This window comes from Prunus mume, linkage group LG3 (genome assembly GCF_029339155.1).
Source record: "Prunus mume cultivar Tortuosa linkage group LG3, ASM2933915v1, whole genome shotgun sequence".
NCBI lineage: Eukaryota > Viridiplantae > Streptophyta > Magnoliopsida > Rosales > Rosaceae > Prunus > Prunus mume.
In genome coordinates, this window is record NC_142700.1 from 12167107 (window position 1) to 12239195 (window position 72089).

The window sequence follows — 72089 nt, forward strand, 5'->3', positions numbered from 1 at the left end:
ATTTGACCAGGTGAGCTGACAATTGGCCAAACTCAAGTAGCGAAGATTTTGGAACCCATCAAAATCAACCATGTCATCATAACCTGGCATTACCTCACCTTCAAAGGAATTCGTAAGGAAGAGTACATGGAGACTTTTGCAACTCATTAGTGTCTTCATTGCTTCTGTGACATTGGTCAATCGGTTATAACCAAGAGAGAGGAAAGACAAGGATTTCAATGAAAGAATCTCAGCCTGTATTTGTCCCTCTATATAATTTCCAGACAATCGAATGGCTTTTAAGGACCGACATGAGTAAAGGCTTATTGGCAAGATACCAGTGAATTCGTTAATCATTAGATCAATTTTACTAAGTTCACTAAGTTTGGAGAAATTAAGTGTGGAGATATCTCCTTCCAAGTTGTTGGATGCTAGATGTATTTCAATAAGGTTTGTGCAATTCATCAAAGATGGGGGCAAGGCACCTTCTAAGTGGTTGAAATCAAGGTTCAGTAGTTTCAACTTGGACAGCTTCCCAAAACTGAGAGGGAGGACACCACTCAATTGATTATAATAGAGGTCAAGGATTGCAAGGTTTGTGAGGTTGACAATTCTATCACTAATGGCTCCAATGAGTGAATTGAGAGCTAATGCTAGTTCTTCTAGTTTGGTAGCATTATAGATATCTTCTGGAAGAAAACCGAGGTTATTATGACTGCACGAAAAACCCTTAGTTCAGAACACTCCCCTAGTCCTCGTGAAATGCTGCCATTAAATTTATTGGAGGAAAAATCCAAAACCCTAGTCAAGCGGGAAGAATGTTTGAGACAAATATAGGATGGGAAGGGCCCTGATAAAATATTGTTGCTGACATTAAAACTAATCAAATTCCTAGTTTGTTGGAAGAATGAAGATGGAATTGCACCATGAAACTGATTGCATGACAAATCCAGTTTCTTGATACTGCTGGATGGTAGATAAAGTGGTAGTTCTCTAGAAAGAAGGTTATAACTCAAATCAAGGATCTCAAGATGTTTCAGGGATGAGAAGAACTCAGTTTGAAGTGATCCGTAAAGTGAATTGTTTGAGAGATTCAAGTAGGTGAGATGTGTGAGATTTCCAAGTGATGAGGGAAACATACCTCCTTTGAGCCCCTTGGAGGGTAAGTGCAAATGGGTAACCCAACCATCCTGATCATAAGTGATGCCTTTCCAATGACAACAGTTAACCGAAGTCCAGTTTAAAGTAGGAGAAGATAATGCGAGGGTGAAGGACAAGAGGGAGCTGCGCTCAATTTGGTTGCATGCAAGAATATATGTTGAGATAATCGAAGAGAAAAAGAGGATGAGAAGGAAGATATGAGCCATTGGGTTATAAGGTTATATGGCTAGCTTTTGCTTCTTCTTGTATGTATATTGCTCACAGCACATAACTTACGTACGCGCACACGCACAGAGGAGCAACTAAGGGCAACTTATTTTCTTTTCATCATGTTAATCTTCCAAGTTCCTTGCACCACATGAAGGCGCCTACCTGTGAAATATCACATAGCAGAACGTCGAAATTGATACACGTCGATGCCCTACTTATGTTAAAGTGCATAATATTTTTTAAATTTTCTATTTATTCATTCCATCCGTCAGCTAAACGACCCCACATCAAGAAATAGATAAAATGTAGATTGATGTTAGACCAATAGATAAACGTTTCTTGCTCGTACAAAAATAGATTACCCCACATCAAGAAATATCACTCCAATCAATAATTTTACTTAGCCCAACAAGATTACACCTGCTTAACTCTGCTTAACGCAACTTAACAACTACTTATTATTTAAAATGACCGCCCACCCTTTTTTTTATTGAATAATATTAGTCTTATAACATTTTATTTTTTATTTCAATTTTTTAAAAATTGGGCACATGCCAAGCATGTGATGTGACAGAAAATTGGATGGAATTTGAAAATTTAATGACAATGAAGAAATTGGATATTTATAATGAGTTTGAGGACTAAATTGATGGACAAAATAATTCAGGAGGTTAACTTTGATTCGAGTGATTGTCTGGGGGTAAACAACTGAAAATTCATGATTTTTCTTAAATACATCGACAAAAGGGCCATGATGAGAAACACTAGTGTGAAACGGGAATATCACTGTTTTGCTATCCCTGGTTAATCACGACATACCATACGTGATAACTTTTTCACATAACAATCTTTGAGTGATTGGGGATAGCAAAACAATACTAATCCCTTTTTATACAAATTTTTTTGTAAGATGAGAGGATCAGACAGGGCTCCTTATTTCAAAGCATGTGCGACGACTCCAAGGACTTTGACCCAGTAGAAGGCAACCACTACATTGAAAAAGTTGGAAGATTGTCTTAGATTACCGTCCTTTTCTTCTTCCCGAAGTGTCATATAATTCTACCCAATATCGCAATCTTCATGCATTCCCGAATTCTATAAGCTTGCTTGGTCTACTTTGTTCTGATTAAGTGTTGCATATACGACATGTCAGACATGACCTCAGATTGACAAGAGCCACGCTTGATCTCAACATTATTAATTGATGTTATGTTCCTATTTGTTGACGCTAAAAAATAGTTCGGCACTTTTGAGCCCAACTTAATGATGAGGTGTGATGAATGATGGGTGAAGGTGAGGACCTTCACCAGTGTGTGAGGATTTGAGCAAGGGATAAATATACAGAAGACAAGATATACGTGGTTCACCCTTAATGAATGGGCTACGTCCACGGAGAAGTATATTCTTATTATTATAATATTGTGTATTTACATTCGTACATGGGGTTGGACTCAAATATAAAAGTAAGAAAGGAGAAGGCCATGACTAAAGATCAAGCCCAGCCCAAGGATCCTTTCCTAAGTGGAGAGTGGTCTCCTTTTATAGATGAGGGGGAGTCTACACATCTTGTAATATTCCAAAGTGGGACTCTTTGCCTTGCTTAGATTTGCTTCTAGTTGTTTGGTCGGATATGGTATAAACAGAAGTCCCCTAAGTTCTCAAGCAAGGAGGTACTTCTTGGTTGAGGACTTATAATTTTTCAATGCACTGACTGAGCAACACCTTAGTCTTCTTCCAAGTAGTGTGGTGTCGATGGTGCCGGAAGATGACAGGGTGTCGAAGGCATCGCTCCCATTGAATGATAACGGGGTGTCCAAGGCATCGCTCGTGCCAAATAATGATGGGTCTTTGAAGGCATCACTCTCGCGAATCATGACGAGGTGCCGAAGGCATCGCTCTCATCTAATGATGACGGGATGCCGAAGGTATCGCTCGTGCCTAATGATGACGGGAGTGCCGAAGGCATTGCTCATGCCAAATAATGTGAGTGCGAAGGCATCGCTCTCACCAAATCATGATGGGTGCGAAGCATTGCTCTGTCAAATGATAGCGGGATGCGAAGGCATCGCCTAAATCTAATGATGAGGTGCCTAAGGCATCGCTCGTGCCAAATAATGATTGGGTGCGAAGACGCCGCTCTCGCGTAATCATGATAGAGTGCGAAGGCATCGCTCAAGGCAAATAATGTGTGGTGCGAAGGCATTGCTCGTCTAATGAAAGTTTGTAGAACAAGCTTACCAATGGTTAGTGCCGATGGCTAATAGTCTTAGGTTTTTCTTTTGGCGTATATGCCGATGATCTTTTCTAATAATTATTGCTGATGGCTAATAATCTCGGGTTTTTTCTTTTGTTTTTGGTTGTGTTGGCATGAACGCCAAGTGCCATAAGTGGGCCTTTGAAATTTAGTGATTCGGTGGGGGAGCAACTCGTGGGCCTCCAGAGGTGTGTCTTGACTTCGATATGGCCTTTGCCGTTCGACAAAGGCAGCCTAGAGAAGGGAGTTTCATGAAGTCAAGGTGCTAGGCCCGTTTGTGTTTGGCGTGAGGCCTTGGGTGGCATACAGTTAAACCATGAGCTAGGCCCTTGTCGAGTCCCTTGGTGTTTCAACTTGAGTGGGTTTGAAGTTGGACCTGGCGTGCGGTTTTTGTAAGCTCCTTTCTTTGCCGAAGCCCTTGCCGTTCGGCAAAGGGTGGATTAAGCTTTTTGGGAGCTGTGTTGTTTTCGGCATATTGTGTTTGTTTGAAACCACTGGTTCGTGACACCATATATGCCGTTTGGCAAGGCACATCTGGGATCAATTTGTTAGTCGGAGATCACGGCGTTTGACAAGAGAGGCTGGAGCTAGGCCTTGGCTAAAGAAAATTTATGGGCTGTGAGCTTGGCAAGGTCGCCAACAACCTCAGATATGCTTTGGTAAGTCAGCCCCGTCAGATAGTAGTGTCGGTAAGATGACCAAAGCGGTTGTCTTGGCAAGGTGGGCGGTCGTGTTGTTGTGCCTCTCTGAGTGCATATAACCCTTGCTGTTTTGGCAGGGTGTTACGAAGAGATTTTCAAAGCCTCAGTGTTCCTATGGCACGTAAGTTGGGTTAAATCGAGGTGAGGTGGTTCGGTGGCAATCTCATAACCACCTAAAATCCTTTGTACAACTTTCTGCATTCGGTGAGGAGTCAAAAATGTAATTGAGTGAGTGAGTGCCACGGCCCGGTATTTGTTAATCTTCGCAGGGGAGCCGTGAAGGTTATTAGGTGAGTCTTCTTGACATGACCAGCCCTTGAATTTCCGGAACGAGAAGAATCTGTGGAAACCCGACATCACCCCAGATGTCGGGCACTCACTAGACTGTAACCTCATTTTCAAAAGGGTAGAGTGCGAGACTTTACGAAATTTGTGAGTCTCCTATAAATTGAACATTCCCAAAATTTACACCTACATGAAACACATTTAATATACCAACAGGCAGCACGCACAAAATATTTTCAAGCAATTCACATAAATTGCCTCCGGCCTTCTAATATTTCGACAGCAATGTTCTTAAATCCAATTAATGCATTAAACAATGCATATAACCATCGTAAACTTATTTATAAACGCCCACTCTAATCAACGTACGAGGATTTAACCTTCTAATATGTACACCTCTCGTTCTTACAGATCTCAGGGACCAATGACAAGTCGAACCAAACTCAACAAAATGCCGAACTAAATCTAATCATGTTGCACCTAGTAACCCGGTGCCTCGTACCTTTCGAGGATCAAGCCACACGTAGTTCTTCGCATCAATCCTGTCTCCAATAACAAACAAACCATTACAGCCATACAAATTCATACATTCTAGGTTTATCCATCACAACTCATATCTCCCTCATACGTTGGGACGCACTCGGCCCGTGTGGGGTTTATCAACTCTGCGGCTACTTCTCGACCGTGCGACCTCAACACAATACCACATATCTCCCCATATGTCGGGACGCACCCGACCACATATGAGGTCATCAACACGCCGGCTACTCCTACGACACGTCGACCTCCACACAATATCACATATCTCCCCCTCATACTTGGGGACGCACCCGGCCACGTATGAGGTCCACAACTATGCGGCTACTTCTACGACACGTGCGACCTCAACACAATACCACATATCTCTCCTATACGTCAATGCTCTCGGCCACGTATGGGGTTTGTCAACACTCCGGCTACTCATACGACACGTGCGGCCTCAACACAATATCACATATCTCCCCATCGTCGGGACGCGCCAGCCCGCGTATGGGTCTGTCAATCAACGCCGGCTACTCCTCGACACGTGCGACCTCAACACAAAATCACATATCTTTCCTCATACGTCGGGACACACCCGGCCATGTATAGGGTCTGTCATCTGCCGGCTACTCCTCGACCGTGCGACCTCAACACAATATCACATAACTCCCCATCGTGAGACACATTCGGCGACGTCTGGGAGTGCATCAACTGCGCCGGCTACTCCTCGACCGTCGACCTCAACACAATATCACATAACTCCCCATACGTCGTCGGGCGCGCCCACGTGTAGAGTGCATCATCTCACGCCGGCTACTCCTCGACACGTGACCTCAACACAATATCACATAACTCTCCCCATCGTCGGGGCGCGCCGGGCCACGTGTAGGGTCTGCATCAACACTCCGGCTACTCCTCGACGACCGTCGACCTCAACACAATATCACATAACTCTCCTGTCGTCGGGGCGCGCCGGGCCCGTATGGGGTGCATCAACACGCCGGCTACTCCTACGACACGTGCGACCTCCCACAAGCACAGGGTGGTACTTATACTGAGTAATCAATATCCGGGGAGGTACATAGGGTAGTGCGTATAGCACTCCAAACTACCATTCTATACTCTTTTATACATTTGTAAACACACATAATTAGATACATTAATTTCTAATATTGTAAACACCTTAACAACCATCTAGCATCCGATAAACCCCCCATTAAAAATCATCATTTAATATCCTAAACCCACAATATCCATTTAACTCAACAACGCTCAAGACCTGTCACTAAGGTCATTCTAACCCTCCTGGGAAGGTAGAACTACAACGAAAGTCTCGCGGTCAACCTAGGGTCAAACCATTAATTAGTAGCATTTTGTAATGGTTTAATTGTTATGTAAGGGTTTAGGGTTTTTAGGGTTTTAGAGGTAAGGCTTAAGGGCTTAATTGCTGACTTTTTGTAAGTTGATGAAGTGAATGGAATGGAAAAATTTGTAGAAAATTGTTTAGGGAAGTTGTAAGTGAATGGAATGACTTTTTGTAAGTTGTAAATTGATGAAGTGAATGGGAAGTTATAAAATGGCTTAGAAAATGGATGCACCTAGAACAGCTTGCTTGAATGACCAAAATAATGAAGCAAAGTGGCAACCCAAAAACTCAGAAAATTATGCATTCAAAATGGGCTCAAAATAGCCAAATAATAACATTGCATATCGTACATATTTCCTGTCCATTCAAAACATCATCTTCAGTGGATATATTTGCATTCACAGTGGTTGAGGCTTATGTGAATGCCATTACATCCATCAAAAAAAGTCAGCACTTAAAGTTATACAAGACCTATTTATCAAAAACAAAACCTCCTAATCACAAACTGCGCAGTCTAACAAATCAAACAAAAATCATCAAGTAGCTCTTTCAGTCAGCTTTAATGCACAACATTTGATCCTGCAGTTGAAACAGAAGTTGATGCATGAGGACATGAAGGGAAGGCTGGTTATGCTGCAGAAGTGGCATGTCCTTTCTTACTTGGCTTCCCTTTTTGCACACGCCTTGGAGGCTTGGATATTTGCTTTAGGGTGCTTGGACCACCAGCTAGAGTAGATGTGTCAGATGGAGTGGTCTACAACATAAAAACTACATCAGTTTGCAACAAAAGCTTAAGGTTATTAAGGGATAGAATTGAACAAGATTGAGTTGCTATACCTGGGTATTTTCAGTACCCCTCTTCCTCTTAGTTGCAGGTTTGGCTTTTGGGGGAAGATTCCTATGGCAAGTCCTCTTATTGTGCCTTTTTTTACCACATTGGCCACATTTGAGAGAGTCCTGTGTGTTGGGAATGCGAGACAATGTAGTTTCAGATTGGTTGCTTGATGCTCTCATCTTCATCTTGCCCTTGTACTCTTCATGTTCTTTGTTTCTACATTTTCTTGGCCTTCCAGGCTGTTGAGTAAGAAGGAGGAAGACATGGAGGAAAGTCACTCCTATCCCACATATCCATCCCATTCATAGGTAGTATGAGATTCTCATATGTCTTCAAGTAAGTTGTTTTCCAATAGCAGTTATCCACAAAATCCATGACATTAAGACCCCCTTTATAATTTATGGCTGCAATACCATGAACACAAGGCCATTCTTGCAAATCCCAAGCTCTACAAGAACAAGTTTTCAATTCCAAGTCCACAATATATTGTGCATGGCCACCAGCTGACACTTGGAATTTACCTCCACCTGACCACATTGCCATACAAGCACCTGCCTTGGCTTTATTTCCCTCCACCTTCTTAAATATCCTTGGGCAGATAGGCTTGTTCCATTTCAGCATTTTGTCCTTTCTTCCTTGTATTCTCTTCATCAACTTACATCAAATATACTCAAACATTGACAGAATTGGTCTATCCCTACATTCCAATATGGTAGCATTGAAAGATGCGCAAAGATTATTCAACAACATGTCACACTTCAAATGAGTATTGAAGTGTGACTTGGACCAATCTGTGGAGGTTTATCAGGACTGGTTAGCCATTCATATGCATCATTTGACAGTTTTTTCAGGTCTTCCATGGCCCTTGTAAAGTGGGGGACAGTGGTTGCATATGATACTTCGTAAAACTTGTCTCTGAGGCTTTTTTCTTTGAAAAGCAGACTATAGTTGAAAAACAAGTGTCTTGCACAGAACCGGTGGTCACAATTAGGGACCACTTGCTCAAAAGCAAGTAGTAAACCTTTTTGTTTGTCGGATATAAAGGTGAACCCAAATTGATTCACAATCTCACAGTCCTAAACCAATATCTGTAGAAACCAAATCCAAGATTCCTTGCACTCTAATTCCACAACTGCATAAGCAATTACCTAGGTTTCATTATTGGCATCTATGCCCATAGCAGTTAACAGTTGCCGTGCATAAACACTCTTCAAAAAGCACCCATCTAAACCTATAATAGGCCTGCACCCAGCTTTGAAGCCTTCCTTAGCAGCTCCTAAACAAACATACAACCTTTGAAACTTTGGTTGCCCCAGCTATTGTTGGAAATCACACTTAACCATTGCTGTGGTTCCTGGGTTACTCTTTCTTAATTCCTCAAAGTAATCCCAAATTCTTGAATATTGTTCATTGAAACTGCCCTCAATCAGCTTTAGTACATTCTGTTTTGCCCTATACACTTGTTGTCTTGACACCCCTGTATTATAATCCTTCTCAACAGCTTACTTGAATGACATGAGTGGCCACTGGGGATTGGACTTCAAACTATCAACATATTTCTTGCTTATCCATGTTGACTTCATAGTAGGGTTCTCCCATACCTGTGTACATGTGTGCTCACCTACATATGTCTTCACTTGCAATGTGTTGTCATGTTGCATTTTTGAAGCATATATCATCCACCCACAATCTGGGTCCCCACAAACTGCCTTCAGCTTCAAAGCCGCATTCCTAATAAACACTACATCCTTATTCTGCAATATGGAGTATTCTCTGACAGCTGCCCTAAACACCTTACAGTCACTAAACAACATCCCAATCTCAAACTTTGGATCTGCCATGTCAGTTGCAGCATTGAATTCTGGCCAATCATTATCAACTTCCTCGTTAGAATTATACTTGGCATAATCCCTGCACTCAGAATCTTCAGAATCCAATTCAACATCTGTAGGCCAATCAGAAGCAGCCTCATTCCCAGTTTCTTTAACCCCTGTCCATTTATTTTGGTCATCCACTCATTCATCAAAACAAACATCATCTTGATCTTTATCTTCACTAAAGTTTTTAGGAATCATATAATTTGAGTCCTCACTATCACTATCACAAGCATCATCATCTTTATGTTCAAAGTCTGCAGCATTTGCCATTCTTCTTCCACTTCTCAACATCATGGAATGCCTTTGAACCTCGGTCCTGACACCATCAACCTTTCCTTCCACAACTTTGTCTTTATGGTGAACAATCTTTGTTCTCCTCAAACTGGCGCATCTTTTTTACCAAATGCACGCTTCACCCTATGTGACATCTCTTTATCCTTGCCTTTGCCTTTATCAGAACAACCTTGACTTGGCTTTTCTTGGCCCTTGTCAGAATTCTCCTCATTATTCTTTCACAGTGGCAGTTTCTTTGCCTTGTTTAGAAGCTTCATCAATCAACCCATCTTCATTAAGTTCTTCTTCATTCAACCCTTCTTCATTCAACTCTTTGCCTTCTCCACCTGCTTCTTCATTCAACTCTTTGCCTTCTCCACCTGCTTCTTCATTCAACTCTTCTATTACAACACTTGGTTTTTTTCACCTTTTGCACCTTACCAACTCCCCCACCCACTGGAACAATGGCACCATAATTGTCATCAAGCTCTTGTAAAACTACCCCAATATGGGTCCCAAAATCATCATCTAGATTTATAAATATGTTTGAACCCACTTGATTGCATGCCAAGACATGTTCTAGGAATATATTTATCACCCTAGTGTCTGGCACAAATACTAGCATGTCTAAGATATCTGTATCCTCACTCAGCTTAACTAGGCCACCATCAAAACTATCACCTAGAATACTGTACCAGTAGTTAATCAAACCTTCGTGCCCTAACTCCTTCACCATGGCATCTATCTCAGTCATTGACATTCTATCCTTATCACAATAATCAAACCAATCCACAGACCCATTCACATAATAGTTACCTCTTATTTCACCATTGTGGTACATTTGAATAGAAAATCCTGCCTTATCCCCTGAAAGTCAAAGCCTCACATGAATTTTACCAATTTTACCCAAAAATAATACATGTACTCCTATTTACAAATACACACATACAAATACAAATACATATACATATACATATACATATATACAAATGCAGATATACTAACAGACAAATACAAACACACATATACAAATGTAGGTTTCTATGTTAGTCCACACATAAACAAAAGGTAAGATTCACAGTGGTTGTAGGACCACATACAAAAGACAAAGTTTACTTCCGCATACCACCTACCATTCACACCATTTCATCCACCAATTAAATAGACAAAGTGATACCGACATCTAACTCGAAACTCACAATCCATTATAAAATCCAAACTTTCAGTCGACACCAAACTCGAAACTGACTCTATTTGAATAGTAAGCCATACGTACCGTAGAAAGGTTCTCCATATCCTTCCGGACGAAGTCCCCAACTCATATTCTTCATATCTTTCGGAAACCTCCGATTTAGTATGTTTTTTGCAGTATATTTCAAATTTCTGCACTCCAAAACACGAACAAACCATCAAACCCTCAAACCCTCTCCTCTACGTCTGTCTGTCTCCGTACACAAACACATCTCGAAGTGAGTTTGTTCGATTTTTCCAATCTGGTAATGGAAGCACGCTTGGAACGCGTGTGCACGCGTGTTTGTTTGTTTGTTTGTTTTTTCAAATTGTACCATCGTCTAAATCTCTTGCTAATCGGCCGCTTTTTTGGTTATGAGGTGGGTCCCACATTGCCTCGTCGACATTTAGCGGTGACTTTGTGATCAATGTAACGGCTGGTGTCAATTGGTAATATTTCGAAATGTTGGGTACCAAATTGATGAAATTGAAACCTTGGGGCCCATTTCGATACTGACACTAAACCTCCAGGCACTAAAGTGTAGTTAATCCTAATTAAAAGTTTAAACTATGCATAAAACGAAATATCATTAAGGGCTCGTTTGGGAGTGCTTCTTCTCAAAGCACTTATGCTAGTAGTGCTTACCAGTAGCGCTTATAGAAGTAGTTCATTGTTTGGATGTCACATTTAAAAGTGCTTTTACACTACATAAAAGCGTTTTTGATATTTTGTTAAGTGTTTGGCAGACACAGTAAAAGCGTTTTTAAAAGTACTGAAATTTTTTTTAAAGAATTCCAAAATATTATAATAAACATAGGAAATAAAAACTAGATATCTCTATATGGTAGTGTCTACAGTATTGTTTCTAAGATCCAGCACTATGGGTGTATGGTTGATCTCCTAGGTCTAGCCGGACACTTAGACCAGGCAGTGAATTTTATTGAAAGCATGCCTATCAAACCAGATAGCTCTATATGGAGTTCCTTGTTGAGAGCATGTGGAAGCCATCAGAATCTAGAATTAGCAGAAAAAGTATTTCAACAGCTCATAAAGATAGACCTTTAAATGATGCTGCTTATGCTCTTATTTCAAATATATATGCAAAAGCTGGTAGATGGGATGATGTTTGCTGGGCTAGAACAAAATGGAGTTGTGCATTAATTTATTACAGCTTGGGATTTCTCAAACCCTCAATCTGCTGAAATTTATGCTATGTTGGATGAAATAAAGGGTAGATTGCAAAAACAGGACCTAGTAGAGACATCATCTCATCATAGTGAAAGATTGGCTGTTACTTTTGGTCTTTTAAACAACCCCCCAAGAACTCCTATCAGTGTAGTTAATAATCTGCAGATTTGTAGAGATTGCCATTCAGCCATGAAACTAATATCTCAGGCCTAGAATAGAGAAATTGTTATCAGGGATAATTATAGATTCCATCGGTTTGTAGATGGAAATCGCTCTTGCAAAGATTATTGGTGAATTCAGATCATAATTTGCAACCTATGCTCAATAGTTTTTCATCTTCATCCAAACTCTAAAAATTTACAAAATCAATCAAAATGTTAAAGATGAAGGAAAAGACAAGAAGTTATATATGTAATAGTACTTTATATTCGGTCAAAAATTGGTTCAAGATTACACAGCAACTTTGTCTAGAGACTTGAGTAGGAAGCCGAAAAAGGGCTTATCACCCTTCTACATGAATTACAAGGAAATAACACTTTGATGGCATACATCATCAACGTCTGATTTTATGGAAAGCAAAACGAGTTGAGCTGAAACCAACATCCAACAAGACCATGAAAGCTAAAACACAGTTAACAAACAAGTGAATTTACAAAACGATCATCCATGGCTGCCAAGCGATGCACACAAACAACTCTTTGTAAAAATAAAATAAAAAAGTAAAAAAAAAGGGTATTTTGGCATTTTAAAAGTTTCATTAAAGGGAGCCAAGTGCTTCCTGTGTTTTTGTCCTATAGTGCTTTTAGGAAGAAGCACCTCTCAAGTGCTTCTTCCAAAACCACTCCAAGTGCTTTTGAATCTCACCAAAAGCGCTTTTGCAATTTTTGCCAAACACCATTTTTAAAAGACAGAAGAGCTTTCACCCATTTTGAAGCGCTTTTCGCTGCTCCAAAGCATTCCCAAACGAGTCCTAAATTATAAGGAGCCACTAGGAGTTCTTTCTCTCTCCTCAAATTTAGGAGTTCCTAGAGGTCTCTCTATTTTAGGAGGTGAATAGGGAGCATGGTTGGAGTTGTATATTTTCAATTCCTCCCTAAAATTTGTCTAAGGAGGTGGTTTAAGGACTCCATTGTGAATACTCTAAGTGCGAGTAATTATAGCGTACGTAGTATGAGAGTATGTCACATGGTATAACTCGTTTGTTAGAATATATAAGTGGATATTTATTGACATTATATCATAAAAGTGGAAAATATGAACCATATCGCCCATCCATATTATAACACGTGGACGAGTTATAGCAGCCTTGCTATGCAGTAAAGCGTACGTACATGTGGGTTTTTGGCAAGTCATTAGACACAAACAAGTTTAAACACTTAAATCAATCTTAACCACATGATTTCATTGAAATAGATCCAACGACTAAGCACTTCATTCCTCAAATGATGACACTGAATCTCTCAACTGCATGCATGGCACTATATATATATATATATATATATATATTCTTCAGCACGTATATTCTAATTGCTCCAGTAATATCTATATTCCTATGTGCAGACATTGCTTGTCACGTGCGTACGTCCCCATCATTGACTTGACGCTAGCTCTTCAATTACTCATGTAGATTTGTTTTTCAAGTGCCCATAGAGATAAGACTTCCATATATAGGGCTCACCTCAATTAAAAATGTAGTTAGTAAAGTGGTACACGATTGATTTTATATATGCTCAGATATTTAATTCTGCAAAAATAATGCATCCAACTAACTCAACCAAAAAAGTTGCATCCAATTAATGATGCTCTTGGAATATTGATACAAAATAAATTAAGTGTTAAAAAGATATTTAATTTTGCAAAAATAATGCATCGAACTAACTCAACCAAAAAAGTTGCAACCAATTAATGATGTTCTTGGAATATTGATACAAAATGAATTAGGTGTTAAAAAGATATTTAATTTTGCAAAAATAATGCATCCAACTAACTCAACCAAAAAAGTTGAATCCAATTAATGATGTTCTTGGAATATTGATACAAAATAAATTCGGTGTTAAAAAATATTTAATATATGAATATGATCTATTACGACAAAGACTCATTGTCACAATCATGGTGATTATTCAAAAGGTGTAATATCCCTGATACAATTTAATTGATTTAATGAAATTTAATTCTTTTGTGAAATTTCAATTTTGCCATTGGGAGTAGGGGTACTTTGGTCATTTTAAGAAAAAAAAACATTTATTGTATGGCATTACATAACGGTGCAAGTTTGTGTTAGCTTATATGAGGCCCCAGTTTAAGGTTAGCATAGGGCCCTCAAAATCTCAAGACCGACCTTGTATATATACCCTGTATATATATATATATATATTGTCATATTGTGATAACGATGTGTACTTGCAAACTATCAAGAAGCGATTCCATTTTCGGGAAATAAAGATCTTAAAAAGTACGATTGGCTGAAATTTCATCTTTTGTTTTGGAGGGTTCATCACGATTTAACAAGTGGCTGATATGTGAATCAAGGTACAACTTCCAAGTTGTTTTCTTGTTGATGATTTTTCTAAGAAAATTGGAGGATAGTTGTGGGAGCATATATTTTCGTCTCTAATAACAAAACGCAACATGGATAAGAAGAATATGCCTTAGGTTAATTAATTGAGTCCATTTATTTGATCAATTAATTAATACTAAAAATAAGGATGATATCTTGAATATGAGATATTATCTTTATTTAATAAGATAATATGACCAATTTAGATATTATCATAATTAAGAGACATTGTCATCATCAAATGAGGAGATTTGATCCCAATTAAATCCCTAATGGACTCAATCTTTACAATTTAAAGTAGGAGAAGATAGTGTGAGGGTGAAGGACAAGAGGGAGCAATTTGGTTGCGTGCATGAATATTTGTAGAGATAATGGAAGAGAAAAAGAGGATGAGAAGGAAGATATGAGCCATTGGGTTATAAGGTTGTATGGCTAGCTTTTGCTTCTTCTTATATTTATATTGCTCACTCACAGCACATGCATAACTTATGTACACACACACACACATAGGAGCAACTAAAGGCAACTTATTTTCTTTTCATCATGTTAATCTTCCAAGTTCCTTGTCCCACATGAAGGGCACCTACCTTTGAAATATCACATATAGCAGACACGTAGCAGTCATTAAAATAGAAGCCTTCTCTATATGGCGCTTGAAAAGAAAATAGAAAGCATTGAATTGTGGCGAGCAGAGCGTTGAAATTGATACACGTCGATGCCCTACTTATCACTTATGTTAAAGTGCATAATATTTTTAAAATTTTCTATTTATTCATTCCATTTGTCAGCTAAATGACCCCACATGAAGAAATAGGTAAAATGTAGATTGATGTTAGATTAATAGATAAAGGCTTAGTTATGTACATGCCTCCTGTGTTTTTAAAGTTGTCTCAGATTACCATATGTTCTTTGGAACGTCTCAAAATACCCCATACACTTTTTAAAACTATCTCACGTTATTCGTTCCATCAGTATTAAGAGACGTTCTGTTATTTGGTTTGGGCCCCACTTCTTTTCAATAGCTTAATATTGGAGAATAAGGGTTATTCAGTTTCAGAAAATGGGTATTTGGGTGAGAAGGGAAAATTTGGAGAAGAAGGCTAGGGCTTATGAAAATCTGAGGTGGGGTTGGTTTTGGGAGAATGCGGAAGAAATCACTGGTTTACAAAACTCAGAGGTGGAGTTCGAAATTGGGAGAATATGGAGTAGAAGATTAGGGTTTAAGAATCTCGAGTGGAGTTGGTTTGGGAAGAGGAAGGGGGTCATACGATTTGGGAGAAAAGGGGAAGGGGGATTTCAGATTTGGAGGTTCAGCTGGTTCTTCCCTGGGTGAATACTGAATGAATTGAAGAAGAGATGGAAACATGAGAAGCAAGGCATGCCCAATGGTGTCATTGTGGGAAGTTAGCACAGATGTAGACTTCGTGGACCACTTCAAACCCAGGGTGGAGATTTCTAGTCTGCCCAAAGTCAAAGGTAAGAATGTTTAAGATCAAATTTTCAGTCATTGTTTTGGGCATCACAAATTGATAGAGTTCTTATTGATCAAGTTTTCAGTCATTGTTCTTGGTTGATACAGGGAAGTAGTGAAAAAGGATGTAGTTTTTTCAGTGGTTTGATGCAGAAATGTGTTAGCGTTCAATGTCTTTGATACCTAGTTTGCTGAGGAAGATTGATAGGATGGAAAAGGAAAATGCCAAGATTCGAGCAAAGTCAAAATATTGTGGGCTGCTGTGTTGCTTTCTTGGTTGGTGGTGTTTGCCATGAAGATGAATTAGGAGGAATTATGAGGAATTAGGAGGAATTAAGAGTAATATGTTTTGTAATTTGGTAGGTGTAATGTGATTGAGAAGCTTGGGCTACTTGAGACCAGTAGCAGTAGTTCAGTAAGCAATGTAATTTGAGATGAGTAGACTAATAGCAGTAGTTCAGTGGGTGTAATATGATGTAATTTGGTGGAAAAACAATGTTATTTGTTTTGAGTTTTATCAGTAAGCATTAGTTCATTGTAATTTGTTTAGAGTTTAGAGTTTTCTTTGTACTGTGATACGAATGGAAACCAGTAATAAGTTACAACCATATCTTATTTTGATTAAGTGTCGCATATACAACATGCCAGACATGACCTCAGATTGACAAGAGCCATGTGCCTGATCTCAACATTATTAATTGATGTTATGTTCCTATTCATTTTGCAATGCTGAACCCTCAAATCGAATTCATTCAGTAGGATCTGCTACCGTCTGTCAACTAAATCTTGGACTGGAGTGAAATGTCACAAGTATGTTTTTTATATAGTTTAATTTGAAGAATATATGGTATGAAAAGAAAAATAAGACATATTATTATGAGAACAACCACAACTGGAACTGTAAAATGTAAAGTGCAATCTTTCCTCTAGTTACTAGTGATGTAGCACAACTCTAGGTGTGTTAGTTTAAACATTTAGAGTAATAGGACAGAAAAGAAAAAGAGAGGCTGAAGGGAAGAAAAGATAGAAGGCAGGCAGAAATCAGAGAGTTTAAAGAAGATTTAATCAATATTCAAAACTGAATTTTAAAGAACTATGTAGGGGTAATTATAGCAAACTAAAACCTAAAGACAATAGGATTAAAATCCCTAGCTAAAACAGAAATCCTATTCCTAATAAAATAGGAAACTTAGAAATCCTACTAGGAGTTGGAAAACTAAAGAATATAGGAAACTAACAAATAAAATAGGAAATTAAACAAAGAAATCCTACTAGGATTTGGAAAACTAAAGAATATAGAAAACTAAACAATTTAGGTCCTATGCATCCTGCATCAACTAGTTTCTTTGCAACATTAGTTTCTTGATTTTCTTCAGCGTTCTTGTTCTAATTAGTGTGTTTGGTTAGTCCTTGGTTGTCCACAAGTCTTAGCGTATTTCCTTTGCACACCGGTTCCGAGGGAGCGTTAACTTTCTTTCATATAAGCCATAGCCGCAGACAATTTATATCCTACACCAATACTGGGCAACTCACAAGAGTAGGTTATGTCTCCTTTTTCTTATTCCAGACGGCACATAGTACTTCCAATTATCATTGGTTATATAACATATGGAATTGTTATTAGCATTCCGAAGTAGTAGTCATCATGCACTCTTTCTTTTATTTATGTATTTTCATTCATTTGGGATGATTGCATGATGAATACTTCGTTGTTCCAAAAACAGCTTTTTATTCTTTAGTATATTCTATATGGAATATGTTCTGTTTGGCAAGAGAACATGTCCCTACATATATACACAGTCTAGTTACAAAAGAAAAATGAACTTGTAAATAAAAGTACAATCTAGCCTCTAAGCCTTCTTCTCATGTGCACTGTCATCATCACATAGAGCCTATCTTGTAAATTGTCTACGAATTGAAAATACGTGTATCGCCATGTCTTCTTAATAATTAAAGAACCACAGACTCCCCAAAATCCTACAATGAAGCCTAACGCGAAAAAAATATAAAACCATGGAATTTGATGCTCATTGTCCAAAACTAGGTGGTTCTTATTATCTACATTGATGCTCTTGTTTAGACACTCATTTGGAAGTGGAGAACCACAAAGTTTTGAGTTCCCCTTAAATTCAGAAGCATTCAAAGTTTGGAGCTGAGTGCCTGTTGGGATTGGTCCTTCGAGATCATTGTATGAGACATTAAAAGATTTTAAGAAACTGAGGCTCGCCAATGACGACGGGATATGTCCAGACAAATGATTCATAGAGAGGTTTAAATTCTCTAAATTTTTTAGGTTGGATATTTCATTTGGAATGTTGCCGGAGAAGTTATTGATGCTAAGATCCAACCTGTGGAGAAGACGCATTTTTCCGATCTCAGAAGGTATTCTGCCATTAATGTGATTGAGAGATAGGTCTATTGTTGGTGCGAAGTTAGACAACCTGCGAGGGTAAAAGATTGGATTTTGGGCTGCAGCAGTGAAGATAGGCAATTCAAGATAATCGTCTACTACTTGAGCTGCAGTAGGTTCATGCACCAACCTTGGCAGTCCACAAAGTTCTTTTGGAAATTCACCTGAAATTAGGTTGTCAGCCAAGTTTATGCAAAAGAGTTTTGGAAGAGTCCCCAAATAACTAGGAATTGGCCCTGTAATTCGATTACCATTCAGACACAAGATCTCTAGATTCTTGAGTTTGGATAACCAAAGAGGCATTTGACCAGTGAGCTCACAATGATACAAACACAGATATCGAAGATTTTGGAATCCATCAAAATCAACCATACCACTATCAGCTGGCATTTCCTCACCTTTAAACGAATACGAGAGGATGAGTGTTTGAAGACTCTTGCAACGCATTAATATCTTCATTGCCCCAGTGATATTGGTTAAGCCGCTAAGCGAGAGTAAGGACAAGGATTTCAATGCAAGAATCTCAACTTGTATTTGTCCCTCTATATAATTTTCAATCAATCCAACGGCTTTTAAGGACCGACATGAGTAAAGGCTTATTGGCAAGATACCAGTGAATTCATTCGTCATTAGATCAATTTTACTAAGTTCACTGAGTTTGGAGAAATTAAGTGTGGAGATATCTCCTTCCAAGTTGTTGGATGCTAGATGTATTTCAATAAGGTTTGTGCAATTCATCAAAGATGGGGGCAAGGCACCTTCTAAGTGGTTGAAATCAAGGTTCAGTTGTTTCAACTTGGACAGCTTCCCAAAATTGAGAGGGAGGACACCACTCAATTGATTATAATAGAGGTCAAGGATTGCAAGGTTTGTGAGGTTGACAATTCTATCACTAATGGCTCCAATGAGTGAATTGAGAGCTAATGCCAGTTCTTCAAGTTTGGTAGCATTATAGATATCTTCTGGAAGAAACCCTGAGAGGTTATTATGACTGGCACGAAAAATCCTTAGTTCGGAACACTCCCCTAGTCCTTGTGAAATGCTGCCATTAAATTTATTGGAGGAAAAATCCAAAACCCTAGTCAAGCGTGAAGAATGTTTGAGACAAATAGAGGATGGGAAGGGCCCTGATAAAATATTGTTGCTGACATTAAAACTAATCAAATTCCTAGTTTGTTGGAAGAATGAAGATGGAATTGCACCATGAAACTGATTGCTTGACAAATCCAATTTCTTGATACTGCTGGATGGTAGATAAAGTGGTAGTTCTCCAGAAAGAAGGTTATAGCTCAAATCAAGGATCTCAAGATGTTTCAGGAATGAGAAGCATTCAGTTTGAAGTGATCCATAAAGTGAATTGTGAGAGAGATTCAAGTGGGTGAGATGTGTGAGATTTCCAAGTGATGATGTTGAAGGAAAAATACCTCCTTTGAGCTCTTTCGAGGGTAAGAGCAAATGGGTCACCCAACCATCCTGATTACATGTGATGCCTTTCCATTGACAGCAGTTAACTGATGAAGTCCAGTTTAAGGGAGAAGAAGATAGAGTGAGGGTGAAGGACAGGAGAGAGTTGCGCTCAATTTGGTTGCATGCATGAATATTCGTAGAGATAATGGAAGAGAACAAAAGGATAGGAAGGAAAATATGAGCCATTGGGTTATATGGCTTCATGGCAATAGTTTGTGTTTCTTCTTGTATTTACATTGCTTACAGGTTTGGATATATATAGACATGACTAAGTAAATGTTCTTTCCTTCTTTTTAGCCTGAAAATGAAATCTTTATCAATAGTCAAATCATTAAATTGAAAACCGAGAATTGGGCAAACAACCATACCCACACAACACAAATATCCAAACCCTTATGTACGTGGAAGAGAGGTTTCCACTAACGAAACCGAAGCGAAGATCTTGTTATTTTAAAGTCTAGCATTTACTCCGAAGTAGTTTCGTCCTCAAGCTATAGCACTAATTACATATATATACCCGAGTTCAATTCATGTAAAAGACAATCTTGAGGCAACCCAATATAATACTCCCCCATTTCCCTCCCTATCGAATGATAAAAATAAAATAAAAAATATCAAAATGCAAAAAGTAGAATAAAAATTATAGTTGAAAATTTATTATGTATAGGACCAGTAAAATTTCTTTAAAGAACAAAGTCATATGCAAATGTGACCTAGCTAGCAGCAAAACCACCATAATGACCATTAGGATCAAATTAAAATTTTGGTTTGTTTTTTTGAAACTTATTGTTTTCATTGAAAGATAAAAACTACTCGGCTGTCTGTCAATCACATAATGTTGCAACCACTGTTTAAAACAGCTTGTCCAATGTCAACACCAACATTCAATATCCCAGCTACTTTCACAACCACATACTAAAATAATAAATACCCGATTACAAGGAATTAGTCAGTAATTATGTAGGCAAAGGTCATTCTCCCTATTATTTAGTTAAAATTTAGCTAAAAACACACAAAAGTTGTTTTAGGAACTCTATAAAATTTGAACTTCAATCATACTCCCTAAGTTGGGAAGTCATAAATACTATAGTTATTTTTTCATTCAAGATGATTGGTTATCATCTCTATAAAAAAAAAACAAAAACAAAAAAAGCTTGTATTAATTAAAAGTTTAAACTATGCATAAAACGAAACATCATTAAATTATAAGGAGCTACTAGGGGTTCTTTCTCTCTCTTCAAATTTAGGAGTTCCTAGAGGTCTCTCTATTTTAGGAGGTGAATAGGGAGCATGATTGAAGTTATATTTTTCCAATTCCTCCCTAAAATTTGTCTAAGGAGGTGATTTAGGGACCCCATTGTGGATGCTTTAAGTGCGAGTAATTATAGTGTACATAGTATGAGAGTATGTCACATGGTATAACTCGTTTGTTAGAATATATAAGTGGATATTTATTGATATTATATCATAAAAGTGGAAAATATTAACCTATATCGCCCATCCATATTATAACACGTGGACGAGTTACGAGCAGCCTTGCTACGTAGTAAAACATACATACATGTGGGTTGTTGGCAAGTCATTAGACACAAACAAGTTTAAATACTTAAATCAATCTCAACCACATGATTTCATTAAACTAGATCCAACGACTGAGCACCTCATTCCTCAAATGATGACACTAAATCTCTCAACTGCATGCATGGCAATATATATATATATATATATATATATTCTTCAGCAAGTATATTCTAATTGCCCCAATAATATCTATATTCCTTTGTGCAGACATTGCTTGTCACGTGCGTACATCCCCATCATTGACTTGATGCTAGCTCTTCAATTACTCATGTAGAATTTTTTTTTTCAAGTACCCATAGAGATAAGACTTCCATATATAGGGCTCACCTCAATTATAAATGTAGTTAGTAAAGTGGTACACGATTGTTTTTATATATGCTCAGATATTTAATTTTGCAAAAATAATGCATCCAACTAACTCAACCAAAAAAGTAATATCCAATTAATGATGTTCTTGGAATATTGATACAAAATAAATTATGTTTTTAAAAAGATATTTAATTTTGCAAAAATAATGCATCCAACTAACTCAACCAAAAAAGTTGAATCCAATTAATGGTGTTCTTGGAATATTGATACAAAATAAATTAGGTGTTAAAAAATATTTAATATTTGAATATGATCTATTACGACAAAGACTCATTGTCATAATCATGGTGATTATTCAAAAGGTGTAATATCCCTGATACAATTTAATCGATTTAATAAAATTTAATTCTTTTGTGAAATTTCAATTTTGCCCTTGGGAGTAGGGGTACTTTGGTCACTTTAAGAAAAAAAAATATTTGTTGTATGGCATCACGTAATGGTGTAAGTTTGTGTTAGCTTATGTGAGGCCCTAGTTTACGGATAGCATAGGGCCCTCAAAATCTCAAGACTGGCCCTATATATATATATTTTCATATTGTGATGACGATGTGTACTTGTAGACTATCAAGAAGCGATTCCATTTTCGGGAAATAAAGATTCTAAAGAGTACGATTGGCTGAAATTTCATCTTTTGTTTTTGGAGGGTTCATCACGACTTAACAAGTGGCTGATATGTGAATCAAGGTCCAAGTTCCAAGTTGTTTTCTTGTTGATGATTTTTCTAAGAAAATTGGAGGATAGTTGTGTGAGCATATATTTTCATCTTCAATAACAAGATGCCGCATGGATAAGAAGAATATGCCTTAGGTTAATGAAATGAGTCCATTTATTTGACCAATTAATTAATACTAAAAATAAGGATAATATCTTGAATATGAGATATTATCTTTATTTAATAAGATAATACCACCAATTTAGATATTATCATAATTAAGAGATATTGTCATCATCAAATTAGGAGATTTGATCCCAATCAAATCCCTAATGGACTCAATCTCTACAATTTAAAGTAGGAGAAGATAGTGTGAGGGTGAAGGACAAGAGGGAGCAGCGCTCAATTTGGTTGCATGCGTATGAATATTTGCAGAGATAATGGAAGAGAAAAAGAGGATGAGAAGGAAGATATGAGCCATTGGGTTATAAGGTTGTATGGCTAGCTTTTGCTTCTTCATGATTTATATGCTCAACTTATTTTCTTTTCATCATGTTAATCTTCCAAGTTCCTTGTCCCACGTGAAGGCACCTACCTTTGAAATATCACATATAGCAGACACGTAGCAGTCATTAAAATAGAAGCCTTCTCTATACGGCGTTTGAAAAGAAAATAGAAAGCATTGAATTGTGGTGAGCAGAACGTCGAAATTGATACACGTCGATGCCTTACTTTATGTTGAAGTGCATAATATTTTTTAAATTTTCTATTTATTCATTCCATCTGTCAGCTAAATGACCCCACATCAAGAAATAGATAAAATGTAGGTTGATGTTAGACTAATAGATAAAAGGCTTATTTATGTACATGTCCCCTGTGTTTTTAAAATTGTCTTAAATTACCACATGTTCTTTGAAATATCTTAAAATACCTCCTACACTTTTTAAAACTGTCTCACGTTACTCGTTCCGTCAGTATTAAGAGACGTTCCTTTACTTGATTTGGGCCCCACTTCTTTTCAATCGCTTAACATTGGAAAATAAGGGTTATTCAGTTTAAAAAAAAAAGTATTTGGGTGAGAAGGGGAAATTTGGAGAAGAAGGCTAGGGCTTATGAAAATCTAAGGTGGGGTTCGGATTTTGGGAGAATTTGGAGAAGAAATCACGGGTTTACAAAACTCTGAGGTGGAGTTTGAAATTGGGAGAATCTGGAGTAGAAGATTAGGGTTTATGAATCTCTGAGTGGAGTTTGGATTTGGGAAAGAGGGAAGGGGGTCGCACGATTTGGGAGAAAAGAGGGGCAGAGGATTTGATTTGGAGGTTCAGTCACCTGGTTCTTCTCTGTGTGAATACTGTTGAATTGAAGAAGAGATGGAAACAGGAGAAGCAAGGCATGCCCAATGATGTCATTGTGGGAAGTTAGCACGGATGCAGACTTTGTTGACCACTTCAAACCCAGGGCGGAAATTTCTAGTCTGCCCAAAGTCAAAGGTAAGAATGTTTAAGATCAAATTTTCAGTCATTGTTTTGGGCATCACAAATTGATAGAGTTCTTATTGATCAAATTTTCAGTCATTGATCAAATTTTCAGTCATTGTTCTTGGGTGATACAGGGAAGTGGTGAAAAAGGACGTAGGTTTTTTCAGTGGTGTGATGCAGAAATGTGTGAGTGTTCAAAGTCTTTGTTACCTAGTTTGCTGAGGAACATTGATAGGGTAGAAAAGGGAAATGCAAAGATTCCGAGCAAAGTCAAAAATATTGTGGGTTGCTATGTTGCTTTCCTGGTTGGTGGTGTTTGCCATGAAGATGAATTAGGAGGAATTAAGAGTAATATGTTTTGTAATTTGGTAGGTGTAATGTGATTGAGAGGCCTGGGCTACTTGAGACCAGTAGCAGTAGTTCAGTAAGCAATGTAATTTGAGATGAATAGACTAATAGCAGTAGTTCAATGGGTGTAATGTAATGTAATTTGGTGGAAAAACAATGTAATGTAATGTGGTTGAAAAACAATGTATTTTGTTTTGAGTTTTATTAGTAAGCATTAGTTCATTGTAATTTGTTTAGAGTTTAGAGTTTAGAGTTTTCTTTGTAAACCAATAATAGGTTACAACCATATCTTGTTCATTGGATATCAAATGGTGACATACTGATAAGCATCATACCAAAAACAGGTTACAACTTGTTCATTGGATACCAAAAACAGGTTACAAAAACAAGTTACTCATAAGCATATCTTGTTCATGCCATATCAAATGGTTACATCTCAATACCTGATGAATATAAGCACAACACCAAAATAGGTTCCAACCATCACATTACATATCAAATGGTCAATTACATCTAAGTACCTGACTCAAAAACCTTGACAGACATGAAGGCTTAATAAAACCAACCATCACAGACATCAATAATCTCACAAACCAACAACCCAATTGCAACCAAGTTTGGGTAGTTTGACCCTTAGTTGACCGTGGGTCTTTTGGGTTAGTCTTACCTTCATAGGAGGATTAAAATGACTATAGGGACAGGTCCTGGGCATTGTTGAGTTATGTTAAGTATGTGGAGATTATATATATATATATATATATATATTGCTTTATAAAGGTGTTTGATGACACTATAAGTACCGTATTGTGATATGTTTGTGAGGTCGCACGTGTCGTAGGAGTAGCTGGCGTGTTGACAGACCCCATATGTGGCGTTGGTAATCTCGGCATATGGGGAGATATTGTGATATGCTTGTGAGGTCGCACGTGTCGTAGGAGTAGCCGGTGTGTTAACAGACTCCATATGTGGCGTTGGTAGTATCGGCATATGGGGACATATTGTGATATGATGATGAGGTCCCACGTGTCGTAGGATTATCCGGCGTGCGGACAGGCCCCATACGTGGCTTTGGATGTTCCGGTGTATGTGGAGATTTTGCGAGTATTTGGGAGATAAATTAAAGACTGTGATTGGTGAGTTGTGATTTAAAGAAAAAAGGTTTTAGGAAAGAACTACGTGTGGCTTGATCCCTTAGTAAGGGTATGTAGGCAGCCTAGGATCGTGCCTAGGTGCAGCCGTGGGCTAAACTTTACTTGGGTGGTTTTATTGAGTTTGGTCCAGACCTGTCTGAGGTCCAGTTCGGAATAAATGTTATTTTAAGTTTGATCATGTGGTGTAGTGGGCTGAGGCCCTGGAACTATTGGTGATAATTCTTAGATGATAGTTGATGCATGTTAAAATTTGGGAAGCAAATTTATGTTATTTGCAGTGGGTATTCATAAATAAGTTTGAGTTTATTATCTGCATTGCTTAATGCATTATTGTGACTTAAGAACATTGCTAGCAGCCCTATTTCAAATTATTTGAAGGCCGGAGGCCGTTTATGTGAACTGCATGAAATTATCTTGTGCATGCTGCCAGTTGGTGATATCAAATGTATTTTATGCAGGTTGAAAATTTGGGGAAAGTGCAAATTACAGGAGAGACTACTGCCTAAATTTGGTAGAAAGTCTAAGCCCTTATTCCTCTAGGGAAAAAGAGGATATAGTTTGGTGAGTGGGCGACATCGGGGTGATGTCAAATTCCCAGATTCGTCTCGGGTTTCGAGGAATTCGGGGCGGGTCTTGTCAATTGCAGAATCTATAATTCCACAACATTCAAACCATTCAAAAAGAGTTTATCCTAATTCAAAAACAGGTTGCAAAAATTCAACATCATCACATCTAAGGATGAAAAAAGGATCTTTGACAAAATGGCTCCTCTGTTGATCTTTTATCCTCCTCCTATGTTGTTGTACTCGAGATAGTTTGGCAAATTGAGATGAATCACATGTTTGGGAAGCCTGAGCTACTTGAGATGGTTGAGATTGAGAAGCCTGAGCTGCATGAGATGGTTGGGATTGAGAACCCTGGGCTACTTTAGATGCCTAGGATTGAGAAGGCTCTTGGGAACCACTTGCTTGTTTCCTTTGTCTTAGTTGCATACTTTGTTGTCTGCTACTTTTCTCTCCACCATCTCTCTTTCTTACCTAAAACAAATAATAATTAGGTAGGCCTGATATGAACCTCCATTGGACATGCCTTGCTTCTCCTGTTTCCATATCTTCTTCAATTCAGTCAGTATTCACACAGAGAAGAACTAGCTGAACCTCCAAATTTGAAATCCCCTTTCCCCTTTTTCTCCCAAATCATGTGACCCCCTTCCCCCTTTCCCAAATCCAAACTCCACTTAGAGATTTATAAACCCTAATCTTCTACTCCAGATTCTCCCAATTTCGAACTCCACCTTAGAGTTTTATAAACTCGTGATTTCTTGGGAGTACGGATCAGGCGATTCAGTCCCAGTTGCTTTGAGGTGGCGTAGTGACAAAGCTTTCCGATTCTATTCCTTTATGATATGAAGAAAGGCTTGTTATCGACGAATAAGCTCTTTCTACTGTGCCCTAAAGCTCATCCTAAGGAAAGTCGTTTTCACTCGGGACTTCTATTCTATGCTAGCATAGCATGCTTCTACTTCTATTCTTGATGTTGCAAATTCCGGATCTGGAAGAGTTTATATTCCTTTATTCTAAGATGCTAGTCGGGAAAGAGCAGATTCTCCCAAAATCCGAACCCCACCTCAGATTTTCATAAGCCCTAGCCTTCTTCTCCAAATTTCCCCTTCTCACCCAAATACCCATTTTTTCTGAAACTGAATAACCCTTATTCTCAAATGTTAAGTGATTGAAAAGAAGTGGAGCCCAAACCAAGTAATGGAATGTCTCTTGATGCTAACGGAACATGTAATGTGAGATAGTTTTAAAAAGTGTAGGGGGTATTTTGAGATGTTTCAAAGAACAAATGGTAATATGAAATAACTTTGAAAGCACAAGGGGCATGTATATAAATAAGCCATAGATAAACGTTTCATGCTTGTACAATAATATATTACCCCACATCAAGAAATATCCCCCCATCAATAATTTTACTTAGCCCAAGAAGATTACACCTGCTTAACTCCGATGAGTGGACTCAACTTAACAACTACTTATTATTTAAAATGGCCGCCCACCCTCTTTTTTTTTTTATTATATTTGTTTACAACATTTTATTTTTTATTTAATTTTAAAAAAAATTGGGCACATGCAAGCATGTGATGTTGTGATAGAAAATTGGATGGAATTCGAAAAATTTAATGACAATGAAGAAATTGGATATTTATAATGAGTTTGAGAACTAAATTGACGGACAAAATAATTCAAGAGGTTAAGTATGACTAGCGTGATAGTCTAAAGGGTAAAATGGCTGAAAATTCATGATTTTTCTTAGATACGTTGAAGAGAGGTTCCAACTAATGTAGCCAAATTGTAGACAGGCAAAAATACTTGTATGAAGTTATCCCCGGCCAATCACAGTCTGCCACATGGAAAAATTATCACGCATGGCATATCGTGATTGGTTGGGGATAGCAAACTAGCCTTTTCCCGTTTCATATAAGTGTTTCTCCTAAAGAGGGGTCATGACGAGAAACACTTGTGTGAAACCGGGATAGCATTGATTTGCTATTACCGGTCAATCACGGCATGTCATGCGTGATAACTTTTCATGTCGCAGTTTGTGATTGACTGAAAATAACAAAACCATATCCCCGTTTTATACAAGCTTTTTTGCAGGATGAGAGGATCAGATCAGATCTCCTTATTTCAAAGCAGGCGGGACGACTCCAAGCACTTTGCCCCAGTGGAAGGCAACCACTACGTTGAAAAAGTTTGAAGATTGTCATAGATTACCGTCCTTTTCTTCTTCCCGAAGTGTTATTTAATACTATACAATATCGCAATCTTCAAGCAATTCTATTTTTGGTCAAAAGGCCTTATTCTGAGTTCTAATTCCCCGATTCTAAAAACTTGCTTGGTCTAATTTGTTCTGATTAAGTGTCGTAAATACGACATACCAGACATGGCCTCAGATTGACAAGAGCCATGCCTGATCTCAACATTAATGTTATGTAATATTCATTTTGCATTTGCTGAACCTGAACCCTTATATCGAATTCGTTCAATAGGATCAGGGATTCAGGACTCACTAGCTACCGTCTGTCAACTATCTTGGACTGGAGTGAAATGTCTCAAGTCTGTTTTTATCTGTCTTTAATTTGAAGAATATATGGTATGAAGAGTTAACAATATTATAGGATATGATATCACATTCACATTAGAATCACCAATAGTATAGCTATGGATGAAAATATCGGCGATACAGTATTAGGCCTTCAATTTATGGATATTATAAGGGATATATTGATGTTTTTGTTATCGGGGAAAATCGACAAAAAACCCATATATTGACTTAAAAATACAGAATTTTGAAGTGAAACTTTCATAGATATTAAGCACATTATTAATGAATGTATTGAACAAATAAAATTCAAAATATACCAAGTATAAGATATGCACATGATGAAATGTGCGTGCATATAATGCGCGATGAAAATCTTGAAAATAAATACAATTAGACTTAACACAACAAAGACAACATTATTCAAACATAACCCAACCCAACCCATTAATACATAACTCAACATTATATTACAAGAGTCAGACTTAATGATAAAGGAAATGAGAGATAGAAAATCAAGTGAAAAATAAAATCAAACACACAAGAAACCGAGCAACTAGAGAAAGGAGAGGAAGAGCCAAAGATAGCATAAATGACTGAGAAGAGAAGAAAGGAGAAGCTACTAAGTATTAGAGCTTGGTTTTTGACATTGATTCAGTGGATGGAACCTATGATTACTTTCAAAACTGAAGATACATATTTGAGTTATTTGTCTGGTATCGAGAAATATTGGTAAATATGGAGGATATCGGGAGTTATCAAGGATCTATCGCCGATAAGGGAAAAGAAATAGGCTTACCCCCTGTATTTGTATTGACACCTAAAAAAAACAAAATATCAACCAATATATTGGGATATCCGCTGATATTTTCATCCTTCAGTATTTCTCATTTTACTTTGAAATAAGATTATTTAATATCTTAAAATATTTAACCTGAACACTATCTGAAATTTTTGTTTAAGAGAGTCATCCATAGTACTGCTAAAATTCTATGGAACAAAACCTGCACTCGTAGTTTTGTTGTTTCTTGGCTTTTGCCTGCCCGTGTCTTTTGAGTTTCTATCTAAAGCAATTTTCGACAACAAAGAACAGAAATGATTAGAAATTAGATAGACAACAGAGCCTGTCGGATTCGATGACGTAGTTAATTGTGTGACTCACGTCTCTTCATTCCATTTATTTTGGATGAGGACTTCAGCCAGACATTTAGTCAAGCACCAGATAAGATTGATGGTATCTTTGGTGAATTTAATTAAGTGGGATTAAAAGAAGGAATAAATTAATTTAGGGGTGTTAATTTAATTTAGTGCACGATCACTTTTATCGTCAGGGACATTTTTTAATTACCATTTATTTACTTTTCTGTCATTAATTTAGATTGGACATTGATTCTTTATTTTATTTTAATTGTCATTAATTACAGTTCTATTCACCTATATGTCGGATTGGACGACATTCTAGGTTAGATTTTTCCCACCTCACCCAGCGAAAGTAAAAAATGAAAAGAATTTCACCGAGTGCTTGTACACGGTCTCCACTCTGGACTTTTTGCTTGTATACCCCATCACTTCCATAATCCACCACTTATTCCTAATTAAGCTTTGTTGGCTATAGAGTTTGTTCGAGTTTAATTTGTCCAACTTGGAAAAGTTAAGAGTGTCATGTGGTCTTTATAAGACTTAGGGCTCATTCGGTACACCGTATTAGACTCTAGATATGAGTAAATAGTCTATGTCAGTTGTTTCGTGTCAACTTGTACTATTTAATTACTTGACTACTTTAAATGTGTTGGCTTTTAATACTCTCATTACCTGACTAACCAATACAACTCACACATCCCGGTTTAGATAATACATGCTTAATTATACGATTAGGGAAAAAGAACATACACGTTCACATGAAAAATTATATTTTCATTTTCTTCTCCCTAGGGTTCTTCTTTGCTATCTTCTTCGCAGGTTATTCTCTTCACTCTTCTCCAGGTATCCATCTCTTTCTCTCTCATACTCTCTCCAATATGCTTCTCTTATCTTGTCTTCATCTTCTCTTTCTTTATATATTTCATGTTTTATTAAATTTTGTGGAAATTAGGTTATGAGTTTTTATTTTTGTGGAAATGAGGTTAGGAATGTAATTGCATCGTGGAATTATTTATTTGTCTATGTTTTGCATTGAATTGAAACTCGATGTTTCAGAGAGCCACCAAAAAGCTTGGGTTTGGTTGCTAGGGAATGGATGAGTTTGGTTCATAATTCAGTTTTCCAAAATTTCACGATTATGGCCAAATCTCTACATAATATGTAGCTGAAGGTAGCGTGAAGAAATCACATCAGAAAAAGAAGACACAATTATAACAACAAACGGTGACTTTTTACATTAGGAATGCAAAAGAAAATGAAGAAAAAGGAAAATGAAAACTGTTTGTATAATATTTGGCCAAGCACTCCCAAGCCAATCCAAGGAAAGGAATGGGAGTCCCACATCGACAAAACATAAGAAGATGGGATTCTCCCTCACTTATAAAAGGAGACTTCTCTCCTTCAAGAAAGGGGGAGAGTGAGGCAGGTCACTTGGGGCTCCATATGGCTCACTTGGGGCCTCATGGGCTTACCCATGAGCCCATTTACAAGCTCACGGATCTGGCCTTGGCAGATCCTCGGCCTCGCCTTCCTAACTTTCCTACCTTCAGCCTTCGGCATTCTTCCTCTTCTCCTTGGGTCTAACCACAAGTACAATACATACACACATTATCATAATGAGAACATACATCTCCGTGGATGTAGCCCATTATTCAGGTGAACCACATACATTTGTCTTCTGTATGCATATCTATTACTTACCGAATGCTCTCACATACTAAGGGTCTTCACCTTCAACATACATCTCATATTTAAGTTGGCCTAATTACTACCTGCCTAGTTTTTAACTCCAACAGATTGGCGCCGTCTGTGGGAAGGCGACATGAAAGGCTATGTCGTTCTCCTTCTCGATTGCCCTCGGCACCCTACAACAAGTGCCCCTCAGCACTCTTACATTCAGTACCCTCGGCACCCTTGTGAGCGCTGCCCTCGGCACTTCCTACAATCTGTCGTCGGCACCTTTGCGTCATTTGGCGTGTGATGTTTTCACATTCCCTAATGATTCGGCATTTGCCGTCAGCACCTTTACATCATTCGGCACGTGCGATGTCTTCACATCCTCCCAATGATTCAGCATATGCTTTGGCACCCTTACATCATTCGGCGTGCGATGTCTTCACATCCTCAATGATTCGGCATCGCCGTCGACACCTTTGCATCATTCGGCGCGTGATGTCTTTACATTCCATAATGATTCGGCATCTGCCATCGACACCTTTGCATCATTCTGCGCGCGATGTCTTTACATCCCTAATGATTGGCATACGCCTTGGCACCCTTCGTCATTGGCGCGTGTGATGTCTTCACATCCCCAATGATTGGCATCGCTTTCAGCACCCATCATTCGGCATGCAATGTCTTCACATCCCCAATGATTCGGCATCTGCCGTCGGCACCTTTGCACCATTCGCAGCCGCGCAATGTCTTCACATTCCCCCAATGATTCGGCATTTGCCTTTGGCACCTTCCATCATTTGGCGCGTGCGATGTCTTCACATCCCCCCAATGAGTCTGCGTTTGCCTTCGGCCCAAAGCTTACGGTCCTAAGCTTCCCAAGCTTACGGCGCGAAGCCTTCTAAAACTTACGGTTGCAACTCCTGCATCAACTTTACGGCTTCAGTTCGCAAACACTTGCATTGCCGAGCGGCACCCATGGGTAACACTTTTTGGCGCCTTTTCTCAAGGCCATGCCGAACGACACTTTTCACTACGGCGCCAAGGTTACCTCGCACCTTGAAGAATAACGATGTCGGCTCCCAAGCTTTCGGCATCGAGCTTCCAAAGCTTACGTTGGCGGCTCCCAAGTTTTCGGTATCATCTTCCAAAGCTTACAGCAGCAACTCCTAACTAATGGCATCAGCTCCCAAGCTTACGGCAGCAAGCTTACGTTAGCTCCCAAAGCTCCAACGACATCTTCCAGCTCTTGCGTTGCCGAACGGCACCCCACGAGTGACACTTCTCCAGTGCCTCTTCTCAAAGTCACATGCTGAACGGCACCTTCCATGAGATATCTCTTCATTTCTGCGCCAAGGCTACCTGCCGAATGGCACCCCATGAAGGAAAAGCACATATTCTCAAAACTACCTGCGAACGGCACATGAAGAATCCTCTAAGCTTCCGGCACCAATGCCAACTGCTGAACGACACCCATTATTGCAGCAACACCTTTAGCACCTACGATAGTGCATGCCTCCAGTAGTTGTTATGCGACTCAATCTCCACACCCTTCAATAATTGCTACTCAGCACTCACTACCATTACCTTTGGTGATCAGTGGGTACTGACTCAATAACTTTGCACCGATGCTGCATACAAGAGAAAACGAAGAAGAAGTTGAAGCATTGCTTGGCTAGTGCATTGATGACTACAATTCCCCAATCAAGAAGTAACTCCTTAATCGAGAACTTGGGGGACTCCTGTTTGTACAATATCTGGCCAAGCACTTGCAAGCCAATCCAAGCAAAGGAAAGGGAGTCCCACATCGACAAAACATAAGAAGATGAGACTCTCCCTCACTTATAAAAGGAGACTTATCTCCTTCAAGAAAGGGGGGAGAGTGAGGCAGGTCACTGGGGCTCCATATGGCTCACTAGGGCCTTATGGGCTTACCCATGAGCCCATTTACAAGCTCACAGATCTGGCATTCGAGCAGATCCTCGGCCTTCAGCCTTCAGCCCCTAGCTTTCCTACATTTAGCCTTTGGCATTCTTCCTATTCTCCTTGGGTCTAACCACAAGTACAATATATACACACATTATCATAATGAGAACATACATCTCTGTGGATGTAGCCCATTATTCGGGTGAACCACGTACTTTTGTCTTTTGTATGCATATCTATTACTTACCGAATGCTCTCACATACTAAGGGTCCTCACCTTCAACATACATCTCATATTTAAGTTGGCCTAATTACTACCCGCCTAGTTTTTAACTCCAACAAAAACAAACTTAAAATGTAAATAAAAAGTAGAATAATATATCTAGCCTCTAAGCCTTCTTTTTATCTTGTTCATGCGAACTGTTATCATCACATAGAGCCTATCTTGTACATTGTTTACGAATAGGAAATATGTGCATCTCCAAGTCTTGTTAATAATTAAAGAACTACAGACTCCCCAAAACCCCATTATAAACCTGAATGCAGCGGAAATATAAAAACCATGGAAGTTGATGATGCCATGCCGTTGTCTTTATTGTTTTTTTTATCTGCATCAATTCCCTTCGTTGGTCCGCACTTAATTGAAAGTGGAGCACCACAAAGTGTTGGGTTCCCCTCAAATACAGAAGCAGTGAAGCTTTGGAGCGAGGTACTTGTTGGGATTGGTCCTTTGAGATTGTTGTACGAGACACTAAATTCTTTCAAGAAGTTAAGACTTGCCAACAACGATGGGATTATTCCATAAAAGTGATTCATGGAGAGGTTCAGAACCTCTAAAATTTTGAGGTTCAATATTTGGTCTGGAATGACGCCGGAAAAATTGTTTTTTTTAAGATACAAATTCCAGAGAAGCCGCAATTGGCCGATCTCAGTAGGTATATCACCAACAATTTTATTGTCAGATAAATTTATCGATGCTGAAAATAAAAACAAATTGTGGCCTAGAAAACTTGGATTTTTGGAGTGGCCACGACCGAAGATAGGCAATTCAAATTCATATTGGTCCACTTTAGCTGCAATAGGTTCATATACCAACCTTGGTAGTCTACAAAGTTGCTTCAGAAATTCACATGAAATTCGGTTACTTGCCAAGTTTACATGAAAAAGTCTAGGAAGAGTCCCCAACCAACTTGGAATTGGCCCTGTGATTTGATCAACTACCAGAAACATGATCTGTAGCTGCCTCAACTTAGATAACCATACAGGTATTGGACCAATGTGGCTAGAATCAACCAAATTCAATTACCGAAGATTTTAGAATCCTTCAAAATCAACCATGTCATCATCAGCTGGCATTCCCTCACCTTCAAAGGAACCAGTGAGAATGAGTATTTGAAGACTTTTGCAACTCCTAAACATCTTCATTGCCCCTGTGATGTTGGTGAATCGGTTGTAACCAAGAGAGACGAAGGACAAGGATTTTGGAATCCATCCAAATCAGCCATGTCATTATCAGCTGGGATTCCCTCACCTTTAAAGGAACCAGTGAGGAGGAGTGCATGAAGACTTTTGCAACCCATTAATATCTTCATGGCCCTGTGAGGTTGGTGAATCTATTGTGATCAAGCGAGAGGAAGGACAAAGATTTCAATGAAAGAATCTCAACTTGTATTTGTCCCTCTAGATGATTTGCACTCAATCGAATGGCATTTAAGGACCGACATGAGTAAAGGCTTATTGGCAAGATACCAGTGAATTCATTCGCAAGTAGATCAAATTTACTAAGTTGGCTGAGTTTGGAGAAATTAAGTGTGGTGATATCTCCTCCCAAGTTGTTGAATGCTAGATGTATTTCAATGAGGTTTGTGCAATTTATCAAAGAAGAGCACCTTCTTGTTGAAATCAAGGTTCAGGAGTTTCAACTTGGACAGCTTCCCAAAATTCAGAGGGAGGACACCACTCAATTGATTATAGTAGAGGTCAAGGATTGCAAGGTTTGTGAGGTTGGCAATTCTATCACTAATGGGTCCATATAGTGAATTGAGTGCCAATTCTTCAAGTTTAGTAGCATTATAGATATCTTCTGGAAGAAATCCTAAGAGGTTATTGTGGCCAGCACGAAAAACCTGGAGTTCCGAACATTCCCCTTAGTCCTCGAGAAATGCTGCCATGAAATTTATTGGAGGAAAAATCCAAAAGCCTAGTCAATGGAGAAGAATGTTTGAGACAAATAGAGGATGGGATAGACCTTGAGAAGATATTGTTGCTGACATTGAAACTAGTCAAATTCCTAGCTTGTCGGAAGAGTGAAGATGGAATTGCACCATGGAAGTGATTGCTTGACAAATCCAGTTCTCAAATATTAGCTAGATGGTAGATGAAGTGGTAGCTCTCCAGAAATAAGGTTATGCCTCAAATCAAGGATCTCGATATGATTGAAGGATGAGAGGAATCCAGTTTGAAGTGATCCATAGAGTGAATTGTGAGAGAGATTCAAGTGGGTGAGATGTGTGAGATTTCCAAGTGATGATGACGAAGGAAAAATTACTCCTTTGAGCTTTTTGGAGGGTAAGAGCAAATGGCTAACCCAACCATCCTGATTACAAGTGATGCCTTTCCAATGACAACAATTAACCAAAGTCCAGTTTAAAGATAGAGTGAGGATGAAGGAGAGTAGAGAGCTGCGCTCAATTTGGTTGCATGCTTGAATATTTGTAGAGATAATAGAAGAGAATAAGAGGATGAGAAGGAAGATATGAGCCATTGAGTTATACGGCTGCATTGCTAGCTTTTGTTTCTTGTATTTACGTTGCTCACAGGGATTGGATATATATATAAATATACACACACGGACATAGGAGCAATTAAAGGTATAACTTCTTTCCTTCTTTCTAGCTTGAAATTGATAAGTTTATTACAAGGCAAATCGTAATTAAATTGAAAAATGAGGAAGTGGCAGACAACCATAACCACACAAGGAGAGATTTCTTCCACTAACGAAACCAAAGCGAAGACCTTTTCGCGGCACTTGAGATGATCATTATATGATGACCACGCGTGCTTGAAGACTGAGCGATTCCATTTCCGGGAAATGAAGATCTTAGAAATTAAGACTGGCTGAAATTTCATTCTAGGCTTTGGAATGCTGATCATGATTCAACAAGCTTTCCATCGTGATACCCGTGCATCTTTCATGTGAATTCAAAGTTCCAAGTCGTTTTCTTGTCGATGATTTTTCAAAGAACAATTGATTCCAAGTTCCAAATTGTAAACCACATTAGGTCTAAAGAGAGGGCGGAGATGAGAGGACCAGACCTCATTATTTCAAAGTCTTCGACGATTCCCAGCACTTTGCCTCAGCGGCAGGAAGGCAACCACATTGAAAAAGTTGCAAGATTGTCATACGTTACCCTCCTTTTCTTCCCTAAAGTGTTATTTAATATATCAAGTGTCGCATACGGCATGCCAGAACATGGGCTGAGATTGACAAAAGCCATGTGCTTGATCTCAAAAACTCTTCTACAATACAAGTGTTTTTCTGATTTAAGTTTTTTTTTTTTTTTTTTTTGCAGAGATGATTTATAAATAATAACAGTGAAATGGGTCATACAAGTGTTCCTTATTATACAACCTTAAAGACTCCATGCATGTGAATGTGTGTGTAGTGCAGGAGCAATTAAATTAAAAAGTAGAAGGGAATCTAAGAGACTGTTGCTTCATTAAGTAATCAGCTAGCCATCACTGCTAATTGATAAAGTGGCAAACATCCTAAGCTACCTAAACCCTACCAGTGCATAAATGTAAATGTAAATTTCCACTAATAAAACCAAAGCGAAAGCCTCGTTGGTCTCGCCGTGGGGTTGGGGGAGGCGCTGGCGCACTACATCAATGCTAAGTGCAATTGATACTTATTAAGGAAAACGAGTGTAAATTGGCCAAGTATGCATGGGATTTTGTTTATTGTGTGATTGGTTGTTCATTTGCCAATTTCTCTTTTTGTAATGATGATTATAGTATGATGAGTTTGCAATAATGGCAATTGTGTATTGGATGGTCATAGTAAATTAATTAATTAGTTGGACTTCTTCCAACATTAAGTGTTGATAACTTCGCAGGATCTTTCGAGGATCCTAGCTAGGACCGTAAACTGGTCCGCTTTGGATAAGATATATTTGAATTTAAATTCGAATTCATTTATAATCGGATTATGGATTTGGATCGTATTCATACTATCAGATTGTACTTATCAATCCATATTCTTTACGCATTGAATTCAAATTGAATCATATTATTATCAAATTTATTTTGAGATGTACAAAAAATCAAAATTTCATTAGTATTTATTGTATTTATCTACTTTTTATATCAAACTTTGATATTTTAAGTGTATTCTTAGTGCATATAAAACTAAAATGACTCATTTATCCATATAAAATATTAATATAAAGCATAAAAAAAACTAAATTATACTTGATACTAAGTCGAATCGAATTATTATGGGATCGGATCAACTATAATCCATATCTGGATCCATTTATAATTGAATTATCAAATTCGGATTATTGGATTGAGAAGTCCAATCCATTTCCTATTAATTACACTGAAATCATATCAAAATATGATCCATTGACATGTCTAAGCTACAAGTTTACTTGATGATTTTGTGTATTTTACTTTCTCTATGTTGTTATTATTAAGAATTTTTTTTATAAGCAATACCGAGGGAGGGTAGTGGAACCTAATGCATCGATAAATGTTCTTAATCACTTGAGCTACAAACTCTTTTATGTTTTTTTTTTCTTCGTAACAAACCGCTCTATGTTAGCTTCTCTTTTAAGGGTTAGGTTATTTTTGTCTCCTTCAGAGCATATATATCATTCTATCCTTTTCAGTAATGTTCTATTGAAAAAAAATACAAATATAAAAGGATTATTGAACCTTAAATGGGTCAACAGTAATATATGTGGGGTATGCATGATCATGACAATAAACTTTAAATACTTTCTCATACATGGAGGCATTAAAATTTCCGTTTTTGCGCGTACAAAGCACTTTTTTCCACTCCTCTCTCGTGGTTTGTATTTCTTCAGCGGACTTTCCAAATGCTCATCTGTTGCTTCAATGTTTTGTTTCACCCGGCATTCATTTTCCTATTTTCACGATGCTTTCTTTCTTAGATTGGGAAGACTCTAAATCCTTGTCCATGCTAAGGGTGCTAAGGGCCATAGCATCGACAGCTCTCGACAAAGCAAGTTCTTGATCTGAACTTTGTGAACCATCACCACCACCACATTCTGCAGCAAGCAACCTTATGAAATATAAAATTAACCAAAAATAAAATGGTGATCAAAATATTGGAACAAAACTTACTGCTCCAACATGAATCATGATGGCTAGCAGGAGAAGTGGCAGCACTTTCCTGAAGTCCAGACAAAGCTGCAAATCATCTCTAGAAACCTATTCACAAGATGAATATTGAAAATGCCATAGGGTAATGAAAATCCAAGAATTCAAGTCCCTTTTGCACTGCCCCAGTAATCTTTAGTTTCTAAACGGGGTTGAAAGACCAGATAAATAAAACAAAATGTAGGTTCTCTTAAATAATTGTATAGATGGAGAAATGAATATCTAATACCTCAGGAAGTGGTGCCAAATGAGAAGTTTTTCAACGGGACTATCACACCGCCACGTGATGTTACAAATTCACTTATATTATAATAATGTATTTAAGTATTAATAATATACCTTAGATCCAAGAAATATAATCCATGTCGTTTACCCGTGGGTTCCTTTTCATTGATGAGAAGCCTTTGGGCGCATCCATGTAGCTAGAATTCTCTTTTAAAGACCCATTCGATATGTTGTTTTCACATTGATTTAATGTAAACATAATGAGCTCTTAATATCATAACGATTCTAATTGAGTTATTTGTAGAAACATGTGAGAATGTCTCTTTACAATAACTTCCTTATTTATGAGTGAAATCATTGTTCACTAGTCTCGCATATTGTAGTTCTATATTGCCATTAGAGTTGTACATAGTTCGGGGAGCGAGCTTGTTGCATGCATGCGTTCTCAAAGGCAACCTCCACGGGCAAATCCAACCCTCCCCCCAGCAACGTCATACACAACCTCGAACGTCTTCTGCTGAACATTCCCAAGTACTGCAAATTTATTATTAGCATCATTTCCAGCAAAGGCCAAGCAAACCTGGGGAGCACTGGATGAGTAAAATATACCCGTAGCATCCAACTTCAACTTCAGCCCTCCCTGAAAGTAAAACGCAATGTGTGGATACTTCACTGTCACATAACTATTAAGATCATAACATGTATCCAGTACCGAAAGCGCCTGAGTTAACGGATATTTTGTCATCGCTTGACGAAACACATCCCGCAAAGCGCTGTAAGCCGCCGCAGGCAAGCGGGTTATGACCTTCCCCGTGTCAATGATGGTCCCAGAAGATAAGAAAACCGAAGGTGAAATCCACAATTTATGTCCACCAACACTGATATTGACCAGGTTGAGGCCATAAAAAGATGGGTCTTGAGAGACAGTGGTGAGGGGCGTGAACTTTACGTGCTTAAAAGCTCTGCGGTGTTGCCGAAACCAAGGTAACTGGTGGAGCTTGAAGTGGAGGTAGACAATAAGAGAAAATGCGGCCATACTTGTTTGCAGTTTGTTGGACGAAGGAGATGTTGTGGCGCCCAAGTCCAAGAAACCCGGCGGAGCTCCCAAAGTTGCCTTGGTTGATTTGGCCGCATCCAGAGAGGAACTCATCGAACACCTCAGTTAGAGTTAAGGTGAGCCTTTCTTTGCCGAAAAATCCAACAGAGAATGATTTGTCTCCATATTGCATGTCGTATATACACGTAGAGTTATCAGTTGAGCAACGAGGTATTTTGTGTGTGACTGTAGTGAGCTGAGAGCAGACATTGGATTTACAGGAAATATTGACATATGAAGTGGAGATGGAAGGGTCAAAGAGGGGCTCCATTTGTTTGTAGCAAGATCCAATGCATGGCCGACATTGAGTCCAGGAGAGGTCGCTTCCTGTGTCAAATATGAGCGAAAGTTGCTTCTGAGGTGTGCCTAGGCCCCCAGTCACAATGTAGTCCCCAGAACTCACTATGTCACTGGAATTGACTGGCATTGTGGTGGCATCGTCGCTGTTCATTTTCTTTGAACCAAGCCGAGAGTGGATTGATTTGACCTGGGCTTGGTCTCGGTCGAGGACTTGAGTATGATTGGGAGTATTTTCTCTGTGTATTTGGTTGAGTTCGGAGCAAAGGCCATGTTTGTGTACCATCGTCACATCCCGGGATCGGCTCTGCCATAGCATGATATTGTCCACTTTGGGCCCCCCTCTCTGCCCTCACGGTTTTGTTTCTAGGATCGAGCTCACGAGCAACTTCCCAGTGGGTCACTCATCCTGAGATTGCTCTAGCCCCAACTCGCTAACCCGAAGTTCTCATGACTCCGAAGCCAGTGAGCTCTCAAAAGGCTCGTGTTAGATGGTGGTGGGTATGTACATATAAGACACATCACCCCCTCTCTCTTGGTCGATGTGGAATGTTACAATCCACCCCCCTTAGGGGCTCGATGTCCTCGTCGGCACACTCGCACCACACGGCAGGTGACTTTGATTCAAATTGTCACATCCGGGATCGGCTCCGCCGTAGCACGATATTGTTCGCTTTGGGTCCCCCTCTCTGCCCTCACGGTTTTGTTTCTAGGAGCTCATGAGCAACTTCCTAGTAGGTCACCCATCCTGGGATTGCTCTAGCCCCAACTCGCTTAACTCCGGAGTTCCCATGACTCTGAAGCAGTGAGCTCCCAAAAGGCCTTGTGCTAGATGGAAGTGGGCATGTACATATAAGGCATATCACCCATTCTCCGTTGATCGATGTGGGACGTTACAACTACTTTTAGTGCTGATGCTTTATTCTCCTCACTTGGATTGAAATAGGTGATTCTGAATTCAAATGGTCAAATATTCATAATTAATTTCACATATAAAACATTACTCATGAGGTCCTCAAGGAAATTATTATTAGTTTTTCTTTCAAGTTTATAACAGTTTATGATTTAGATTAAAATTAGCACATATTTCATGAACCAAAATATATAAGATTATGACTTTTTTTTCTCAAGCTTTTATCAATTGTAGTTTTAAAAAAAAAATAGATAAAAGCAATAATCTAAATTACTCTATTAATCTAATCTACCAGAAGGGGAGATTCGAACTTGAGTGCATGGGGACAAGATCACTATCGTGACGAACTGGTCTAATCCACCTCTGCCACCAATTGCTAGTTAGTTGTTATCTTTAAATAAAACCCTTGTCGCGATAATTTAAAAAGTCATTTCATTGAGTATATGCTACTAAAAATCAACGGAAAAAGAAAAATCAAAATTTTTAAAATTTTCATCATCTGGAAAGATTGCCTTTTCGTTATGGAAAGATGACAATCTACTTTTCCATTACTTCTAACGACTACATACACATAGAGGTAAGGGCATTTCATACTTATGTGAATAACCTTTGGTGGAGGGGCTGCAGGTGGTTTCTGGTAGCAGAGACTTGACTTCAACTTTATGAATATGTTGAACAGCAAGGCCAGTTTTAATGTCTCTTTCTGCCAAGGAAATGCCAATTTCCGAAGGGAATAGATCAGGCATAGAAGAAGAAAGCAACGAATGAAATACTTGAGGAAGCAGGAGGTGGAAATATTAAGAGTTTTCATGACTGATAAGCTTTCCCTCAAAATTAGCTATGTTGCTCCTATAATTAAGCATACTCTTTAGATTTTATAAGATAATTGGAGAGAGTGGGTAATTATTAGTTCTTACATTTCACCCATTATGCACCTTGACCAAGAGTTAACATAGCATATTCCCACTAATCATGCAACATGACTAGCAACATTAACAACTGTGGGTGCAGTGGCAGAGGTAAAGTTTGATATTTGGGGGGGCCACAAGCTTAAAACTATGGGATTTTTTGTGTAATCTATACAATACTCTTTATTCAGTAAAAAAGGTGAGAAGATGGTAGGGGGTCAGACCATCTTAGGCCTATAAATAGCTCCGCCCTTGTGTGGGTGTGTGGTGAGCATTGTACACAACTGATATTTTTGATAATATTGTATTATCATGAGCACCTCCATCCATTATCAAATTAATTTTTAGTTGAATATGTTAGCCTTACAGTTTTTAATATTGTTGTGCATATTTTGATGATAACAAATTGTTCTTTTATCTAATATATTTCAAGTGTGATAAGTTGTAAGGAGCCGGTATTCCCAAATGGATCAAAATTACTATACACACTGGAAGACATTTGGAACTCTGAGCAAGAAGCCGACGCTCTGTAAGTGTATGCATCTTAGTTTTTCTTTTGGCTTCCCTTGACAATATTGTAATAGTACATACATTGTAATTACCCAAGCTCAAGTTTAGATTAAGAATAGTTGCAATAAGTGTTCTTATCTGGCTGTTATCTTATGGAAGATCAATCATATTGGCAAATGTAATTTGTGCATTGTATCAGATTGCATTCATTAGATTTCTTAAGATTATAACTAGTCATCATCTTGTTTTCGTATGACTAGTCATCTTTTGCATCAGTAATTTTTCAGCTGGATCCTACCAAACTTTTTTGTCTCATTCTACGAATTTATCAGCTGTCATGTGTACTATTATGACCTAGGAATTTTTGGGTAAAAACCAAATGAGTCCTCATTAGGCTGCCGTCAATTTTGAGGTGAGGTTTTGAAAAGGTTTCTTTATCCTTTTGCTTCTTCTTCTTCCTCGAGAGAAAACCCCCATTTTCATCTATGAGTTTTCTAAATTGATTTTTGAAAACTGCTTTTGAAATGTGAAATTTGTATCTAGCTAGAACAAACACATTCTCATATACATTTAGGTCAGATTCAAGATTGATTTCTTCAAGAGTATGGTTTCTTGAAGAAATTGGTCACTTTTCCTTTGAATCCAAATTTTTGGTTTTTGTTTGAGTTTAAGCTGGCTTGCTGGTGCCATGGGATGAAAGAGCTGTAGAAGGAGCTGCCATTGCCATGAAGGACTAAACTGCTAGCTTTGCTAAATCGGAGAAGAAGATTGCACAAAGGAGGTACAGCTCATCTTCCTAAATAGATATAGGATTTCTTTAGCTTGCTTGTTTTTCTTTGTAAGAATCTTCTTTGCTGCCTAGTCGGTTGATGACCCCTAGTTTTTCCCAGTAATGGGTTTCTAGGTGAACAATTTCTGTTTTGCAGATATGATATTTTCTGGGTTTGTGTTCTTGATAGTTGACTAGTCATCGCATGATGTTCATGTATTTCTGGGTTTATATTCTTGCGGTTGACTAGTCATCATTATCTGTTGGTTGTTGCTTACTTGATTATGATGCTTTCACACACTTTCACCATAGTTGTTGCTAGCACATGGGATGCAAAGATTGATGGGTCCTTCTGAGTGCCTAGGTTGTAATCTTCTAGGCTTGCAGGTACAGATTGGTATGCTCTGTGTATGTGTTCTTGGTTATGGTTTTACATGAATAGCAGTTGACTAGTCATAAGTACATTTGATCAAGGTTTAAAGTGTGTGAAAATTATCGTATCTATTTGAATAGATTGTAATTTTACCCTTCGTCACCTCAGTACCAATTACACACTCAAGCAAATATTTCTTCAATACAAAAGAGTTAGCTTATTCTTGTAAAACTCTTTGTGGATTGAACATCTAAGGCTCTTTACCTAGATTGACTTTAGGTCCCTTCATGCATTCATATCCTACATGAAAAATTGTTTTATAAAATATTGGCGAAGTATGAAAAATGGTTTTTTAGAATAATCATTTTCTCAAGATAATTTTTGGGCGGCTTTTATTCCGTACACATAAAATAAGAAAACTTGATTTTATGAGATTTTTATATGAAGTATATATTGACTTAATAAGCCATCATTTTTAATCTAAATAGTATGTTGAACTAAAACCGATTTTTCATATTTTGATTTGATGGGAATTTGATTTTCTAGTATTTTTCTTTGAATCAAAATGGGGGTAGTTCTTTATTTACATTGTAAACTTAAGTAAATTGAGTAATATAAAAATAAATGAAAGTAAAAGGACAAAGACATTTACTTAAATGTTGGAAATGGAAATAAGATAACATGTACACTGTTCCAACGGAAAATAGCTAATATGTACACTATTTTGATGGGTCTATTTCATAATAGCTATTTTTCTAACTGCTCACATATTTCTCAAACGGCTACGTTCCTAACAGCTCTATTTTTCCAACTGTTATATTTCTATACTTATAAATATGTATTTAGATTAATCAACATATTCATCCAAGCTTACAAGTATTCATCATACTCTGAAGAGCCAATCCTATTCAAATTCATACAAGAGTTCTAGTGTTCGAATTTCTTCTGCATTACCTACTAAGAAAGGAGAGTTATCTTTGTGTGAGATTCAATTGTATATCCTTCTCAAATAGGAGAGATTTTTTGTTCCGAGAGTTATTTCAAACTTGTAAAAAGGGTTGGTTTGACCATGTGAGGTGAGAAGGGTGTCTTCCACCTTATGTGTTAGAGTGGTGTGCTCTAGCTGTGAAGGAGTAGTGTGCTCTAGCAATGTAAAGGTTTCAACTCCACCTGCAAGGAGTTTTTCCAACATAGTGGATCGAACTCTCAAGTGGTGTGCTTGAGGACTAGATGTAGGTCAGGTGGACTGAAATAGTATAAATCTCTGAGTTTGAACACCCCCTCCCCCTCTCTCTCCCTCCCTCCCTCCCTCCTCCCTCCTCATTTCTCTCTCTCTCTCTCTCTAAGGTTGATTTCTTGGGCAACAGAATATGCTTTATATTTGACTTGTATGATATTGAGATAAAAGGTAAAATGTCGTTTGACCCTTGAATTATCACGCTAATCCAACTTTATTCCCTTAATTTTTTTTTTCACCCCATTAAGACTTAAACTAGATAAGAATAGGCAATTTAAGACTTCCAGTTTGGCATTGCTGTGTTGTGAAAATAATCGCTGTCAGATTTGCTGTGAGAGAAATCAGCTGTGAGATAAAGTAGTTTGACATTTGGTAAACTTTTTGTTAAAAGTGTTGTTGGTATTGATTCCGCATAATGAGAAAATGATTCGCGCATAATCATTAAACCCAACACCCATTCGAAACTGATTCCTGCGTAATCAGAAAATGAAAGCACCTTATTAGCTGTTTTCCCTTATAGTTTTCTCTCAGAGCAATTTTTAACAATAAGTGATTTTCTCATAGTTTACCAAACGGCCTGGGCTTCCCAAATTTTTTTAAAAATCACTTAATCACTCCAAATAAGTAATGTCAAACAGGCACTTACTGTTTAGTTTTCACAACTCCATTCAATTTTCCTTCAATTACAGGGGCAAGTTTATCATTTTACAAGGGGGAATACCAGAGAAACCTAAAATAAAAATATGTAATAGAAAAAAATAGTAAAAAAAGAAGGGAGTTTGGGTCGTGGTGGGCCGTTGGTGAGAGAGAGAAAGACTCGGCAGTTGGTCACCAACAGAGGCATTGGAATCCCTAAGCTGCCATACCCACCACCACCCCACAATTACACACACTCCCCCCCTCCCGATAGACCCCTGCCCCACCAGACAACAATTTATGAATGTTTCATAAATGATAATTGAGGTTCTAATAGGGTGTTAGTTGGATTGTTCAGATTTTAGATGTGCTCTCAAGTGGTGTGGTGAGTTCAAGTAACTGTGATACTCGTGTTTGTGAGTTTACCTCCTCCCCTTCTTAACTTTGGCAAAAAAATAAAAATTAATTATACGCTGAAAAACAAAGGCCTGAGTCCTTCGTTGAGAAATAGACTGCGTTCTTTTTAATTGAATTATGAAACTTTGCTTCTGAAGTTTTGAGTAAGAATTTTGGTTTGCTTTTACTATAAGAATTATGAAACTTTGGTTTACATAGAAACACACCCAAAATCAACAATTGTATATTTTTTGGGTGTGTTTATAAATGGGTTTTGAGTGTGTGTAATGATAGGTTTTGGGTGTGTTTATAAATTGTTTTGGGTGTTGGGTTTTTTTATAATTTCAGCCCCCATTTTGGGTGTTTTAGTGAAACCCCCTATTATTTATGGTTACCTTGGTTGCTTCCGAGCTGTTGTGCTTGATTTTTAAAAACGAAATTGAAAAATTGATTGGTTTGAATAAGAACTTTGGATTCATATATCCGAGAGTGAGAGATAAATGAGTACTACAATCTAGGTGACAAAACCTAGTGACCCAAATACTCGGTATCATTGCTAATGGGCTCTCTGGCAGAGCCACTAAGGCCGAGGATGGCCTTGGTCCCACTTTTCTAAATTTCCTATATATATATATATATATAAGTGTCCTTCTATTGAGGGATTCTTTAAATAATTTTATTTAAGAAACACTCTTTAAGGTATCCTACTAATTTTTTTCCAACGATCCAAACAATTTATTTTTTAAATCTACATTCATAGATCATCCTTGCAAAAAATTAGACAAATTAAAAAATGTTTCGATATCCAATTCTGTCATACAAAATCAATGAACACGGTGCTTCAAGAAAGTACTAAAATTTCAATAACACAATTGAGTGGTCAAACAATATCGGATTCAAATGATTTTCTATAAAGACGATCTTTGAATGATTATCTAAAACATGGACAGTTTGGATTAGTGAAATACAATGTAAAGTGGGCCCTACAAAGGTGTCTATCAAATAAGCTAATTTGAGGGATCCTTTAATAGAAACTCTCTGTATATATATATATATATCTATATATAATAATAATAATAATAATTTGAGGGACACACTTTAGGAAACCATTTAGATATCTAATTGTGTCTTACAAAATCAATGAACAGGTGCTTTAATAAATTACTAAAATTTCAATAATTTAATTGAGTGGTCAAATGATATCGAATTCAAGTAATTTTGTATAGAATAATTTGACACTATATTAATATAGTTAAGGAGAAAATGATGTGGCCTTATGTTTGTAGACGTGGTTTAGGATAGTTGGCCAAGATAATGTGCCCACTCCTTGCATTCGAGTTCGATCCTTCTCTCTGCAATAATTTAGAATATCGCTTTATTAAACTTATAAAGTGGCCTTAAGTGCAAGAGATTTATATCTCAAGTGGTTAAGAATATTAACTCTTGCACCCGAGGTCCTTAGTTCAATCCCCCTCCTTCTTCCCCCTTCCCTCCCCAATATTGCTTGTATTAACGTAAAAAAGGAAAAAGAATAGTGGCCTTACGTCTGAGATTTCTAATTGGTTATGATTTGGAGTTTGTTTTCCATAACCATAAAGATATAGCTCAGGCAGTTAAGAGCATAATATCCCCATTCTTTATTATCGCTTGAATCAACAAAAAAATAAAAATAAAAAGAAAAGAAAAGTGGCCGTAGGTTTGAGAATTCTAGCTGGTTATGATTTGGAGTTTAAATTCCGTAACCATAAAGAAGCATTAGTGGTCATTCCAATTATATGTTTCATCGAAGTGACTTCTTTAAAGCCTTCTTTAAGTAGGTTATCAATTATTTACACTAACAGCCCTTGAGGTTTTAGTGTTTTCACAAAACTCCTTGAGATTTCAAAACCTACACGAACAACCTCTGAAGTTTCAATTTGTTTAAAAGAAACCCATTTTCGTTAGATGACAAAAGTAACCTCAATAAATGTATGTGCAATCTAATCTCAGGGGATAACTTTGTCATTTGGAGAATTTTTTTAGAGTTATTTATAACACCCCCTCAAGTTTTCGACTTTTTTTACAAAACCCCCTGAGGTTTTGGGGTAATTACATGAATACCATTTGAGGGTTTAAATTGTTTTCACAAAACCCCTCAACAAAAAGGTGTTTGTGTAATTTCTGAAACCTCAGGTGGTTTTGTGAAAAAGCCGAAAACTTAAGGGGGTATTATAGTGTAAATAACTCAATTTTTTTAAATATATAAAATCATCAATCTTTAGACAAAAAAATCAATATAAAGGGATTTTGTGAAAAAAAAAGTTAAAACCTCAAAGAGTATCAATGTAACCTCTGAAACCTTAGGTGTGTTTTGTGAAAAATCAAAATAAAAAAAATCAAAAGAAGTGTTAGTGTGAATAACTCTCTAATAAAATACACAGCAAGGGCATTGTAGCAACTTCCAAAATATGAAGGGCTAAAGGAGAAGAAAATCCAAGGGAAGCAGGTTGGTCAGCAGCGCCATTCATTAATTATCGATAAACATGAGAGATGTTGCAGCTCCAAATCTTTTGCAATTCTCAAGCAAATTGCACTTTCCATCTCTCAGTGCTCTATAATCTTTTTTCCAAGCCAATCACAATCCATAATATATACACAATGCCTACAAATTCTTCACCCTCCATAATACCGACAACAGTTGCTTGTCTCTTTTGTTGTTTATTGTCTTATTTAATTTGGGCACATTTGATACAATTAGAATAGAAATGATTAGAATTGAATAATGTTACTTTTATCATATATATACTTGTATGTAACATTCTCATATCATCTTATATGGCAGATAAGGTGGATAGTCATATTAATTAAAATTAATTAAATATTTTATTTTCCTTTATGATTTATTGACACTTTTTAATTGATGTGAATGTCCACTTCATCTGCCACATAAGGTGGTATAATAATGTGATATACAAATATAGTATATGAATAGCAATAGAACCTGTTGGATTAGATGACGTATTTAGTTTTGTGACATCTCTTCATTCCATTTACTTTGGACGAGGACTTGAGCCAGACATTTTAATCAAGCACCAGATAAGATTGATGCTATCTTTGGTGAATTGAATTTAGTGGGATTAAAAGAAAGATTAAATTAATTTAGTGGACGATCACTTTTATCATCAGGAAAATTTTTTAATTACCATTTATTTATTTTTCTGTCATTAATTTAGGGGCTAATGCTCATTCCAATTACGTCTCGTAAAAGTAAGTTCTTAAAATAGATTGAACATTGATTCTTTGTTTTATTTTAATTGTCATTAATTACAGTTCTATTCACCTGTATGTATGTCGGATTGGACGACATTTTAGGTTAGATTATTCCCACCTCACCCAGCGAAAGTAAAAAATGAAAAGAATTTCACTAAGTGCTTGTACACGATCTCCACTCTGGACTTTTGGCTTGTATACCCCAGCACCCTCCATAATCTACCACTTATTCCTAATTAAGCTTTGTTGGCTATAGAGTTTGTTTGAGTTGAATTTGTCCAACTTGGAAAAGTTAAGAGTGTCATGGAGGTCTTTATAAGACTTAGGGCTCGTTTGGTACACCATATTAGACTCTGGATTGGAGTAAAGAGTCTATGTCAGTTGTTTGGTGTCAACTTGTATTCTTTAATTACCTGCCTATTTTGAACGGGTTAGACTTTTAATACTCTCTTTACCTGACTAATTAATACAACTCACAAACCCCGGTTTAATACACGCTTAATTATACTGGAGAAAAAGAATACACACGTTCACGTGAAAATTTCTATTTTCATCATCTTCTCCCTCGAATTCTATTTTCATCCTCTTTCCATCTTCTTCATCTCTTTCCCTCTCATACTCTCTCCAATATGCTTCCTCTCTTATCTTGTCTTCATCTTCTCTTTCTTTATATATTTCCTCTTTTTAGGTGGGTTAGGAGTGAGGACACACAAAAATACAAATTTTGACACACCTTAACTTTTAGATATTTTATCATCCTACGGTTGAAAACATACAGGTGAATTTAAAATTATGTATCCCAAAAACTGGCATTAAATATTATTAATTGAAATTATAGCTGCTCACCCTTGATTTAATCCAAAGCAGTTGACCAATAAACTCCTCGGTCCTAGGGGAATGGGACTGAAAAACATATATGAGATTAAAAGCTCATTTATTATTTTATCAGTAGTATAGTGCCATTAATCTATTTTACACGGTACGAGAACAATAGAGCATCTCTAATAATCTCTTCAATCATTTTAGGATGATGAGCCACATCATAAAAAATCTCTCCAACAACCTTATCAAACCTATTCATCAAAACTGCAACTTCATTCTCTTTTTTCAGGACTGGTAAGTTGACTTTGACTCTTCAAAACATTTAATTTTACTTTGGAAAAACAAAACCTACCTTAAAAATGTTAAAATCTGCATTTTTTCTTTTCAAATAATAAATACATAGACAGTTTTCACATGTTTTCATTTTTTTTCAAGATATTGCATTAACTAAATTGAAGAGTTTGTTGGAGGAAAAATTATTCAAGTATCAAATAAACCTTTTTAAATTGCCACATAAGTCAACAAACTTCAATTTGAAAAGTTTAATTTGCTACTACTATTGGATATGCTCTTAAGCATTAGCCATATACTCTTCTTCCCCCTCATTTACCAACCATTTTCTCTCCCTAACTATTCAGAACAGCCCTTTCATATTTCACCATTTTTTCTTTCTTTGAAGCCCCCGTTTCTCTCTCTAAAAACAAGAAGAAGTTGAAGGTAACATAATTTTGTGAAATCCCCTATTTCTTTCTTTAAAACCCCCGTTCCCTCTCTAACTTGTACTATATATCGTGGCTTGTTTTTTTGATACCAGACTATGCTCTGCTTTCTGGAAATTGAAGGAGCTGCCGTAGGTTTCTATTGTGAGCATTCAAAACGGCAAAGTTTTACATATCCTATTCTGTATGTATTTACTATTTGAACCCGTATATATATCCACCTTACAGAATCAGATAGAATGCTATAAAAATAATTCAAAAGGAATATTCCTCAGCCTCATCATCCATATCCAGAACAGCTTGGCATGTCGTTGGTCTCTTGCTAAAGCTTGGTCCTTGGTGCCGTGATTGTTTTCCTGGGTATGCTGTTGCTTTTCTACCCTGTTATTTGTGTTAGACTATATATGAGATGTTGCCATCTGTAATATTTGTAATAGCGTATGATTGTGACACATGCCAGTAGAGGTTTTGCTGTTTGTACGGAAAATCATCTTAACAAAGTTAATCATCGTTTGGGAGTGATTCTAAAGAGGCTAATAGTCACTTTTATGAAGAATCACTTCTCCAAATAATCACTTTAAGTTATTTTAAGTGATTTTATGAAGAAGCACATGGGAGGTGATTCTAGAGAGAAGCACGTGGGAGATGTTTATTCCCAAAAGTGATTTTGGTCTATCTAGAATCACTCTATTTTATCAAAACTACGATTCTTTGTTCATTTTTTTTAATAAATGTTTTGGTGTTTATTTTTGTTTTAAATTTGAAAGTTTTTCCTTTTTTTTTGTTTTGTTTTGTTTTTTTCAATATTTCATTTTAAGAAATGTCAATGATTTTTAGAGGTTAATTGGTGTTCGAACGTTCTCAAATTTTATATATATATATTTTTATATATAAAAGATATAGTCTAAATTATTTTAAATTAATCTAATGTAAGAAGAGGCATTCGAACTTGGATACAGGGGACGCCCTGACCAACGTACATATGCAATTGAATAATTTTTAAATTGAAATATTTGTCCCTAAAACTTACTCGCAATGGTGGCATTGGTTCTCTCATCTTTTACCCACTTCGGACATTAGGGATAAACTGTGGGAGCAAATATTCCGACTTCCACAAGGTGCCAAGTGGATAACAAGAATATCTTCTAGGTTAGTAATTGAGCCCATTTATATGGCCAATTAATTGATACCAAAAATAGGGATTTATCTTAAATATGGGATATTATCTTTATTTGAGAATATAATCACCAATTAAAAGATAATATCATCAATTTAGGATATTATCTTATTTTGGAGATATTATCATCAATTAGTGATTTGATCCTAATCAAATCCCTAATGGACTCAATCTCTACATTTTGGGAAAAGAATATCTTCCTTTCAAATAAGAATATATTCTTTGAAAAACCCTAGATGGCTAGAGCCCTATAAATACCTAGCCACATTCAACATATAAGATAATTCGAAACCTAACTCTAAAACCTCCGAAACCTCTTTCTCCCCCTAGCCTTCGACCACCTCCATTGTAGCCGGCCACTTCTTCTCTCATATCTCCCACACAGCTAAGTGCCACCATACACGGCTTCGGCCATCCGACTCTCCCCGTGAGAGAAAACTCCAACCAATTTAGTTATTGCCACATCTTTTCTCAAAGATCCAATTGAACTAACTAAGGCATCGGAGGGCATTTGGCCAACAACTCCCGAGTGTGGTCCTTTACTCCTATTTGGTTTACAAGAATTGAGGAACAGAGAGAATGAAGCTAAGAAAGTAAAGGATCTACACGTAAATATTCTTCCGTGAGAAATTTGGACAAACGTTTTGGTGCTTTCATTGAGAGTACGAGTTATGCTCAATGCATGCTTTTGAATCAAAGGAATCCGTTTCTTCCTATTCATCACCCAACCGAAGCCTTTCAAATAACCGTGGTTGGAAGCAAGCGAACGAGAAAGAAAACTGCCATGACGACGCAATCCGCGACGGATCCAAACCACCAAGGAAAAACTTAAGAAAGTGTTAAGGTCACTAGCTTGATGGTTATGATCAACTAGCTTGATGCAAGTAGATGAGCTTGACATGAAGTTTGTCTTAAGCAGATAAGATACACATGCATCCTATGCAGAGTTAAACTTGTCAACCTTTGGACCAGCTATTCGCAATTCCGAAAAACCTTTTGCCCGAGCAAATGACTTTCTAGCCTTCTTAGCTGCTACCACCCTTGCTTCTAAAAGAGTCAACGACATTGAATCAGCTTCATGTTTGACTGCTCGGAGCTCGACAGCAATTTGGATCGCAATGGTTAGGCGGAAGATTAGTTCTCCCAGTTCGATCCTCGTCCCTTGACCGATGAAGGCAACTTGAAATTTGGGGATGAATATCAATATCTCTTTGCCTCTTGGTAGGTAAACTGGTTCGGGAGCAGACTTCTCTACAAGGTAGTTTGAAATTTCTGAGCTTGTCAGTAGGATACTTGAGCGGAGTGTCTCGAACATTTTGCATGTCACCAATCTTCTTGCTATCCGCATTGACAAGGTGCTTGACCTTGGCAAATGATGAAGGAGCAGTCCCAACTTGCGTCTTCTAGGCAGATGGGACATTTTTCAAAGAAGACTTGATCACAGCAAAAGGAAGTGCTAGCTTCTTTCTCAGTGGTGACATATCTCTTGCCTGCGGTTGCAACTTCATCTTTAAAGGACTTAGCGTCGACCATCATTTTTAGGGGTTCGCTGAACACTCATCCTATTCGATGGGCGGATCCATCGAGTCTAGACCATACTGTTTCCATCTCTCAACATCACAGGCAGGGGACCGGCAACCAACTTCCTCGGATACTCGCTCAACAGCTAGCACCATTCGCGAAACCTTAATGGGATGTTCAAGTCCCAGTGGACCTCAGCCATATCCGACTCGAGATCCAGTCTATTGCAAATTTCATTCTCTGCAAGCAAATGATAGAAGTCAATTAGTCATACATCAAAGAATTCATACAAAATTGAAGCGGATGAAAAAAAAAGTTATATGTACCATTGCAGTAAATGATGGGAACAAGTGGAACATCGCCGACCTCGCCTTCCCACTATCCGCTGACCTTCAATACATTGGCGTGCCATACATGATCTCCTTGGTTAAGACTGTCGAACAGCTTGGCTCTGCATATATGAACTTGGACATACTTCTCATGGCGTTTCACTTCGAAGAAGTAGAAGAACTCTCACATTGCCAGATCCAACTTGAAGAAACTGCTCAGATTCTCAAAGCACATGATTGCTTGGTAGACGTTCAGATTACATTGACTTGGGGCACACTCCATGGAGCAGAGCACCTTCTTGAAGAATTTCGACAACCGGAACGTGAAGCCCACTGAGAAATAGAAGAGACAAAATGTTATAATTCTAGCATCTGGATCATTCGTATCTATACAAGGCGGATCGTCGGTCAAAGACTCCACTAGCTTGACGTGCATGTCATCAGGTATGACTGAAGCATATGTGGCACGCCATTTCTGGAAGTGAGCTTCAAACGTAACGTGGTGTAGATTAGCCACGAATCTTTTCTTATGCACTTTGGAACCACCTCACAGGTACAAAGGCACTTGCGAGCTCAGTGATCAACTACCTTTCTCACAACATGATGAGTGGACAATTGCAAGACAAAAAGAATTTTTTGCAAGTCAGATTACATGTCAGGTTTGCAATTGAAAAGAAAAAAAGAACTAGCAACACAAAAAGAAAAAGAGAAGAAGAATTGGCCTTGTGGCCCGAGTCGCAAGGCAAGCCATGGAGTAGTCTGAGTGGAAGCCCAAGCCTTGGAGCCATAACAGGGAAGCCATGGTGCATCCCAATGAGGAAAAAAAGAAAGGCCCGTGCGTCCCAAACTACGCCAGATGGAACAACTCTTCCGCACCAAGCAAGGCCCGAGCCGTAATGAAGCACATCGCTTCCCCATTTCCCTTGGTCATAGCCTTTGTTGCGAAGCTAAACGGCCCAGCTTTGATAGGAAAAAGAAGTAGAAAAGGCGCGCGTGGGCAGGCAGCAATGGCAACCATTGCCATCGCCATTGTCGGCGTCGTACCTGCAGCTATCCTATGCCATCATGACGACTCCTCTCTCTTCGACAGGCAGTACAATTCTCCAAGATCTCTCTCAAGCTAGAAGGTAGAGAAAACAAGTTTGCAATTTGAAGAGGAGTGAAAAGAAGCCTTGTATTTATAAAGGTTGGGCATCCTAGGTCGATGAGGAATCACAAGCCTATTCCCATTGGGAGCCCAACTCCAAGAAAAAGTCCAAAGCCTGCTCCAATTAGGAGCCCAATTTGCAAAAGGTGTCCAACTCAAAGAAGAAACCCCAGATGCAGTTGGGAAGCCAGAAAAATATTTCTCATCTCCTTCCTATGCCTCACAAACGCCATGGAAAAGTTGGGGGCATTTGTGGGAGCAATATTCCGGTTTCCAATCACAAGGTGCCATGTGGATGAGAAGAATATCTCATAGGTAAGTAATTGAGCTAATTAAGTGATACCAAAAATAGGGATATTATCTTTATTTGGGAATATAATCACCAATTAAAAGATAATATCATCAATTTAGGATATTATCTTATTTTGGAGATATTAACATCAATTAATGATTTGATCATAATCAAATCCCTAATAGACTCAATCTCTACATTTTAGGGAAAGAATATCTTCCTTCCAAATAAGAAGATATTCTTTGAAAAACCCTAGATGGCTATGAAATAGGTACTTAGGTGACAAGGGGTAAATTTTACAAGACAACCAAGACACAACAACCTTCACACACTTTAGAACTTGATCAAAGACACTTATGACTAGTCAACAGCTAGTCATGAATAATCACAATAAAGAGTGCACATAGAGTATGCCGCGAAGTACTTGCAACCCAAGAAGATTACTAGTGACAACCTAGACACTCAGAAGGACCCGTCAATCTAGGCATCCCCTGTGCTAGCAACAACTATGGTGAAAGTGTGTGAAATCATTATAATCAAGTATATACCAAACAGCAAATAAAGATGACTAGTCAATTACCAAGAACACAAACCCAAAAAATTATAGATATGTAAAACAAAATTTTTTCACCCAGAAACTTACCATTGGGAAAAACTGGGAGTCATCAACGGACCAGGCAATCCACTAAGTAGAAAAAGATTCTTAAAAAGGAAACACAACCAAGCTCAAGAAACACCTAGATCTATTTAGGAGGATGAGCTATACCTTCCTTCGTGCAATCTTTTTCTCCAACTTAGCAAAACTTGAAGCTCAGTTCTTCATAGCAATGGCAGCTCCTTCTCCAACTTGTTCATCCCATGGCACTAGTTTGCAAGCTCCAGCTCAAACCGAAACCAAAATTTGGATTCAAAGGAGAATAAACAATTTCTTCAAGAAACCATACTCTTGAAGAAATCAGTCTCGAATTTGACCTATATATAAATGAGAGAGTGTTTAATGAAGCTAGATGCAGATTCGTATTTCAAATGCAGTTTTTCAAAAAGAAATCAATGGGAAAACTCATAGATGAAATATTTGGTTCTCTCTTGAGGAAGAAGAAGAGAAAGATAGCAAACCAATCTTTCCAAAACTTCCACACAAAAGAGACGGTTACCAAAAGAGGAATACACTAGCCTTTATAGACAAAAATCCCTTAGGTCAGAATGACACATGGTAGCAGAGAGAGAAAAGAGAATAGGACAAAAAGTTGGTTAACTAGATGGAAATCCTACAGAGCAAGGATGACTTGGCATATGAGAAACAGGTGACTAGTCATCATTTTATGAGAACAATTTAATGCAATGATATGCAATGCACATATTACCTTTGTCAATTTGCTTGAGCCTCCATAGGATAGAAGTTAGTTAAGAACACCTAGAGAAGCTATTCTTAAACTAAACATGAGCTTGATAAACACAATAACAATCCTATTACAAAGTTGTCAAGGGAAGCCAAAAGAAACAAACTCATAAATGCATACATTAACAGGCTAGAGCCCTATAAATATATAGCTACATTCAACACACAAGGTAATCCGAAACCTAGCTCTAAAACCCCAAAACCTTTCTCTCTCCCTAGCCGTTAGCCACCTCCATTGCCGCCGACTACTCCCTCTCTCATCTCTCCCCACGGCGAAGTGCCACCACACACGGCTCTCCCCATGAGAGAAAACTTCGACCAGTTTAGCTATTGCCACATCTTTTCTCAAATATCTAATTGAACTAACTTAAGCATCGGAGGGCCTTTGGCCAACCACCCACAGATGTAGTCTTTTACTCATGTTTGTTCTACACGAATCGAAGAAGAGAAAGAAGGAAGCTCAAAAGATGAAGAATCTACATGCAAATATTCTCCCGTGAGAAATTTGCACAAACATAAACCATATATATGATAACCTATGTGGAAAATATAGAAGCAGAGCAAACATTATGATATAGACACTAGTGCCTTGTTAATAACATAGTTTTTAAAAGAAATAATTTTGGAAATTCACATATATAGCCAGCATCACCTGAAGATCAAGCTTCGAACATATCATCATCTATCTTTATTATTTACAATTTTATGAAGTATTTCCATATGTAACACTTATGAAATTAAGTATAACTGAGGCTAACCAAATATATATTAGTGATTTTAACGTCCCTCCAAATCCGAATTAGACAAGCCATTTATTGATATAATAAGTTCCAAATCATTTCCACCCACGCCACCCCGGCCGACCACCCTTCTTTTTGTGAAAAATGCTGGCTTTGTAGGCATAGGTAATGGCACACCTTCATTGGTCAACATAGATATGACATCTGACATGGTGGGTCGATCGACGGCATTTTCCTCCACGCATAATAGACTAACATGGACGCATCTCAACAATTGATCCCTAACACATGACTCGCCTAGTGTTGGATCCATAAGTTCTAGCCCTGCCCCTTCTTTCCATAACTCCCATGCCTGATGTAATAAGATCATCAAATTAATTCATTTAGGATATCATAATCTCACACCTGAAAATTTTATCAAACATGGTATATATGTGTTTGACGTACATAACCCACTATACTGATCACATGATCATCATTGTAGAAGCTGCTGTTTTTTCTACCACATATGATTTCAAGCATTAGTACTCCAAAACTGTAGACATCGGATTTTGGGGAGAAAATTCCCTCCATGGCATACTCTGGAGACATATAACCTCTATTTCAAATAGAGAAAAAAAAAAAAAATTAGTACGTATAAATATACATGAATCATGATTAACAACCAAAAGTGAAATTATATATATGCATGTTAATTAAGAATATGTATTGTTTGCTTACAATGTGCCAACGATCCTATCAGTATTTGCTTCCAGTTCATTATGGACAAATGCCCTTGCCATACCAAAATCAGAGATTTTAGGGTTCATGTTTTCATCAAGTAGTATATTACTAGCTTTTAGATCTCTATGAATTACTCTCAATCTTGAGTATTTGTGAAGGTAAAGCAATCCTTGAGCGATTCCTTCAATTATGCCGAAACGCGCCTTCCAATCTAGTAACAGGCCTCTGGTTGGATCAGTACCTAAAATAGAGTTAGAAGGATGAGTAATATATATCACAATATGTATGTACTTCAGAATAAATAACAAATAGATGTTTGTGTATGTTCTCAACCAAATAAAAGGTAGTCCAAACTTTTGTTTGGCATATTCTCATATATTAACATCCTCTCTTCCTTATGAATGCAAAATCCAAACAGACGAACAAGATTCGTATGTTGAAGTTCAGATATGAGTATCAATTCATTCTTAAACTCGAATGTTCCTTGCCCTGAACATCTTGAAAGCGTTTTCACGGCTATTTCTTGTCCCGATTCCAATGTTCCCTGAATTAATGGTACAAAATATATTAGGTATTTCTTGGAAATCGATATAAAAATACTTTCAATAGTAATCATAGACTTACCTTATAAACAGGTCCAAATCCCCCCTCACCAAGCTTGTTTTGAATGGAGAAGTTGTCTGTGGCAGCCATGACAGATGCATAGCTAAATACTCTTAAATCATGTTCCATCACTCCATCATTTTGAAGCCCGTTGACATTAGTGTCCGTCAACTCGACCAATACATTCTCAATCACTGTCCCTTTTTGTTTGTCAGAGATGAGAATCATTCTATCAATATGATGTTTCAAGGTTAATATATGTACATGTTCTGTATAAACGGCTGCACATTAAGTTTAAATAATCTATACCGGAACGTAGTAATTTTCTTCTCCTTCGTAAATAGCACACGATCCAAAGCACCGCTACCAATAGAGCAGCAGTACTGCCAGAGCCAATCCATAACCACTTATCATGTGCTGCATCTAGTATCGCAACATTTAATTAGCTATATATGTATTTTGTTATGATACAAAATTAGAACACATTTGTTGTCCCTCATCCTAACTTTCAAATTACAGTCTGCCATACAAATGACCAAAAAAAGAAAAGACTATTGAAAATAAAACAAAGAAAAATTATTGCATATATGCACACACACTGTGATTTGTGATAAGAAGGAATAACATTATGTGTAATGGGTCAAGTATTTTTCTGCCTGAAATTCATGTATCTGGAATACTTCGAATTGTTGTGATCACTTACATAGGAACCCAAAGTGAACTTCCCGTTCGCAGAAACTAAGAAGCTGGAGTAATCTAGAGTCTCACCTGGTTTAAGTGTGTCCGTGCCTCTTGCACCACAAGCACAAGTACTCCATATTAAGATTGAGAAAATGATGAAGACAATTAAGGTGAGACTGCACCTAGCCATCATTCAGTACCGCAGCCACAAGGTGTACTTCTGCAAATTATTCTGACCAAGGTACCTGTGTGCAATGGAAACGATAACCATCGTCTGTAAAACAGGTCTCTATTTCAAATGGAGCACCCCTCATACATATCAGGAGATGCATTGTATCATTTTAAGAAAATTCATGCAATAATTAAGGGCTCTAAGGTCGCAAGAGATCGCTGCTTAAAAGGATATATGGAATCTAGTATTATTTCTATAGTTTAAGATTCAGAACAAGAAAAGAAAAAAAAATCCAAAGTTTTGATATGAAAGTTAAGAGCACTCGCCCATTGTAATTCAGACTTATACTGTTGTATATATAAACGACTGTACAATTTAGCGAGATGCCCACTTAATTTTTTCCCTAAATGAAAGTGGTGGAGCGAGGTAAACTATCATGGGAATCAACCTTAAACGACATCAACTTCATTTTGAACAGTATCATGGCAATAATTGCACAGTTAGGGTTAGAAGACTTGATTGTTTGGTTTTTTCAATAACCCCACAAAGAAAACTGAGGAACTTTGCCCAGCCAAGTGTACGGACGTTGACAGCTTTTCTGAGAAAGGTCAAGCCTTAAGAATGTTACATACAAAAATCAAATAGAAGCATGCAAACCAAAATCTGCAAACTTGAGAAGGGTCTGTGAGCCTCAAATGATTCAAATGAACATAACCTACCTTACCTTAAAGCATATGCATGAGAGTTCTGTACAATTACTGTTTGAGGCCCCGAAAGCAAATTAATGAACCTCTAACTAAGAGGGAAAACGATGAGATTCATTGTAATTAGTCTCTAATTGGATGGGATTAAGTAGTCCATGTCCAGTGAGATCCCACATATATTTTGATAAGATTAATTAATTAAGTAGTCTGTGGGCGGATCACCCTGCACTAAGAACTGCGTGGTTTTTTTCCCTGACTTTTAACCATCAAAACCTCCTCAAGAAACCAGTCAAACCGGGGCCAACAAAATTACTTAATTAAAAAGGGTTCAAGACCTCAACCTTAAACTAATCTTCTGCGTAACTACGTTCGGACTGCAGATGTAAACTTTGCTTAGCATGTGTACACGCCTCCAAATATTTCGGCTTCCTATATTTAAGCACGTTGGTGAGCTGCAATAGACCATTTTTTTCCCATTAATTGAAAAGACTTAGCCAATTAATGGACTTGTTCGTTAATCAAACTGAGAATCACAATGACTAATTGTTGTATGACTTTTAACCATCAAAACCTCGTCAAGTTGTGTCAAGCCGGTGCCCAACAAAATTACTTTGGAAAAAAGGGTTCTAAGCCTCAACCTTTCTTTCCATAGTAATTTTCTACATAATTACGTGCAGACTGCAGATGTAAACGTTGGTTAGATTTCGGCTCCTAACTTTAATTAGTAATGTTGAATGGAGTACAAGAAAGTCATGGGGCGCGTGCCAAAATATAGTTAAATTGGACTATGTACAACTAAATTCTAAATTGCTCAACACCCATGTTTCATGAGCTTTCTCTTTTCTTCCCCTCCAAATGCTGTCTGTGGGTTGAGGACAGATGCTGTCGGGGGGTTGGGCACCTTCGGTTATACCTAGGATCGATGTTGTCAATAATTTTAAATTTTATTTTTGAGTTTTGTTGGTAATATATATAAACCTTAATACGTTGGCTTGGCAGCAGCCTGTTAAACCTTATGTTACTATTGATCTCGAATGTCTCCCCGCACCATTCTTGACTCTGCAATGTTTCCTTTGTGCCCACATATACGTAACATACTTTGTCTTTTGCTTTTCTTCAAAAAAAGAACAACATTATAGGCAGTTGTAAGATCAGAACCCAGTAGCGAAAGGGAAGCCGAAGGCCGGAAGCCACAAACTTGTTCTGTTCATCATATCTGTAGTTTCTGGAGCCGACCTGAGCTTTATCATCCCCACCTCTGTCCAAGAACGAAAGGAAAACCCTAATAATTGAGTACAAGTATGAACATATTATAAGCTAAAAAACCTTTGCGGTCCGGCAAGACCTTTGGACCAAATATAGCATAAATTAGAAAAAGTAAATTATATAGATAAATATCTTAGATGACTTTTGAACATTCCAAAGGTCCAATAAACCGCCCCACGACGTTCAACTAGCGTCCCAATCAATTCAAGGGTGCACCGTACGCGGTTAACCATGAATCATGATGAGCGAGACCAAATTTGGTCGTTTATTCTAATAAATTAATTTCCTGCCACCAGGCAAGTAGCCACAACACTACTGTTACTATTTGGTAATTTTATTAGCAGAGTAAAGATGCAGAAGGTCACCCCCTTCACCTTGGTGCTCCATTTTCAATGTTTTCTCCTTGGTAATTTTACTGGAGTTGGTTCTGTAAAAATGAATGATTATTATTAATTCCAATCCCTCAGCTCTATTGATGCCATTGCTGGCGTGATTGGTGTGGGGTATGTTGAGAAATTTTGGGTGGCAGAAGGGGTAAGTCCGGTGGGAACGGCTGGAGGGGAGGGGAGGAGAGAGATTTTTTTTTTAATTTTTTAAATTAATTTGATTTAATTTTACTTTTTTTTAATAAAAAATTGTTTATTATTTGCTTTGTCTACATGAGTAGAAAAATTGGGGCCACGTTTGTCACATATCAATAAACGATCTGGGTAATAAAGTGTCTCATTTGTGTAGTTTTTGTAAGTTGGTTGACCAATTTGTAGGGTATTAGAAGTTCATGTATTAATTTGAAAAGATCACCAAAATTGAGGGGATTTTATTTAGTCAACCCAAATAAATATTTGATCATGTATTAAATTTGCTTTCCAGAGGTAAGTCCTGAAACTAAATCCAACTCTCTACTAATTAACAAAAGTATAAATGAATGGACCCGTTATTTAAAAAAATGTGTGTTATAATGTGAGTCTCATGATCCTAACTCTTTATATATATTATTTGAAGGACGCCTTGTAGGATTCGATACAAATTTTATTTCAACGATCCAAACCGTACATTTTTTAAGCATTCATTAAATATTATCCTTCCAAAAAATTAGGAAAGTTAGAAGCCATTAAAGTATCTAGTTGTGATCAACAAAATCGACGATTCAGATGGCTCAAGAAAATGCTAAGACTACAACCATTGATTGACCGGTCAAATAAAATTTTGAAGGAATACCTAAAAAATAGATGTTTCGGATTTTGAAAATACAATGTGGATGAACCCCACAAGCTTATTTGAGGGATCCCTTAACTCAGGTCTCTGTATATATATCTCCGAAAAACTACCCATCAAATTTTCTTGTGTAGAAAGAATGAAAGTTGTATTATAGCTTAACTGCAATTGCAATGAACTCTGTAGCTGTTGTAGGATTTTGCCAATCAGTGACTGCTCAGCAACTGAGGTTTGAGACAAAAAGAGAGAAGATAAAGGTTGAAGGTGCTGAATGTGAAATAATGACAAGTTATTAGGCTTGAATGTACGTACTAACCATGATACTATATTTTGTGCTCACATAAAATAATAGACCATAAACAAAGTGATTACGAAAAAGAAGAAACTGGTGACTAATCTGCATTATGGCGTCTTCTAATAATTAAGAATCCTTGGATAATCAAGTTAGCTATGAAGCTAAGATAGAGCACCAGGAAACTTCAGAAATAATGACAGGAGCACTTTGTCAAGGATGACATAATATTTAAATGAACATAATTACTTGTTTCTGATATTGATCCTTACTGAATAAAATTTTCAGTTTCTGCCTTGTGAGTGTTTAAGCGACTTGCACTCAGAGTTTTGTGTTTAACCTTCATGTCTTTTTTCAACGGGGTCTAACCCAATGAAAAAGGGCTTTAACTTATAGACCAGAGGTTTTAGTTTTGAATCCCCATGGCATTATAGTTATGTATGTGAGAAATCCCCCTCACTTATGATTAAAATTTAAACTATCACTTATAATAAATAAATAAAATTTAAAAATTCTTGTCTTTCAATATCGCTCGTATAAAAAAGAAAGAAAAAAAGCCCACGAGTGTGGCTTAATACTCACGTAGGATTTGTAGTAGCATAATATTCAACGATTTCAAGTTTTCCACATAAATTAAAAAAAGTGGAATGACCAGATCAAGTGGAATAGAAGGAAAGTAGCTGCTAACATATAATACTACAATTAGGTTAATTTCTCTTTTTTAATCCAATGATATAAACGTGTAAATAGAAACATTTAAGATATGACATGCGTTATTTCTGACCAGAAGTTTATTATATCATAGAATTAGAAAGAAAACTTTTCTGGTCAACAAAAACGATAAGAAAACAAGAACTTCTCTTTCATCTTCATCCCGTGTTAGGTAAATCTTTACAGATTGTCAATTTAAAACAAATAAATATATATAAATTCAGCAAGTCCAAGCTGAAGTGATGTTCCATACGATATAACATCAGACATGATAGGACGTTTGGCTGCATTTTCTTTCACGCATAAAAGACCAACAAAAGAAAATAATATCATATAAAATATCAGCCAAAAAGAGTTCTTGGGTAAATTTCAGTGTGTTCAAATGGAGGTCTCTATAAATCAGACATCCCCTCCGAAAGACTATGTTGGGATACTGCTCCACCAAAATACATTTTAGTCTCTAGAAAAGTCATCTGCATAGTAACATAGGTGTGACAAGAGAGAGGATGATAACACCGATATCCCTTTGTTGGTTAAGGGCATAGCACACATCATAAGTCTCATGGTTCCAACTTAGTCCATTGGTTCTTCTTAAGATATGAATACATGTGCAGATAATACATCCAGACGGGTTCGAAAATCAAGAGCTCGAGATGGCAAGTGATTCATTATATAAATTGCAGATGCCACAATATCAGTCCAATAAATCTGTGTAACGTGTGTGTAAGACCCGTCAGTTTGGTAAGAAGCAAGATAGGTGAGCAATCCCATATCAGTTGGGGAGGGAAATGTGATGTGCCTTATAAGAGTAGTTGCCATATCACTTAGTAATATTTGTAATTATAAATTGACATAGCGTATACATGACCATGATAAATTGACAATGAACTTTAAAAGTGCTTTATCATACATGAAGGCATTAAATTTTTGCAGGACATGCCTTCATGCCCAAGCAAACTTAAAGGTACTTAGAATAATATCTTATTTTAAATGCTTATAGGGTTTGTTATATAAAATGCTTCTAATTGCAGGAAGATAATATGATAATGGCAGAGGTACGAGAATGTCTTTCCTTTGTTCTTATTCCATTCAGGCTCTATGAGTAAAACCAGATGATCAAATTCGCACTAAAATATTAGTTTGGCTTTAATACATGAAATTCGTCGTAATGTAGACTCCATAACTGAATTTCAAAAAACGAGAGGTTCGTAGCAATATTTCTTGAATTTGGCCAAATCTGTTGTTTTTGCCAATCGCGTGTGCATAATATGTAGCTCTAGCTGTGTTTGGGCCAGAACTGATTTGCCACAATGTCATGGGTTTAAAAAGAAATAAAGACAATTGGTCTCAGACTTGTGTCGATCTCCAGATTGAAGAATTGGACCACAAATAAACTTAATACCCAAAATCTCACCATGGACCCCAATGCGGGGAAGATATAAAATTCCCATAGAATGACTGAACTACATATATCACGTATCGAGTCATTCTACAGTGATGGTTTATCTAAGGCTCTTAGATGATGTCATATCTGAAATTGGTACTTAGGTGACGAGGGGTAAATTTAAATGATATTCAAACAAGACACAACAAACTTTACACACTTTAGACTTTGACCAAATACTCTTATGACTAGTCAACTGTCAGACATGAATTACCACAACCAAGAATATACACATAGCATACCAAGATGTACCTGCAAGCCTAGAGAATTACTAGTGACAACCTAGGCACTCAGAAGAACTCGTCAATCTAGGCATTACCTGTGCTAGCAACAATGATGAAATTGAGTGAAGACATCATAATCAAGTAAACACCAAACATCAGAAAATGATGACTAGTCAACCATAAGAACACAAACCCAGAAATACATGAACATCATGCGATGACTAGTCAACAATCAAGAACACAAACCCTGAAAATTACAGAGATACAAACTAGAAATTGTTCACCTAGAAACCCACCATTGGGAAAAACTGGGGGTCATCAACGACCAGACAATCCACTAAGCAAAAAGATTCTTAAAAAGAAACACTAGAAAGCTCAAGAAATCCTAGGTCTATTTAGGAAGATGAGTTATAACTCCTTTGTGCAATCTTCTTCTCCAACTTAGCAAAACCATAGCTTAGTCGTTCATGGCAATATTGACAACTCCTTCTCAACTCTTTCATCCCTTGGCACCAGTTAGCTAGCTCCAACTTAGACAAAAATGAAATTTGGATTCAAGGAGAAAATGCCCAATTTCTTCAAGAAACCATTCTCTTGAAGAAATCAATCTTGAATCTGACTTAGGTACATATGAGAGAGTGTTTGATCTAACAAGATGAAGATTTCATATTTCAAATGCAGTTTTCTAAAAATCAATTTGGAAAACTCAAAGATGAAAAATATGAAAGTTTTTGCTCTTGAGGAAGAAGAAGGGAAAGTTCTCTAAGAAGCTTTTCAAAACTCACCCACAAAAGATAGGGCTGCCAAATGAGGAATACCCACGTTTTTACACCAAAATTCGTAGGTTAGAATTGAACAAGGTAGCCGAGAATTTCGCAGAATAGGACAAAAAAGATGGGTAGGATCCAACTGGAAACAGTGAGCTGGAAAACCTACGAACGCAAAGGATGACTAGTCATACGAAGAAAAGATGACTAGTCATAATCTTTTGGAATTTAGAGAATGCAATGCAAAATTTACCTTTGTCAAATGCATTGTTGTCCATCATAATGTAGCCAAATAAGAACACCTAGAGAAGTAATTCTTAAACTAAACTTAGAGCTTGGGAAATTACAATGATTGTCCTATTACAAAATTGTCAGCCAAAAAAAAATCACAAAATGCATACATTTACAATATCTCTTAATCGTTTGATCAAACTAATCAATTTGATCTAACGGTTAAGAGATAGGGCCTCATCTAAGGGCCTTAGATAAGACCATCACTACAGAATTCTACATCACATATCAAACAAGTAGCACTCAATCAAAATTTCATTAGTAGCCTCATTCTTTTATTGTATTTATCTACTTTTTATATCAAATTTTAATATTTTTACATAAGAATTAGTCTTAAGTGTATTCTTAGTGCATATAAAACTAAAATTACTCATTTATACAAATAAAATATTAATATAAAGCATAGAAAAACTAAATTATACTTCATATTAAGTCGAATCGGATTATTATCCATATCCAAATTCATTTATAATTGGATTATCATATTCGAATTATTGAATTGAGAAGTCCAATCTATCTCTTATTAATTTCACACGATTCATATCAAAATCTGATTCATTGACACGTCTAAGCTACAAGTTTACCTGATGTTTTTATTTCTTTTACTTTCTCTATGTTGTTATTATTAAAAAAAAAATTATAAGCAATACTGAGGGAGGGAGTAATGGAACCTAATGCATAGATAAATTTTCTTAATCACTTGAGTTACAAACCCTTTTATGTTTGTTTGTTCATGACCAAAGGTGGAACTAAGAAGAGGCTCGAGTAGGCTATAACCCCGTGCTAAGTTTCCAATTTAAGCTTCAATGTATAAACAAATATACTATAATTAAATATTAGCCCACTAGCACCACACAACACTTTTTTTTTCTCAACTCACACAAAGGAATAAGGCCAAACAAAAGAGGAAAGGAATATGAAACGTGTTTTTTTTCCTCAGCCCACGCATGCTGCTCCATTAAACCCCTTTAAAAAAAAGAGGGCTTCGAAACAAAGTAAAGGAGAAACACTGAAACATCTGTTATCTTCCGTATCAAAATCATTCAGTGGGTTCTTCAATATTGGCATGTTTATTTCTTTCTTCTTATTTAATTATAAATTTGAATAGTTATTGTTAGACTTCTAAGGTTTGAGCATTAAATTTTGGGGATTCTTAGAGCAACAATAAAAGAGACAACAATAATTATATATGCAAGATTTCAATTTATAATGTTCTATTTCACAGAGTAATTAAGTTGTTTTTGTTTATATTTATTGATTATATATGTATTTTGGGTTCTCACTGTAAGAATATATGTATATATATATATATATGATTGTTGGTGTGTAATATTTTTTTGGTTAGGATATAATGTTACATGATGATAATAGATCGGCGAAGAGAGGAAAAACTATTCATTCATTCTTTAAAAAAAGTGGTAATGATAATAAGAATACACTTTCTGCATTTAATGTTGAAACTGAGAATACACCTTAAAAAGAGATATCTCGAGTCCTAATTAATTGTGATATCCAAATTGATAAAATGTGAGGTCAAAGATATGTTCACTACTACGTTTCACTATTTGCGCGACGAAATATTGCGCGACGAAAAACAACTCGTCGCGCAAACCATACTTGCGCGACGAAAACAACTATTCGTGGCGCAATCTACTGAAAATTTGCGCCACCAAACTTTTTTCGCGCAAAATATATATGCGCGACAAAACAATTTTTCGTCGCAAAGAGTTAAAAAGCGGGGAATTTTTTAGCTCGAAACATTTGCGCGACGAGAAATATCGTCGCTAAAGGCAACATTGCGCGACGAACAAATTCTCCGTCGCGCAAAAAGGACAGTCCCCTCATTTAGCGCGACGGAAAGACGTTTCGTCGCGTAAGAGAACAAGAGATATTTTATTTTTGGCGCCAAAAATGACCTGGGTGGGATATTTTTTTGCGCGACGTAATTACATTTCGCCGCAGTAAAGTTCAACGCTTACGACGAATATCTTGTTTTGCGCGATGGAATTTTGTTTTTGCGCGACGGAAGTTGGCGTGACGGAAAGTTCCGTCGCGCAAAAGTTAGATGTCGGCAGGTGTTTGCGCGACGAAAAAATGGGTTTGCGCGACGAATGATTTGGTTTTTTGCGACGGGAGTTTGCGCGACGAATAAGTATGTTCGTCGCGCAAAGTCCTTCTTCTTCATATTAGAATTCTGCCATTGCAGAAGCAGAATGTAAAACAAAGCATTCTCGCCTCGCCTCTCTCTCAACCTCTCCTGCTCTGGGATTTCAATACATTGATTGGGTAAGTATTTTTCGTCATTAGTTTAAAAGTATTAATTTAAGTTCGTACTAAGGTTTTTTAATTTGTTTTCGTTAGGGATATTTGTAATTAGCGATTGGTGGAGAACGATTGAGAAGGTATTTTATTTGTTTTATATATGTTTAAAATGTTCTTGTGAAGTTATATTTATATTATGTTGTGCGTAACGTAGTACAATCTGTTGTGATGTACGAAGTTAATTGAAATTAACTTCGTGCTTTTATTTTTATGTTTAGTAACACTTAGTTTCCCGTTCGAGATTAGTTGGATTTCGTGCATGGATGCGTAATGCATGACTGCGGTCCAATTAATTCTTGAATTGTCCCATTATTTGGACAGTTTGGTAATGCATAGTGTTGTCACGTAATCTATGGCTACAGGATTAGGTTTCGATTGTGGATATTTCGTTGTCATCTCGGTACGTTCTTCGGGTGGTACATAGGTATTTATAACTATGGCCACCTCAAGAACTGAGCGAGATGTCGCGTAAATTCATCCACGTCGAAATCTAATCTCATGTAGTCGTAGGTTACGTGGCAGGAGTATGCATTCCCGAATGGGATAGGACCCTTACCGGAGGCATAATGTGACATTATAACTTCGTATGAAGTTGTTGTGATTGTTGTGTTGTGATTCTGGTTTCAGGAATTATGGATGAAGGTGGATACAAAACCCGAACAGATGCGCAGACGAATACTTGGATGAAATCGAGGATTTTATTGAGTTTGCACGTAGACACAACCCGGGTGCAACTAGAATCCGTTGTCCTTGTAGGAGGTGCAACAACACGTTATGGGAGACAATTGAAAATGTTGGATTTCATTTAGTAATGAATGGAATGATTGAGACATATAGCATTTGGAACCTTCACGGGGAACAATTAGAGCATGCTTCGTCTTCAAATGCCACAAGAGTGGACAATGTTCAACCTATTGTGGATGCTAATGATGAAGTCATGGATATTATACAGGATGTTTTTCCATTTGCATCGACCAACATGAATCAAGAAGAGCAAGATGATGTGCCTACACCAATAGACAGTGCGGAGTTTGAACAATATGAGAAATTGTTAAAAAATGCCAACCAAGAGTTATACCCGGGGTGCGAGAGCTTTTCCGTTCTCACGGCCATTGTGGAGCTAATGCACGGAAAAATAAAGTATCGTATGTCGAACCTGTGTTTCGATTACTTTTTGGGGGTTTTCAAGAGAATGCTTCCGACGGACAATTGTTTGCCGAAAGACCATAAACAGGCGCATAAGGTGTTGAATGGTCTTGGATTGGGTTATGAAAAAATTCATGCTTGCAAAAACAATTGCATGTTATTCTACAAAGAGCATGAATCGTTGGATACATGTCCTATATGCAATGAGTCGAGGTTCAAGATGACATCTCAGAATAGGACGACTAAGATCCCACAAAAAGTCATGCGTTATTTGCCCCTGAAACCTAGGTTGCAGCGATTGTATATGTCGACGCATACTGCCACAGACATGAGATGGCATCAGGAAAAACGGGTAGACGATGATGTGATGCGGCATCCTGCAGATGGGGAGGCATGGAAAGAGTTCGATCGAACGTTCCCGAGTTTGCTGCTGATCCCCGAAATGTTAGATTGGGACTTGCCACTGACGGATTCAATCCGTATGGGGTTCTAAACCAACACCACAGCACTTGGCCGATTTTCGTATTCCCATATAATTTGCCGCCTTGGAAATGCATGAAAAAAGAATACATGATGATGACTGTTTTGATAACTGAGGATCCTGGGAGGTCAATCGATGTTTACTTAAGGCCGCTGGTTGATGAGCTGAAGGATTTGTGGACAAACGGTGTTCGCACGTACGATAAATCAATCTGGGAAGATGTTCACTTTGCGGGCAGCAGTTATGTGGATCGAATGATTTCAAAGCATATGCAATGGTTTCTGGGTGGAGCACAAAAGGTTATATGGCATGTCCTGTATGCAAGGAAGATGTAACTTCTGGTTGGCATGCTGGAAAAGTTTGTTACCTTGGTTCATCGAAGATGGTTGCCATGGGACCATGAGTGGAGGGAAAAAGATAAAGAGTTCGACGGAACACTGAAAGGCGTCGCTTTAGACCCAGAGAATGGTCCGGTGATGAGATATTGGACCAGCTTAACTGTTGATTTTGCTCTTCGGGAAAACAGTTAGTCGTATCGACCTTCTACACATATGAACTGGACGCACAAGCCTATGTTTTTTGAGCTCCCATATTGGTCGAAACTAAAATTGAGGCACAATCTAGATGTGATGCATGTTGAGAAAAATGTATTCGACACATTGGTGGGCACGATTCTAGATATCGAGGGGAAGACAAAGGACACGATCAAAGCTCGTCTTGATTTGGAAAGAATGGGCATACGAAGGGGTTTATGGATGAATAGGGACAATGATAAAGCTAGAAGGGATCTTGCATTCTTTTCTATGAAACCGAATGACAAGAAAGAGTTTCTAAAGTTTGTATCGTCAGTAAAGTTTCCCGATGGGTATGCTTCTAATATCGCACGTTGTGTGAATGTTGACGGGGGTAAATTTACTGGACTTAAAAGCCATGACTGCCATGTGTTTATGCAACGCCTACTTCCTGTTGGTATTCGACACCTATTGCCGGAAGATGTAGTGAAGCCAATCATTTTGTTGTCCAGATTTTTTTCCCAACTGACGGCGAAAACTTTGCGAAAAACGGACATGTTTCAGTTGCGCCATGACATTGTCCAAGTCCTATGCAAGTTTGAGATGATATTTCCTCCAGCTTTCTTCACAAGTATGATGCACGTGATGGTTCACTTGCCAGAAGAGGCATTACTTGCTGGTCCTGTCAACTATCGCTGGATGTATCCAATAGAAAGGTATATAATCCTTATCATTTGTGTATGCATCATTATCACATGCTTGCTAATTTCAATCATATCGTTTTATTTTGGCAGGCTTCTCGGAGAGCTGAAAAAAAGTGTACGCAATAGGCGAAGCCCGAAGGATCAATCGTAGAGGCTTGGGTTCAATATGAGTCGCTTACTTTCTGCGGAATGTATTTAAAAGATGTGGAGACGGTTTTCAATCGTCCTCAGCGCAATCATGATGGAGGTATGAGAAATGAAAAACTTTCTGTTTTTGCCCAAAGCGCACGACCCTTCGGAGATCCTGGACGCGGAGAGTCGTTTTCTAGAAATGACATGGAGGTAGCGCATTGGTTCGTACTGAACAATTGTGATGAGATCATGGGATACTTATATGAGCATGAAGAGATGATGAAGCGAGAACATCCATCACATTTGGTTGCCCAGAAACACCGT

General features: G+C 37.6%; 2 protein-coding genes and 2 pseudogenes across 4 annotated transcripts; all 4 read right to left on the bottom strand.

Annotated features, from left to right (window-relative positions):
* Positions 1-1346, bottom strand: part of LOC107880827 (uncharacterized) — a 1981-nt pseudogene extending 635 nt beyond the window's left edge.
* A 15901-nt stretch (positions 1347-17247) lies between these two features.
* On the bottom strand, positions 17248-20000 carry LOC148918754 (receptor-like protein 3). Of its 3 annotated transcripts, none has more exons than XM_089048595.1 (2): positions 18355-20000; positions 17248-18261 (listed from the first exon to the last, which is right to left on the bottom strand). In XM_089048595.1, the coding sequence occupies exons 1-2, from the start codon at positions 19992-19994 to the stop codon at positions 17757-17759; spliced, it is 2145 nt and encodes a 714-aa protein (XP_088904721.1). In that variant the 5' UTR covers positions 19995-20000; the 3' UTR covers positions 17248-17756. The 3 variants fall into 3 exon arrangements, with proteins under 3 accessions (XP_088904721.1, XP_088904722.1, XP_088904720.1); XM_089048596.1 differs by having other exon boundaries at positions 17249-18487; positions 18722-20000; XM_089048594.1 differs by having other exon boundaries at positions 17250-20000.
* Positions 20001-39290: 19290 nt separating this feature from the next.
* Positions 39291-40524, bottom strand: LOC103326134 (aspartyl protease family protein At5g10770 pseudogene; annotated as a pseudogene).
* Positions 40525-57412: 16888 nt separating this feature from the next.
* On the bottom strand, positions 57413-59146 carry LOC103326180 (G-type lectin S-receptor-like serine/threonine-protein kinase CES101). The gene is made up of 6 exons (XM_008228376.2): positions 59009-59146; positions 58723-58911; positions 58432-58642; positions 58096-58339; positions 57823-57973; positions 57413-57727 (listed from the first exon to the last, which is right to left on the bottom strand). The coding sequence occupies exons 2-6, from the start codon at positions 58828-58830 to the stop codon at positions 57413-57415; spliced, it is 1029 nt and encodes a 342-aa protein (XP_008226598.2). The 5' UTR covers positions 58831-58911; positions 59009-59146.
* Positions 59147-72089: the final 12943 nt, after the last annotated feature.

What these genes read in the sequence shown, in the direction of transcription:
- LOC148918754 (XM_089048594.1), bottom strand. Translation starts at nt 19,994, where the DNA reads ATGAAGCCATATAACCCAATGGCTCATATTTTCCTTCCTATCCTTTTG.
- LOC103326180 (XM_008228376.2), bottom strand. Translation starts at nt 58,830, where the DNA reads ATGGAACATGATTTAAGAGTATTTAGCTATGCATCTGTCATGGCTGCC. An exon ending in TTTGGACTACCTTTTATTTG is followed by an intron (nt 58,340 to 58,431) that starts GTTGAGAACATA and finishes ACTCTATTTTAG; the next exon opens with GTACTGATCCAACCAGAGGC. An exon ending in GATAGGATCGTTGGCACATT is followed by an intron (nt 57,974 to 58,095) that starts GTAAGCAAACAA and finishes TATTTGAAATAG; the next exon opens with AGGTTATATGTCTCCAGAGT.